The following is a 52,868-nucleotide window of genomic DNA, read 5'->3' on the forward strand; positions in this document are numbered from 1 at the left end:
AGAAAGAGACAGCGTAAGAGAAAATAGCGAGAGAGACAGACAGACAGAAACAATATAAAGGTAACAGTAACATTTAAGTGAACAACACAATTGACGTTAAACTGTTAACTAACAACCCGTTAGAATATGAAATGTATTATGTTTTATTTAAATATTTGAACTGGTTGAACACAGGTGGAACGTCCACAGATTCGACCTGGTCTTTATTCAATAATGTGCTTATATAAAGTGTATATACAAAACAATTTTCATAAAATGTTAAAATTATTCGGTACTTGGGCACGTTATTTAGTATGTTTGAGTCATCCATGAAGGGATGTTGTGAAGTTGAAACTGTGTTTTCTTTTACAAGGTATTTTGTTAATTAAAAATAAAGGAAATTAGCGTATTTTTCTTCAATTAATGGTTTTATATTACAGCGAAAGAAAAACGGCAGTTCAGGCTCCTGGCAAAATTTGTGATGTGTATTATGATGATATTCAGTTGAAAACACCGTCCGGAAGTGGTCTGCTTCTTTCCCAACCAGAAATTTTGATTTGGAAGACGCAAAGTGCTTCTGAGTCGTCCCTCAACCGTTTATGAGATAAATGCATAAATAATAAAACAGATCTACCTCCTATTTTAAGCATGTACCTAAATAATATTGGGCATACAAATTAATAACTAATTTAACATTATTATTATTATTATTAATATTATTTCAGTATTTATTAGGATAGTATTTAGTTGTGTTGTTCACGTTTTTTGCACGATCAAAATTGAGCGGCATTAAAATCAGCTTCTCATTGGATCATCACGTTGGCGGTGGATCGGTGGGTACACTTTTCACACCCATCAGTGACGTGACAGTGTCGTGACGGCCATTATTCGCAGCCACTGTGATCATACAAGGCCCTCACGTCACACTGGTCAGTATTTCATCAATGTCTTGCTGGACTTGAGTGGCCAAAATGGCAATGTTTTCAGGTGATGAACTTTTAATTATCGCAGAAGAATGACCCACAGACGAGAAAACGGGAGTGTTACAAAAGAGAAAAAGAAGGGGAATTTGCTTCACTTTAAAAAGAATTAGGGACGATGAAGCCAAATTTTGCTTGCTGTATTACATAAGACTTAAACTTCTTAATATATTAAGAAATACGATATACGCACGTTTAATTACGTTACTTCCCAAGTGGATTCAAAGAGTGAAAGTTGAACACTACAAAATTTACATTTACAGGGAGGGAAAGCAACGACAGATGCATTTCGTGTATGAAAAATATTCACCGATTATTTCAGTTCTGATGCTGGATCTCTCCCGTGGTTATCAAATGCCCATTTTTACCTATTTTCCGCCAGAGAAAATTCTTGAAATCTGAGTCCATATATTTTGAATTTGCCTGATCAAACAACACAGGATTATTTCGCATCAATTCAATGAGTTTTTCGACATTCATGTTGTACGGCCGTGAAAACTGTAAAATATCGTCAACAAGAAATCCCACGATCACGGTCCGGTGAGAACGGCAGCACTGTTGGCACGGCCATGGTCGAGCACCGGGCGACAGTTTCCAAAAATAATATTTTCTAACGCGCCGGTGGAACCAAATGCCTGTCAGGACACTGTCACGTCACTGATATGTGTGAATAGACCTAACAATTTACGTGGAGAGATGTGTTTGTAACTAACTCTTCACCCGACGATGAGCGTTTAATGCTTGAAATCCGGATTGTTAAAAACCACAAAATTTGGCTAAGAATTAAATTTTAAAGTAGTTGAAGAACATACTCACCCCATCATTATCTTTTCTACGCTTGACTTCTTCCATTTTCCAGCAATGCCATGATTCCACTGAATCTGTATTACTTATACAAATCTGAAACTTAAAAATGGTACATCTTAAAAAATAAAACCACTGGAAAATTAGAAAGAAGTTTTACATAAAAACGAACAAAGAAGAGATTCACTATTCAAAGATTTATTACAATATCCACTTGTAAACACAAATGGAAGATTTTATCTGTGCTTTATTTACCTCTAATCCTTTAAAACAAACCAAATTGCTGTAATATTGCTGTATAGCTATAATAGCTTTATTGCTGTAAGATAATCAATAGAGGATATATATATATTATATTTTGTCGAGTAGACTTGCTGGTTTGAGAAAATTAAACAAATTACGTATACTATCGTGGTTATCGCCTAATATTTCTTGGATGCTTATAGGCAAGTAGTGCAGAAGTCTATGGGCTGTATATGATGTGCATACGTAAGAATATGTTTGATTGTGATTATCTGATTGCACATTCCGCGAATTGGAGGTGCATATCGCGCCATCAAATGACCCTTAGTGGCTCTAGTGTCCAATCCTCAATCGAGCAAGAACCACCTTCTACTATTCCTGAATTAAGTAGGCCAAGCATTTACAGAGTACTTTATTTCCCGTGGTTTGTTTTCACGTATATTAGTTCAGACCTGTTTCCATTAACCCTTAACTTTTGACTTGTAAACTGCAGTCATAACACCCTTTGGGACGTCCTTGATTTGAAAGCCTGTAATGGCTGCTTCTTTTGCAGCTTTATCTGCCAAATGGTTTCCCTTAATATTTACGCCCAGTGACGCCAAGACCTCCTGCACATCAGAGTTGGGCAAAATCTAACTAATTCAATCATGATTAAGAATTTTGATTGAAGTTTAATCATGATTGAATTAGTTTGATTTTGCCCAACTCTGGCTACAATGACCAACTTACCAAAATCCAACCGACTCCGGATAAAAATTTTGAGATGAGAGTCGTGCTCAAGGCCAACCTTCAAAAATGGTTATCATAAACGAAAACCAAAGTTACATAATTATTCTACATGTCTATTTTATTACAATCAAGACCCCTAGATGGTGTATTTTCCAAATAATGTAGAAATCTCTCCTTTTAAGTGGAATAAATTTTAATTCAAAGAAATATTTTTTCCATTGATCGGTTATGTAAACATATTTACTTTTCAAAGCGTAGCTTGTTCTAGGATTTTTTTATTTTATTTTATTATTATTATTATCATTATCATTATTTTTTGGCTTTTCATAACGACGGAGTTTTACTTATAATTGGAAGATTGATTTTTGTTAAATAAGGTGTTGAAGGATTTTCGTTTTGATGAAATAAATTTCTGTTAGAAAATTTTTTAAAAGTGATGAAGTGTATTTTTCATTTTTTGAGCACCCATTTGAACATGATTTATCGAAATTTAGTCATGACTAACTATATTGTGACTAAATTAGTCATGCCTCGTATTTAATTACTAGTCATGACTAATTTAGCCATCAATCACATATGGCGACTAATGACTAAATTAGTCACTTACTACCAATCATGACTAACGGTCTGAGTGATCAATCATTAATCATTAGACATGACTAATTTTTGCCCAACACTGCTGCACATTGGGATCATCTGAATAGGGGTGTTCCAAGGCATGTAAGGCAGATTCTGCATCAGAGCAAATCAGTTAGCTACTATTGTTATTGGAACACATGAAATTTAGAGACTTGCGTAGTAGACTTAGCTAGTAGCTCGACGCTATTGTTGCTACAGAAATGGTGCAGAGAGGAAAGAAATTTGTTAGGGCCACATATAGACGCAGCTCACACGTCTTGATCCATCCGTATAGAAAAAGACGCTTGTGGGAATGCGTTTTTTATTTTCAAAAACTCCTGCTGGTATGAAAAGGTGTAAATATTTTCCAAGTGAATACAAAATTTTCGGTTTGGGAAATGTCCAGGGAGAGATGGGAGCCATTGATTCTTTTTGTACTGGAGGTATGGGTATTTGTAATTCGTGCAAGAGTGTGTATGTACGGATGGGAAAGGTTTTTCGTATAGAATCACGTGATGAGTTGTCAAACATTAGATCCAGGGAAATAGACGATTTAGTGGGTATAACTTAGAGGAAGTGATTTTAGCAAAAAACTTCAAATCAAGAAAGTCACGTCTGAAACTTAGGCATTTCTTCAGCATCTGCATGAAGGCTAGACGAAGGACTGCTCCGGACAGCACCTGTGATCAACCGTGTATTGTATCGAGCAGGCCGATTGTATTTTTAGTAGCGGAATTGTATGCAATACATGGACACTTTTTTATTCTCAGTGTAATATCAATTTTTTTGATGAGGTTAGACACACTTTTTGATGGTAGAGGTTTTAGAAATTTAAATATTGAACGTTGCTCCTTTAAAAATTTGTAATAAACAATAAAATGAAATAGATTTATATGTGTTAAATAATAAATGTATCCGTTATTCATTTTATCCTTCTTTTATTTTTATTTTTTTCTTATGAGCCTGTCACAACTACACCTGGTGTGGCCCAGTCCAACTAACTTGAATAAGGTTAAACTCAAGCGATTCGTCCCCAATCCGACTTCTCGTTATCTGTTTACAGGCCGACTTGTTGTTTCCAACCTCTTGAGTACATACACATATTTATTAACACTACCAGCGCGATTAATTTGTTATTTTTATTATTTAACACTGCGATGTAACTAACTTACGGGACGAATTCGCAAACCTGGCCAAAATGGTCGTGGCGCAGTCGGAAATATGCTCCCTGGCCGATGTCATCTTCGTGATAGAAGGGACAGGACTCAACGGGGCGTATCTCAACGACATCAAAACCAACTACATCATTCCGACTTTAGAGTAAGTCGACTTTGATAAACGAATTGATAATTATTTTGGAAAAATTAACAACTATTTTTGACTATTTTTTCCCAAACAAAATTCATCAAAATACTGATAAATTGTCATCAATAGTTAAATCAGAAAATATATTCAAGAACTTCATTATTAATTAACAACATTTTTTTAATTATCTTCCCCGAAATAAGAAAAACAAATTTCTTTTAAACAATTAAATTAGTTTTACGTATAATTGTCCATTTTACAATAGATGTTTTTTGTTGTCGCTTCACTGTGTTCAAATAAATCTAGGTAAGCTATCCTAGAAAACAAGCAGAACAAGGATCAGTTAATAAATACCTCAGATTGCATCTTGAAAGAGAAATGCCTGGGATGAGTTCATTCAAAAGCTCATTACTCAAAATCAAATGTATATTTAAACCCTTAATGGTGTTCTTATTTATTGAATACTTAAAACCTTGATCCTTCATCTTGATCCCCTTTCTTCACTGGATTAGGTTTAGTGAGGGTAACTCAAGATAATCGGTAAGGGTCAAATTACGCTGTTTTCTTTCTTCAAATCATTTGTTGTATTGTAATTGTTATTTATGTTGATCAATTTTGAAGGTCAACCTTTTGATGTAAGAATTGTATTCTTCGAAGAAACAACTTAAGATTTGCTGAAGATAAATATACCTCTCTTACCTTTGTCCTGTATGCTGGTGTGATATGGTCTTCAGCTCTTGAGCCTTGAGGTCTGCAAGGTGATGAAATTAACGGTCGTTTCTGATCAACCTGCGCTGTCTATTCTCGCTGGGTTGGTCTGTCAGGCGCGTTTTGGCATCTTTTACAATCTCACAGACTAAAATAGCAGGATAGGCAGTCATGGATGATTGGAAACGGCCAAACAAGTTCATCGAATTAGGTACCGACAAACAAACATAATGCCTACCCCACACCCAACCCTTATAAACGAGCTTATAGAAGAAACTTGACTCTTCACACAGACACTCTGAAGATGGTAAAATGTATGTATCAGATCAACAAAATGAGGGAAGGTAGACCAAGATGATAGGAAATGAACGTTTAGGCTCATCACCCTCAATCGACCCAAGGTTCAAGCACTGAAGACCATATGCGTAGAAGGTGGTAGAGGTAAATTTGTCTTCAACAAATCCTATGTTGCTACTTACAAGAATAGAATACTTATAACAAAGGGTTGAACTTCAAAATTGATTAAAATATAAAACAATTACAATACAACAAATAGTTCAAATAAAGAATGAAAAATTACTAGATGCTTAAAATTAAGAACTAGTAGCACATCCTCTTCAGTTCAGCAGGATGATGAACCTAAACTGGCGTTTCGGATCATCTTGGTCTGCCTACTCTTGCTCGATTGATCTGCCTGACATGTTCCAGCATTCGCCATCTTCAGTGTGTCTATGTTAGCCTGTAAAGTCATTTCTTTTATGAGGTCATGAGAGGAGAGGTGTTGGTGCCTAATTGCAATGAACTTATTTTGTCGTTTCTGTTCATCCAGATCTAGCTTTGCTGTTTTTGCCTGTGGGTTTGTGGAAGACGGGAAAATGCTTAAATGCATCTGTCAGATCAACCCAACTAGGGTAGGTACACCAAGATGTTTGGAAACAGTTTAGGTTCACCCTGTAGACCTCAAGAGTCAAGAGCTGACGACCATGCCCTACCTGCTTAACCTTCTTATCCGATCCTATATCATTCACCCTTTGGAATATTTCTTATGTTTCTTTGTCTGTCATCAAAATATGATTTTCTGGTTGATAAGGCTGTTTTGATCTGTATAATACAATTCAGGATTTCACTATTATTTTGTAGCCAACAGCTTTTTTTTACTATTTATTTTAGATTACTGAAGATGGTGAAATAACAAAACATATATGAGTAAAAAAAGTGAGGATAGGTAGAACAGAATGGTCTGAAATGGCCAAACAACAAATTTGTATTACTTTCATCACTGTTCATAGTGGTCAATATTTCCTAGTTTGGATACAATTCTAAGAAGTATACCATTTGTTGAATGTATTAATTTGCTTTCACTGAGTCAATAAGGCCAAATCTTTGTCCTCTGTCTAGTGGAGGATTCTAGATTTTTAGCAAGTTAATCGGTAGGATCAAATGACAGGTTTATCACCCTGCAGATCACAGGAGGAAATTTTACAATTTAAGTTGATGTTTGTTGTGTTGATGGAACTTAAGGTGATAGTGGGCTTAGAAGATTTTGCATAACTTTTTATTACTTCTTTCTTAATCAGTGTGTACCGTGTATATTCTTCTCCGTAATGAACTGTGATGACCCAGTTATCAACAATAACATTCTATTTTGGATTGTTTGGGCAATTTGAGAGTAGGAGGTCAGATTATGCTACGATATAGCCAAATGCTTAATTAGCTGTGCGAATATAAGTTTCCTCTCCTGCAGTTTAAAGTACTGGCCTTATCAACTTAGTGCTTCCATTCTGGCTATTTTCTGAACCCTTGGTTGGTTTTGCACAGTTTGTATCCTGATTGTGAAGCCAAGAAATGTTTTGTGTTCAAAATATCAATTAATTTGAATTTAATAAGTTCACTCGTAAAAATGTCATTCATTTGCTATATTTGGACTGTAATGCAAAAAAATATATTTTGTCATCTTGGTATATAAATTTTTGTGTGAATTCATTTTTCCCAGTTGTATTAATTAATATATTTTTTCCAGATATTTCAATCAAGGTAATCTAGAGGAAAGGGAATTCATAAGTGAGGTATGTTATATTAATATTTGCTTAACAATAAAAACTTTTATTTCATTATTGTGATAAATATTTTTTAGAGCACCAGTGCACTATATGGCATAGTTATTTACCATGCAGCAGACCGACTGCCAAGTCCCAGTACAGAAATTTATGGGCCATATTCAAATCCCCATAAAATACTTCAGCTTTTAGATAAAATAGAGTAATTTTTTTAATGTTTGTTTATTTTATTGGATTGTTTCTAATTAGTGGGTATGTTTAAGGCTTGTTGGCGGGAGGGCCGAGTCTCATGCAAACGTTGCAGAAGGTCTAGCATCTGCTTTGGTATGCTTGGAAGATCTGATCCTGCGGAGGGAAGTTGGCCTAACTCCTCAGAAACACTGCATTTTAATATGCAACTCTCCTCCATATCTTATGCCAGTTATGGAAAACCAATCGTTCATCGGAAACAGTGCGGAACAATTGGCTACAATTTTAAACGAGGTAATTTGATATTTTTATGTACAATGATTTTCTTTTCTTGGCAGAATTCTTATTGTAATTTATAGAAATCCATACACCTTTCGATTATTTCACCGAGGAAGATACCTGCTATGTACAAACTGTTTGAAAAAGCTGGTGGCGATCTGACTGCATCCCAAACCAAAAATTACGCCAAAGATCCTCGACATTCCGTCCTCTTGAAGGGCTATAGGTAAAATTAAATCCCAATGTGAATGTTTGTATTTCATAAATGTTTTAAAACTGTTCCGTTTTTTTAGTTTAAAGGAAAGGCCATTGAGCCCAACATTAAGTAACATCAATGTTGCACCACTGCCTAGTCCCATTCAATCCCATGGAAGTCCCATAGCGCCAGGTGCACCACCTCAAACTACACAACAAAGTCAGCCACAAGCTCAGCTTATTCCAGTAAGTGTTAGTTTATTTATTTTTTTAAAAAATCTATAACTTACTTAATTGTGTATTGTATTTCAGGGTGCAGCAAACCCTGCTGGAGTTGTCACTGCAACAACCCCAGGACAAGCGGGAGCTGGCCGAGGTTTTCCTCCAGCATACAGCGTGCGTCCACCTAGCTCAAGGTGGCCCATGATGCCTCCTCAAGGGCCTAGGTACAGCACACCTGGTTCAGCATTGATCGAACAGCTTACACGTCCACCAACATCTGTGCCACCGCAGTTTAATAGTAAGTAATTTTTGACAGAATATAAAATGTAAACATGGTCATAAACATAAATATTGCCTTTTTAGATTCACCTAGTATGAATCAGACAGCAGGTATGAATTCACAAATGGTCCAACAGCAACCGCAGCAAGTCCAGCAGCCCCAGACTGTCCCGCAGCAGTCCCAGTTGAGGATGCTGGGTTGCAACCAGAATGTCATGGGGCAGGCCAACTTAGGCCAACCGCAGCAAAATGTCCTTCCTCCCAGTACTCAAGGTTTACAATGAAATAATTTGTAATGATTAATTAGGAGCAAAAAAATTAATAATGAATGTAAACAGCGATAATGGGTCAACAACAGAACGTCCCGATCGTCATGCCAGCCGGAGGTTTACTTCCAAATCAAATAACTCCAACTTCGGTAATGCAACAACAGGCTCCTACTGTTCAGACAATCGCTCAACCCCAGCAGCAACCTACACAAGTAAGCTAAATATAGATAAATTTATCTCACCACCATTAATAATTGAATAATTATAGTTTTTCTTATAAACTGAAGAATGTTGTTTTATTTTTGGAGTAATAGTACATTGTCGATACACTGCCCACCAAAAAGAAAAAAAAAACATACCAGCTGGTTTTTGCACACAAAAAATGGCCACCTTTGGAAATGCATATTTTCTCAGCCTTTTAAGTCACAGAACTGCACTAAGTCTCAAGCTTTTAAATCGCTTTGCTGAACAAGATGGCTTTTTAAATGTTTTCCTAGCTTCAGTTCATCCGTAAATTAAAAAATTCTGCAACTTGTTAATTTTTGTACTTTTACGAAAACTTCAAATTGAGCTGTGGAGCCAAGAAATCTTCGAGCGACACCTTTTAGCAATCGATAGGAAATTTTAATAAGCTTTCAATTGGTCATCCTTCCACTTTGCCTGATTTCTCAACTGTTTTTTAATTATTCACGACTTTTTTGGCAAAAATCATAGCTTTTACATGCTTATGAAAAAACTGATCACTCACTCTCTCGATTACAAGAATGCATAAATTTTGAACCATCATATTTTTACAAATTTTATGCTCTACAACTTTTGTTCTGAGGACTTTTTCAAAAAAGTGAACAGAGAAGCAACACTTCTTACTTTTTCTTACTTCTTTTATCAATAAATTCAAAAATTCGGGAACATGTCAATTTTTGCACTTTATACAAAAATTTCAAATTGAGCTGAGGAGACAGCAAAAGGATTCCACATCCCAAAAGGTCAAAGTAAGAAAAAGTCAGAATTGTCACTACCCTTGAAAAAGTCCTCTAAACAAAAGTTGAAGAGCGTAAAATTTGCGAAAACATGATGGCTCAAAATGTATGCATTCTTGAAAATCAGGAGAGAGAGTGATTTATTTTTTCCATGAGCACATAAATCATGTTTTTGCTAAAAAACTGTTAAAAAATCAGGCAAAGTGGAAGGTGACCAATTGAAAGCTTAGTAGAATTTTCTAATGATTGCTAAAAGGTGTCACTCCAGGATGATTTCCTGGCTCCACAGCTCAATTTTTTTCTAGTAAAAAGTTCAAAATTTAACATGTTCCCAAATTTTTGAATTTACTGATGAATGACTAAAGGTAGGAAAACATTCAAAAAATTCATCTTGTTCAGTGAAAAATTGAGACCTAGCACAGGTCTGTGACTTAGGCAAATATGCATTTCCAAAGTTGGCCATTTTTCATGCAAAAACTAGTTGGTCTATTTTTCCCCAATGGGCTGTGTACATTATATGTTGTTATTTACTTAAATTTATCAAAACAGCGTAAAATGCTGAAAAAGTTTAGGAAAATTGTAATAATTAGAATCGTTTTTATAGGGGTCAAGGGAGAGGAGAACAATATGGCAAGGTATACTTGAGTGGATAGACAAAAAGATGCCAGCTGATGCCCAAAAAGTCCCTCGACAAGTACCAGTTTCTGTATCTGCAGCTGCTAAGGATGGTGAACCAGAACTGTGAGTAACACGCCATTTTGAATCATCCATTTTTTATTAAATGTCTTTTCTTTATAGCAAAACAGATGTTTGGCCTTCTAAACTATTTATGCAGTTAATGCCGAGGCAGTTAATAGGCAATATTGGAGGGTCTTATCTCAAAAACTCCAAATCTGTGCTATTCCATCTTCAGCCTTGTGAAGCATTAGAAGCACTAACAAAAATCATGAGCACAGGATTTGTATGTTTACTCAAGCCTTTCTTGTTTCATTTAAGTTGTAAAATAAAATGTTTCTTTTAGGCGGGATGCATACATTTCTCAGGTGCCGGTATGGATTTAAAAGTAATGATTGTTCTTTACACTACAGACAGAAGGGCTTTTCTTGGTTTTGTACCAAACGATCAGCCAGCATTTGTTGATCGACTGAGAAAAATTATTCAGCATCAGAAAATGAGCAATGCCCATAGGCAAATGGTGAATAACTTTCTTTTTCTTTTCTTTTTTAAATTTGCAATTTCTTGTTTATTTAAATTTTGAACTTTATAGAATGTACATCAGGCTGGTCAAGTTCAGCAGGCCCCTGGTCTTGTTCCACAGGGAAATCCACAAACATCAATGCCCGGAATGCTACAGCAGACTCCTTTCTCCCAGCAACAGACTCAGCCCATAAGTAAGAATATGAGCCATAAACTATAAATTCTTGGACCTGTTAACCTCTTGTTTTGCAATAGCATCTGCTTTGGGTGGAGCAACAGTCGGACAACCCACGGGACAAATGATGGGGACAGTACAAGGAGATCAGTCTCAGCAACAAGGAACTAGCCAGGTTTGTAAACATCATCAAACATATACTCATTAACATCATTAACATACGCCTCCCACAGGCTGGGCCGTATAATACGCAACTTGTCGAAGCACGACAAGAAAACCTCGTCAAAATCCAAAAGCTTAGACAAACGCTAGAGGCAGCTCAACAACAGGAACTCCAGTTCAAGAATCAGTTTGAGGTAATTGCTATAGGCAATTTTAAGAATTTAAAAAAAGAAGTATATGTAAGTCATCGAGTCCTAATTACTAGAATTAATTATTAATTAATTGAGTAAGATGACAAGACTCTGCTCAGAGTTGTTCGAACATATCACTATTGATTTTATGATAATTTTAAAACAGTTATTTTAGTACAGTGCAACCTTACTAGTTAATCTTGAAGTTTCTAAAATTTACAAACAAAAATATTTTTAAAAATGTAACGATGAACTAGATTATCGACCTGCTGGATACAAGAAGTCTTTTCAGAGGATCTTCNAGTTTTCTCTGTTTTGACCTCTTCCGAAGATCCTCTTAAAAGATTTATTTTTAAAAATAATTTTTTTTTTTCAAATTTCAAAGAACGATAAATTTACATGCTGACAGATATTCATGTTACATAAGGTCCCTGCGGTTGCCAAGTTAGGGTGTCTGACTAGATAGAATCGTAATTGGTAATAATGTGCAAAGGTACGCCACCCACCAGGGCTGAGTAAAACAAAAGTCTTAAGCAGGGAACACACCCGATAAAACGCTACATGAAGCTACCCGAAGCCACACGATGCAAATCCAATGTCCAATTTTCCTTAAATTTGTATTACCCCCGTGTAGCCCGATGCCACTCAACGCTACCCTATGTTAGGTTGGCCCTTGGAGAACAATTAACTATTATTTACTATGCTAACATTTTATTATCTTTAAATTAATTACATAAATGAATTTTGTTTCTACTCGATTATACAATAACGGCATACGGGGCTTCCTATCGACTGCAGGTTCCAAAATTACATATGACTTGCAGTAAGGGCTTGGGTTCTTATCTACAGGTGTTACAGTTCCCCCAAAACTATTCTACGAACATAGTATTGCAAAAACTACTCAGCCTGAGAGGGACAAAACACAAGACACTCACCCAGTATCAGCAAGACGGCCGCGATCATCTTTCCAGAGTTAGAACAAGACTGAATCAACGTCCAACGTGCGAAATGGGATCCGTCTGTCTCACATTTCTTCCCTCCCAGTCTATACACTTTTTCTACAACTTTAAATTAAACTAAAACTAATTGTCTCTCATACACTACACCCTACTCTACGCTACACAATCCCCACTGTCCAGATTTTCGTCGAGTACAGTCGAAGACAAAAGAACTGGACACTCATATTTTTATTTCAAACTATATATATTATTGCCGTTATATTAATTAATATATACTTTTTAATATTAACCAAATTAAGCGAGATCAAAAATTCATTTTTTATTTTCATGATATATTTGTAAATTAATTTCAATTGTTTTTTGTTTTTTAATTAATTTTAAGGGTTTGGTAGAAAATTGATCAAAACTCCAGAATACCATTTTTTTATATAATGAAATTAACTACCAATTTATTTCATGGTTTTGTTCATAAAATTACACCATTTTCATCGAATGCGTCAAAAGCTGACACTCATATTTTTGTAGCTTATTTCAAACTATGTATGTGTAATTTTGTCGTTATATTAATACATGCTTATTTTAATGTAAACCAAATTAAACAAGATCAAAAATTCATAAGTATTTATAAAAATTATTTAATTATGATGGTTAGGCAGAAAATTTATCAAAACACTGGAATAACTTTATTTAAAACGAGAAGAATGAAGAACATGGGATTCTATGAACAAATTGGCACGATAAAGAAAATGTTTTTCTGAAACCTACATCACACCAGACTGCATCTCATGATTTTTGAATATTTATTTAAAACAATTAAATTTGACTAACAATTTATTACATGGTTGTGCTCATAAAATTTAACAATTTATTACATGGTTTTGCTCAAAATAATAAATTAAGAACAAAAGAGGCGTTGCGATTGTGATATATGTGATACACGCTGTGTGACTGTACGTGACGTGCACTTGACGTTGCATAGATGTAACAACCTACCAAAATGTGATGAGGCATCGGGTAGCGTTGGGTCACATCGCTTAGCAATTGTGGAAGGTTTGAAAAATTCAAAATTGTTGCTAAACAGCAAAATTCTGTATAATCACTACACGAGACCTACTGTATTTTCTACATAAGATAGGGAAAGTGAAAAGATCATGTAGTGAAGTTCCACAGCAACTAATCTTGTTGCAAGCTTAACATCAAGAAACATTCCTCAAAATCCAATAATTTCTGGTTAATATCTGATGGTACCTGCAGCGAATGAACATATAGATCTATACTTTGGTAAATTTCAAGTGGTACACATTTAACCTTTTCAAGTCTGATTTTAAGATGCTAGAATGCATTCGCCTGCTTATATCTCACCCACTACATAACCCTCCCTCCCAGCCTGATTTTCTCTTATTCGATTCCATTCAAAATTTGACAGTTAATTCCCAGATATTATGGTTTTAAACTGTTATGAGTTCTGTATTCATTCCTTATCAAAGATGTAGTGCACAGAGGAAACTTCGGTTCCAGGTTTAAAAATAAAAAATAATAATAATAAAATTTAAAAAAACAAAAAAAAAAAACATGTAGGCTGTTTTCATATTTAGAATAATTTGTGGGATGTATAACTTATAAATTTAATTTTAACACATAAAACATTATTTTTTTAAACTTTACTCACTCTTATTTTAATCTCAATCACTTGTAAAAAATTAAATAGTACTTTTATCAAACAAAATACTTTTTTAGTGATTACAAATTATAATTCTCAATATTAAATAATTTACAGTTTTTTTATTTTTACCTGTTTTAATTTTTTTTGTTTTTTTTTTAGTTTTACAGCTGTTTATTGTAGTCTGATGAGGTTTATTAAAATAAAATCCTTAATGAACTCTGTTTTACTAAACTAAAAATATTAAATGCTCAGATTTCATCAAAGATTATTTAATTAGTTTTCTGTTTATTATTAATTATTATTTCTAATTTTTATGCAAAGATAAGAAAAATTAGTGTCCTGCTCGTGGCACTAATTTTTCTTTTCATCAAGGATGTTATTTAAAATAAACCTCAACTGACTATAACAAATGGCCGGAAAAACTCCACAACAAAATACATTGTAATTCTCAATGCTTAGTTTTTTAGACATTCATTCATGCTTATATACTGGATTAGTTGAATTTGCCTAAAATTGAAAATTTGTGAATAGAATTGAGCTTGAATTTTATTTGAATTTCTGAGTGAGTTCAGGTTTATCAGGTTGCACTGTATCTCCTAATAACTAAAGAAACATAAAAATTGATATGATATTTTAACATGAAGAAGATTGGCGCAAGAAAGGTCAGCTATAATTTTTTATCAAATATATTTGAAAATGAAAAAAAAAACATATGCACATCAAATATTGGACTTTTAAAATCTTAATACATTTACGTTTGTCATTATTTTTAACCACAATGGAAGTGAGGACACAATTTCTGAACAAACTAAACTTTTTTAATTCGTATATTTTCACAATTCCAACAAAACAAAAACAGCATGTTTATTTAAAGTTTATTAATCATTTGTGATATCTGATGAAAAATTGACTAATTTTCAAGATTAAACTTTTCATATAACATGAGATTGACTTACACCTCAAATAGGTGCATGAACAGTAAGTAACTTGATTTTAAAAAAAATGAATGAAAACTAACAATCATAATAAGGCATGCAAAAATAATTAATAAAATAATCACTAAGTTATAATTCAATCTACCTTATTCTTCGTACTTCTGCCTTTTTGTATAAATATTAGGTCACTTTCTGTCTTTAATATTTTTTTAGAAATGTTCTGATAGAAAAACATTCTTTTAAAATCATTATGTTTAGTGGTCTAATTGACCAAATTACTTCTTTAAATTATTCTTTTTATGTAAGGTCTTGGTTGAAATGAAAAAGTTAGTGTCATGAGGATTCGAACCCACAACCTTCGGCTCACCGGACACCACATTGAAAATAGGGCAAAAAGAGGAAAAATTCGAAAGGTTGTAGGTTGAGATGGGGAGTTGGCGTCCGAGTGGATCAAAGTCACGATAGCTCAAGTGGTTAGATCAGCGGTGTATTGAGCTCGTGACACTAACTTTTTCATTTTAACCTCAAGACCTTACATAAAAAGAATAATTAATTGAAAGAAATTCTTTTAAAATTTGGTGCTTTTGTCAGTTTTACTACTCAACCCAGTGTACTAGTGATTTCAGTGAGTCCCAAAAAAACCTACAGTGAAATAAATCAGACTTGTGAAAAAAGATTGAATTTGGAAAGATTCTGTTTAAGAACTCTTGTATGGTTGATTGTATTTGTCATTTTTTCAAAAACTATATCTTTCAATTGAATCAGCTTGCCAATAATGATGAAAGCATAGAATTAGTTAATACCAAATACTAATTAAATCCTAATGCACCAGTTGGTATTAAAAGTATGGTAGAACCTTTTGAAGAAATTGAGCTGACCTAGCCCCTACCTCTTCAGGACAAAAATATACTAAGGAGGATGCAAAAAAGTGTTACAACTTATATTCCGATTCTATTTAGTGGAGCTAGATTCTATTAGAATGAGAATTTAAGGATCTCATCAAAATTTATTCATTTGCAATTTATCTCGGAATAATTGTTGGTTTTTTCATCAATTTGCGAAGCAGAATGATAAAATAGTAGTTTTATAGACATTTCTTTTTCAGTAATTTGGACTCTCCTCATTAAAAGGCATGCTTTGATATCTTTTTCTATTTAAAAACAAACAAAAAATTTAAAAAAGAAAAGATCTTTTATTGAAAACAAGCTGACACCCTTTTCCAGATAATGAATCAGATGAAAATGCAGCCAATGCAAGATACTGTTGGAATGCATCCTGGCCAAACCCAAGATCAATTTAAAGCTCAACTTGAGGTGATAAATTGAAGTTTTAAAACAAAACAAAACCCTTTCCTTTTGTTGTCCATTTTCATGCTTAAAATAGTTGACTTTCTTCGTAAATGCTTTTTTCTTAATAATCCCCATTTCCCTCGCTTTCTTTGACGTTTAGTTTATAAGAGGTTACTAGTGGGCATGTGAGGTCGATTTTGCCCCTTGTTTTTGGTTCAGTTTGATACTCTTTTCAGTTGAACCTCGGCTTACAGCAAGAGCAACAGAAGCAACTCAGAGCACAATTACAACACATGCAACAGCAGCAGCAGCAGCAACAACAACAACAACAACAGCAGCAGCAGCAGGTGCAGCAACAACAACAACAGCAACAGATGAGAGGTATGGCCCCGGTGGCTCAACAAGCACAAGGGCAGCAAAGGCTAATGAGGCCAGCGCTTTCAAACAACCCCGGACTTAGGCATCTATTGCAACAGGTAATTCTGTTCATTTAAGAAGAAAAAAAAATCACTCAATTTCTTGTTTTTTAGCCACAATACAGGATGAATATGCAACAGCAGATGCCACGGGCGGGAATGCCGACACAGCAGGGCCAACCAAACGCAGGACAGCAGCCGCAATTCGACGATGTCACCTCATATGATTTTTTGGGCTAGGTTTTTATCTTATGTCGTCGTTTGTATTTTTTATTTTAAAAGTATGTTGAAAAAATGAAACTACTTTGTATGTTTTATTATTTTTATTTTTAATTTTAGTATCTTCCTGGAGCACATTGTCCAACTGCCTTGGATCATCACCAATGAGTTTTTAATTAGATAATTTGTCGACTTACGCCATCTCTGGCGTGTAGGTTTAGGCTGTTAAACTGTCATCTGACAACATACAACCTCTGTACTTTGTACAAGCTCTTTTTTCTTTTTTCAATTTTTTGTTGTACTTTAAATTTAATCTATTTATTTATACACTATCAAATGTGTAAATTATTATTGATTTATTGATTTTGTACATAATAAAGATGGTCGTTATACTTTTTGTAGGATTGTTGTTATTTCTTTTAAGCCGTTAATTCTTCTGGGTTGACAATTCAGTGTCGTGATGAGGCGCCAATAATGGAAGTGACATCCAATAGGCTCTGTGCTATAATTCAACAACAAGGCAATAAGGCCTCTTTCAGACAAGGCAGTTAATTGATTCAACTACACTGATGAACAAATTTAACGCACCACTCAGTTATTTTAGTTAAAATTAAATCCATTATTTTTCTACTTTAGTTACTGATAATTAGGAATTATCATAGTCAAAATAAATAGTATTATGCTCTTCCATTTTGCTATGCCTAAAGATCGCTTTCAGTTAACCTTTTTCCTTCGTTGATTTCATTTGACATTATTCTTATTCTTAAACCTTTTTCTATGGCTCCAGTCATGTATTTGAGTGATTATGATAGGGTTATAACATTATTAGAGGAAGGATACAGCCAACATGATATAGTAAATCACTCTATAATAGGAAGGCTTCTACTGCACTTCAGAGAAACAGGGCTTCATCACACTAGAAGGCCAGGACAGCATCGACGACCTAGGTCTACAAACGAAAGAGACAATAGATTCATCCATCATCAGACTACGAAATCACAGCATTACAAAATGAGATAATAAATCTGAAAAGACAAGTCCGAAATATTTCAATTTCCTCCAGGACGAAGAAGACAATGAAAATAACTTCAGGGCCCGACACCCGGCTTGTGGACCTCTTCTTACCACTGCTCAGAAAATGGCCAGGCTTCAATTTGCACGGGAACATGTGAATTGGACATTGGAAGATTGGGGACGAGTTCTCTTTACAGATGAGGTGAAAGTCGGCCTCAAATCTACAGATGGGCATAAATTCATATGGAGATGCTCGGGAGAAAGGTATATCCCATGCTGTATGGTTCCTCAGGTGGCATTCCATGGTTGGTGGCCCCACTAAATTGATTGTTGGGCAAGGACGAACTCTAACTTACAGAGGTACAATTGAATAAACTGCAGTGCTATTTGCCCCACCCCCCATCGGTGAGAGATTCTTGGTAATGCAGGATAATGCCAGAACTCGAGCATGTATTGTGGATGACTACCTGAGGACTTGGATGACTCAACACAGAAACAACTCTGCATTTGCCACACACCACCCAGTAGAGAGACCAAGTTCGCTATAGTTTTAATGTAAAAAAAATTCGTATTAGCCCCGTGATATTTGAAATGAAGTGTGAGAAATATAGGACAAAATTAAAATGAGTGAATGTTGGAGAGAAATGGCACCACAGTAGTGATTTTCTGATTTTGTAACAACCACATTTTTATTCGACTCCGTTTTTGCTTCTCTTCTTGAAGAAGAGTGCAAGAAATCTACTTCTTTGGTTTCCAACATCGTACTAATATGATAGGGTTAAAAGAGGTGACCACAAGGCTTTCTGCACTTTGATCTGACTAGATTTACTCTCCCCTGTTTTTATAACTCACTGGCCAGTTTCAGGTTATTAACCAGCCTCCATAGCTTTGCCAGCGGCTCCTTAATGTAGGCTCTTGCTTGTTATTCCTGTCTTAGTTGCAAGAGTATGCAACTACATAGACCCATAAAATGTGTTCTTCAGTCTCCTCCTCTTCCTGGCAGTATCTGCACAATTTTTCTTGTCTGGTAGGAGTTGTCCAACCAGAATCTTGGTTCGGTTGCAGCTGCCTTCCAGTAATTCTTTTGTTTTGCGGATGGTCCTTGCCTGTGGTAATGTTCCACCAGGTTTTGGACTCATCAAGGATCAATTTTAAGATTGATTAAAGACCCTCTTTGGCTCTCAACCTTACTCGTACTGATTTTGGGAAGAGAAGTTCCATAAGTCACCAGCCAAGAAAATACTTCACGTAGCAGCCAACTTAATTGAATCAACCAACCGTTTCATCTGAAAGAGGCCTAAGACTAGTGATAGGCACGGTGCTGTCCGTTGCACCCCCTTGCCCCAGTGTCTCCAACTCATCAGTCATGGGTGGGGAAATGCAAATAAATAAAGATAAAAGAATAAAGGTAAAATAGCCCTATGCTGGCTCATGACCTTCCTAATTATAAAATTTAAAAAGCCATGTAACAATCTCAAATGTCTTTTTTGGTGTTGATAGTTTTGAACCAGTGTTTCTAATTACTCGAAGCTTTGGTTAAATTTTTGCTTTTTTCCTGAGATTAAAATGCCTGTAAAAACTTTTAAAAAGTGAATTGAACAGCTTGAATTGTTAAATTTAGAATGCAAGAGATTAAAGAGATTTTAAAAAAAATGAAGAGTGAAACAAAAATTGGACAGCTGGTTTTAATTTTATTGTCTGGGTGAACTTTTCACCGACGGGCTTGTCTCGCGTTTAGGGTTGTTTCCCTTAATTTTAATTTAAAAAGGGGCTGAATTTTTTTTTCAGTATATATCTCCAGTCTTCAGTTTCATCCCCCAATCATGCGGTGAATGCCAAAAGCTCGGCACAGTTGCCAAGTACAGACGGCAAACAAAGGAAGCCCCGCATGTCGAAAACCTCCCGGTCCGGCTGAGTTTCCTCTTTTGGAGCCCTTCTCTCACCAGAAGAGGCCGAAAAGCCGTTTCCGAGAAAAACAAGTGAGTATGTTTTTGTTTTTATCCCGGGATTTATATTCAAATTTAAAAACGGGTCCGACGGTTTTTCGGCCGTTGACCCCTTTGAAGGTGTTGTTGACAGCAGCCAGTTGTCAGTGATATCTACTTTATTTCCTTTAGGGCTACAATCTCAGGAGGTTCTTTTTTTCTTCTCACCAAACCCACCAAAATTGGATGGTTCGGATAAGCAAACTTCACCTTAAATGGCAAGGGAGAAAAAACAAAAAATTATAGTTTACTCCCAAAATAGAATTTGTTTTATTGTCTTAATTAGTATTGAACAAAAAAATCTTAACTTTCTTCAACTAGTTTTTGAATTGAGTCCATGGAAAAATATGTCTATTTGTCAAGAAACCGCAATTCAAAATGGTTCAAACCTTTTATAAATTACCATATAAAACCATTTTTGTCTGCGACAGATTTTTTCATTATATACCTTGATAATCTCACAAAAACCCTTGATTTGCCATTCTTCTTCATTTCTATAAGGTCATGAGATAAAGAAAATACTAACATAATGGAGGCCAAACATAGTAACGAGAAGGCTCAGCATCGAAAATGGGAAAATTGCTTGCCTCTGTCAAAAATGGAAACTTAAAATCAATTCCGCCAAAACAGAAGCCATCCTCTTTACCAAAAAAGACCTGAAGTAATCAACCATGTCATGGCAGTAGGAAACAGCATTCCCTGGTCAGGCTATGTAAAATATCTGGACTTAACCATGGATATCAGCCTGACATTCACCAGGCATATGGCAGATAGACTAGACTGCAGAAAAAAACTGCTATCAGGGTGCTGTTTCCTCTACTATTGTAGGATTCCATGATGAGTGCTTTTAACATAAAGCTCCTCTACAGCAGCATTAAGCTCATGCTTCTGTACGCTTGCCCTACTTGGAACATCACTGCCGGACAAACCTCAACATGTTACACATGATCCAAAATAAGTTTTTGAGGTTTGTCACCTCCTACCCAAGGTGGACCAGTATTGAGCGCCTCCACGACCAAAATGATGATTGCCATGGAGGTGAAGTCAAGAATGATGCGTTTCTTCAGCAGATGTGCTGCCAGCTTTGCAGAGAAATAGGAGCCTCTAGCTTTAATAAGCAGTGAGACTGAGCTGCGAATTTTATGACATTTGTGATACTCCATTAAGTGCTATGATATCCCTATAATTTCTGTTCCGTAAATGTACATTTTTTTTTAAATTTACTTATTAACTTACTTGGGCCCTCAAAAATTATTTTGTAAATTCTCCTGGTTAAATGAGTGGGTGTTTTCTTTAACTTTTTCCCACTTCTCACAAACCTCGTTATAACTATTTACCAAAATTTAAACAATCAAAGACTTTCTGGTTGTAGTTAAGGTGGCCCTCCCACTGTCACTCAAATTTGTAATGATGTACTAACTTGTTTAATAAAAAGTATGTATGTTTGTGATAAAGAAATTGGCAATGTTTAAGGGCTGGATTACCAGGGAATGGTCATGCTCACCTGATTAAGGATAAGCCGTGCGAGATTGACCCATGGGCACTTATTTTTAGACCACGGCCCTCAAGTCTGGCATGAAGAGAAAGGTTGGTCGGTGTCCATTTAATTGAGGGATGCCTCTTGGCTCAGCTCCGTGTAGAGAGTAGTAATACCATCTGATATAAGATTTAGGCTTGAGCATGACAGCGATTATCTGGGTCCCCTATTCCAATTTTTAGAGGAGACAGGAGTGCATAGTTAGATTAGTGTATAGTTAGGTGGGCCTCTTTACAACCTGTGTACCGTGACTGGTATTGGTCTATTGTGCATCTCCATTTTTTTTTTTCTTGTAGAGCCAAGTTTAAGGCATCTGTGTATATCCTTAGGGCCCTGACTTCCTCCCCAGGATTAGTAATCTCAGCCTACATAGTCCTTCGCATCAACAGAGAACATGTTCCGCTGTTTCTTCTTCTTCTTGGCAATATCTGCACAGGTTTGTTTTTGCCGCTCCGTGATGTACATATGCCACTGGAATCTGCAGTGTCCAGTCAGCAGTCCAACTGTTATTCTAGTCCTAGCACATGATAGATTTAGTTATTCTGCTGTTAGTTTGCAATGGTCCTTCAATAAACTTTTCTGCATGCCTCCGCTCCGGGCTAAATTCCATTGAACAGTAGACTTATTTTTAATCCATTGGCTAATAGATCTGTGTTTTGGCAGTGGGATAAGCCACAAAAGGATTCAGGGCCAATAGGTGTCCTCACCAAACTTTCCTTGGCCAATTTATCATCCTTTCATTGCCCCTCTCTGCTCTGTGTGCCCTGGTACACAGACAACGGTAATTTTGTTATTTTCCCCAATGTCTGACATGAGGTTCCCGAGTACTCGTTGTCACAAGACTAGAGGATCTTTAGCATCCGCACCTGGCCTATTCGGCCTTATCAGACGTTTTGATTCTCAAGATGAGAGCTGACGCACCTGCGCATATGACAAGAGTGATACCGCCGCAGCATTGGTGTAGAGGCATTCCAGCCCCTAAGAGCCAAAACAACCTCGTTCTCCGCTTGTCCACTCCGAATGGTTGGGCCCGCATTGTGCATCGGGTCGTATGCCGCGCGCAAAGGGCTAACAAGCCAAAATACATCAGCCTGTTCTCCCACGCACTCCCTAGATAGAGAAAGCGACTCTATCTCCCAGAGAATTGGGGCTTCCCATAGAGTAGAAACTGCCGGATCTGCCCCATCCGCGGTTTTGTTTTAAGTGGAATTGCTAACCACCCCCTAGATGAGCTCCTTTCGAGCTCAGCCTACACCTGCCATGCACATTCAAGCAATGCCATAGGCTCAGCCTAGGTGGTCCGATCCTGGGGGTCACAGGATAGAATGAAGGAACCCGGATTGAGAAAAGGACTGTGGATGAGAACTCGAGGTGAGCCGTTTCAGGGTCTCGAGCCTCAAACCACACTATACCACCCAATATCTGACAGGTCTCTAATGCAGTCCTGAACGATTCTGTAAATTACGGCCATCATGATTCAATTAACAACGTTTAAAATTCAAAGAAAATATCTGTTCTTCTTAACAAAATTTTCTTAAATTTTTTTTTTTTTTTTTTTTTTAATCATGAACAATATTAACAGATTTTGTATAATACAAAACAAGCCTTAATAGAAACAAAGTTCAATGACTGAAGATAGCCAAAATTAGTCACAAAATTATGATTAGTGTAAATGTCACAAATTACCCTGGAGAAAAGGTATTTTAAATAGTAAATTAAGAAAATTAAAAATATAGGCAGCTAAACAAAGAGAAAACTTTTTGGAAATGACAATTTTTTTGTTATAATAAATTTTGTTTTTGTTTTTTAGAATTCTATATGGTGCAGTGTCTGAAGTATGGATTCACAGTTTTAATTTGAAAATTGCTAAACTGTATCAAGTGAGTATGAAGCAATAAAGTCATGTTTAAATATATGGTTTCTTATTACAAATAAGAAATGCAAATGTTTTCCAGTTTAACGATAAATCTCTGAATGTGTTCAAGTCACAAAGTTATTTTTTAATGAATTAAGAAGATGGAAAGTGTCGGTAAACGGAAACGACGGAAGACAGCGTCTCTTGACGAATATGTCACAGGTACTTAAGATGAAAGTATGATTTAAACACAGCAGTTTCATAAACCACTTTAGGAATAGAAGAGGAAGAAGAAGAAGAACTTGTGGATGACCCCATGGACAAAGAAGACAGCAATGTTCAAGCGGTGACCTCTTCTTCTGGAAAGCCAGATGGGGGGTCGTCATCTAGCTGTGAAGTGACTAGTGTAGAAACCAAACCACCTGTTTTTCCTACTGAACTTCCCAAAGAGGCTGTTGTACGCTTAGACCCACAAGAGTTTATATCCCATAATGTTAAAAAATTGAATAATGTAGATCAGAGTGAACATTATTATAGGAGAACTCAATATAAAGGTATTCGTATATCTAGTTTTGTAATAATGGAGTTACAAGGTTTGTGTTTTGTTTTTAGTTTTAAGCTGCGTTCTTAGAAAAAGACTTCACTGTACAATATGCGATGAACATGTAGGTTGTAATTTAGGGCAAAGGGCTAACCACATCCAACATCCTCTGCTTAAAGTGTTGTGCTGTTCAAAGTGCATTTCCCTCTATAGGCAGAAAAAGTTTGAACTTTCCCCTGATGGTAAAGACCAGTTTTGTCGGTGGTGTACCAAGCCTCCATCGGAATCATCACCTCTGAGATATTGCAAAGTTTGCCCATTTGCCTTCTGTGAGGTAGGTGATTGAAACATAATAAAAATGTGTTCTTTAATTAATTTTTTATCTCCCTAGATGTGTATTTATTGCAATTTACCATTAGATGAACTTGCTACAAATAGGAATGATTGGTTATGCATTGTATGCAACATGAAAGACTTATGGCCATCAAGAGGGGTTTTGTGGGCACTTTTAGGGCAAATTCAATTTAATAAGTCAAGGTATTATTTTGAGTTGAGATAATTTAAACTTAGAAAAAACAAGTCAATTGTAAAACTTTTTTTCAGATGTATAGATGCCAAATGGAAAGGTGATGTTTCTCAGTGTTGTCGTGCTGATCAGGTAGCTGATGATGTGATCATTCCAGAAACGGAACCGCACAATACGAACACTGTGATTAATGAAGGAAAGTCAGTGAACTGTTCAGCGGTTAGATCTGTCAACCCGATGTCGGTCGTGCTAAAACCAAATGGTTGCACTTATTTCCCAAGGGCGCGTACCTATAGGGGACAGCATAGGAATGTTTACAGTCATAGAGTACCATTGTCTCACACCAACTATCGTGCCTGTGCACCGACGAAAGCGCCGGCTTACTCGTTGAAATCTCTCTCAAAAAAGGAAGAATTCAGCAGACCTTTACCCGCGTCAAAATTCGAAACGAAATGGCTCAAGGGAAGGATTAAATCAATTACCACCGTTATCGACACGCTGAACGCCAACTTGACAAGAGTGTCGAATGGAGTGCCTGAAATCGACGACAAATTCAATATAAAGTCGAAATTAATTTCTTTGACATCACTCTTAAATATAGGAGCCAATCAGATAAATAACTGTACAAAAGAGCTCGACATAACTTGGACAAGACTCCAAGAGGAAAAGCTCAACAAAACGTGGATCCCGGTTAATGATGATACTGTAAAAGAAGAAACCGAATTCGACAAATTACAAGATCAGGACGAACAAGGGGTTGTAAAAGAGAAAAATGATGAATTTTATTTGCAGCTGTACAACATCCCATCTTGCAGTGTACAGTTATCACCGTTAGTAGAAACAGTGGTTAAAGAAGAGCCACGAGGAGAATTTGAAGAGCCTAGAGGAGAATTCGAAGAGCCGAGTATTGAAATTGTAGATTTTACTACAGCGTTATAATTTCAAAAAGATGCATGTGCAAAAGTGAGCTGTCTAATAAAATTATTAGTCTGAAGCAACCGTTGATTAAAACAATTATCACCGCTTATAAGAACATTTTTTATTATTTATCAAACAATTGAACAAACTAAAAACAATTGTGAATACTGTACCTCGACTGCATGTTTGTTTAAGCTGAAGACGAATAATTTTAATTGTAAATATGAATAGAAAATTTAATTAAAGATCTAAGAGAATGTGGACTAATTTATTTGAATTTTATATTTACTGCCTACCAATCAAACAATCGTGTTTGTGTACTTAATACGAACTGGATTCATTTTGTTGATTTTTTTTTTTTTAATTATTATTTATAGTTTGTATATAACAAACATTTTTTAATATATACTGAAATATATTGATTTTTTAAAATTGTTGTACATTATCCTTTTTCTATTCCCGAAAATAAAAACAAGAAACAAATATTAAGTAAAATTATTCATTAATAGCAAACTTTATACATGAAGATACGTGGGTCTGCAGTAGCCGAGTGGTTAGTGTGATAGACGCTCGGCTCATATTACGGTGGTTGAGGGTTCGATTCCCACTGTCGTCCCTGACTCTTTTTCATGATACCCTTCTCCCATTAATACAATCGTACATATATATTTTCCAATTTAAAAAAGATATGTGAAGCAGTTCTATGCTGTATGTACATAGGTTTTTTTTTTCTGTTGATCCCTAATCATTCCTCACAGTTGCAAGGCAATACTCTACTCTGTGCCTCTTCATGTACATCTCTTGGCGTAAGAATTGTCTTACTCGGTGGCTATTGCATTCACTAGGTTGTTACCTTTGGTAGTAACTTGCTGACTGATGCTCAGTGAGGAAGGGGGGATTCTCGGGGAACCAATACTACAGTCGGGCGCCACACTATTTGATCCAGGGAAAATAGTGAATCCTTAAGAAAAGAAAAGGGAAAAAAAATTATGACCCCAAACGCACTCAAACCGCGGACCTTCTAGTCAAAACGAATACGATTCCCCTGCGCTACAAGCTGCCTTGTTAGTATCTGACTGTTCACCTAAATCATTAAAGTCAGTAGACCGGCATTTGCCAGGGGTCGGAAAAAAAAACAATTGAAACAAAACAAATTAATAAATAAGTAATAAAAAAAATGAAACAATCTGAATTTAGACGAAACAAAATTCTATTAATTACAATTTGATTTACAATAGGGTTAGCACGCGAAGGCCTCACAAACGAAATTAAATTTACAATAATTGGAGTATCCTCTCAAAAAAAATTCTTAACAAAAAAAAACACTATTTCTTAAAACACAAAAAAAAAACCACACATTGGACTTCGCTGGAGTGCCTCGTCTCGACATCTGTCCTCCTAGCTCCTGCCCGGATGCGTATCCTGTCCCCGGAGGAGAACGGCCGTTTCCCACACTGGAAAAAGAAAAGGATGTCCCTCGTTCCTCCGGTTATCCTCTTTGTCCTTTTTTTTCCTCTCGTCTCCCACCGCTCGCACACCTAGCCTGCTTCCGCTATCGTGTTCGCCCGGCCCCTACTGTCTCAGTTCCCGATCCAGACGTCCAACCCAATTACACGGCTTCCATTCTCTCCTAGGTCGGCAACGATCCCTGCCACGTTAGAGGTACCCCTTACACAAAAAAATGGAATTTTTCCGACCCCTAACGTCGAAAATGATATACTTTTCTAAAATTTTGACTGGAAGTCCCAAAATCAGGGAGTTGAACAGTCAGGGCGTAACAAGGTTTGGTGCTCATGTCTGATTACTCTTGAAATGGTTGATATGTTTCTGTCTTTGCTTGGCCCATCTTTAGGTGGTAGTTAAGAGGACAGTGACCAGTGAGGCCTATAATCTTGCCTTCTAAGAGAGTTCTTTTGCTTTCCTTTTTGCGAGATTTATAAATCTTTTAGCTTGCCTAATACCTGTGTTTTTGTCCAGTGATTAAGTTTTTCTTTATCAAGCATTTTTCCAGCTCCAACTTTAGCACGCTCTGGTGCACTTAGTGGTTCTGGTCCTACAGGTAACACCTTCTTTGTTCATTTCCTGGAACCCATCTTGAGGGTAACCTTGTGCTCCCCTAGGATATTTTTGTTCTCCGAGACTAGTTTGGAGCTAAAATCATAAGCATTTTGCCTGCCTTTATAGCTGCCTGACTGTCCGAAAGTATGTAAATCTATGCAGCTCTCATTTTCTTCTTTATCAACAATGGTGCACAGAGTTTTGGATTGCATTGACCTCATCTTGAAAAATAGTTGAGACTAGCAAATTAATAGAAATTATGAATGATGGAGTGAGTGTGGGGTTCAATCTTTTTTAAAAAGATAGCTCATACTCACAGTAAGTTGTTTCGCAACAATCCGGATTTTGAGCCCTTTAGCTCGTCAGGTTGAAGGGTTTCTACATCAAGCTGTTGAAAGTTAAAATTAAAATTTCATGTCGAGAGACGTGTTTGTAGACACCCTTCAACCTGACGAGCTAAAGGGCTCAAAATCCGGATTGTTGTGTAACAACTTAATGTGAGTAGGAACCATCTTTTTAAAAAAGGATAGTTGAGACCTGTTTTAATTGCTTTGTTAGGGTGTAATTCGGCCCTTATACGCCTACTCATCCCCCTGTTCGATCTTTGATCAGTGCACCTTCCCTTCCTGAAACTTACTGTTGTTTTTCTTTCAAAAGATCTCTGTGATCCATGACCACTTGGATGAGTCCGTCCAAGTTCAGTTATCCTCTCATTTTTTAGATACTGACTCATGCATTTAATTTTCTGCAGAATTTTGTGATAGCTTCTTAGATCTGGGATGGTTTCCTTGTATCTCAAGAGTTAACACTGTTGAAAGTCATCTTTTGTACTTGAAGGTGTAAGACAAAAGATCAAGTGCGGTTTCCATCGCTGTTGTGTGACTTGAATGCATTACCCCCATTACGTCAACTCGTAAGTCTCGTAACTTTATAGACTTTGCAGTTTGCTTTGTGTCTCATTATTTTATGCAATATTTTTGGCCACCATACTAAAGCTCCATAATTCTCTTTCTAGCTTACTAGCTTTTCCACCATTCACGCTAGAGATGTGTTTGTAATCTTCAGCCTGATGAGCATTTAATGCTCGAAATCCGAATTGCTTCTAAAAATAGATTGTGAGTAGAACCATCCTTTACAAAAAAGGCTCCATGTGTGATCATTGCATATAACCAACCATGCTGGGATTTATTCCCCAGTTTTTTCTGCATAATCTCTTGCCTATGCATAGTGCTTGGATCCCATGTAGTATGTTACATATATGACCACTTGAACCTTTGGCCAAATACCTCTCCAAAAAACCATCCTGTCAGTCTCATCGTTTTTGTCGAGTGGGAGTAGCCAATTTAGAAAAAATATCTAAATATATTTTTAATTTTATTAAATTCATTAGATTTCATGGTCCGATTGACCAATTAATTAATCTTTGACTATAAGTAGAATTTAATATTTTGCCAGTTCTGACCATACATATATTCATATCTTACCTTCTACCCATCGGTAAAACTTTATTATAGTTGAAGGTCATTGTTGCATTTTTACTCAGGTTAATACACAATCTGAGTAAAATGAATATCATTATACTCTGATAGTGTTTTGCAAAAAAGAAATTTAATAATATTAATCCTATTAGGATAAAATTAGTCTGATAGAATAAAAATAGATATGACGATGGTATCGATATGATTTTTTTATTCTTAAAAGAGTTTATTTAAATATAAAAATGATTTTCATATCACATTCTCAGATGCCTTCTTTTAAGGCTTCAAACCTGAAAAATATTCTTTAATAACTAATGCAATGTTAAGGTTTATGTATTAATTTTTTTTTCAAAAATATACTTACTTCATTATGCTGAAAGTTTAAGTTATCTAAAATCCTTATTTTGGGCAAAACTTCTTGGATGATTGGCCTTAAAGACTTCCTTGGATTTGTCAATATGAGCTCCTTATTATTTATTAGCAAGTCATTCATTATTGATTTAATGGTCTGTAAAAATGGTCAATATGAATACAAACTTTGATTTGTAATATTAACACGAGATACCTGAATTGATGTGTAGTCAAGGTGTGCTATATGAATCATATTTAAAACGTAGCCAGTAATTTTTTCTTTTTGTAAAACATTTGAGTGAACAACGACTTTTTCGTGGAGGTAATTGGCTACTGGATACAGCAGGCCGTTCCTTGGTGTTATTACACAAAAATTCTCATTGTTTTGCTAGAATTAAGAAAGAAATTTCTATGTAATCTAGTTTTAATGACTAAACGGCTGTTAATTACTTGAATGTTGTACACATAAATTGAAGGTCTTGCATTGTAGTAGAGTATGAAGACGAGGTCAAACAGCAGACCACAGATGAGTCCCTTTTCCACTCCAAGTAAAAGAGACGAGAAAAAAGTACCACAAAGAGGTATTAAATCTTTTCCTTACAACAAGAAGAAAAAATATTTATTTTCTTATAGAGAAAAATTCTTAACACTACTTACGATTTGTCTTCCACAAAGGCAATATTATTTCAAATTCCAACATTGATATGACAGCAGACATCACAACCGCTGCAAGGGTTGCTTTCGGTATGAAATAGAAGTAAGGCGTTAAAATTGCGCATGCCAAAATCACCAATACAGCTGGGGAAAAAATTATATGTTTAGTCTGCATTGACAACAAAAATCTGAAATGAAAACTTTGAGATTTCTTGAGGTTGAGGGTGATGAAATTCTAGCATAGTCATTTTGAACATCTTGATCTGCCTATTCTCGCAGTTTTAGTCTGCAGACACTTTTTGGAATTTTGACATATTCAGTGACTGGTTAGGGATATAAGCAGGGTGAGGTGAAATGCTGAAACACATCAGACAAACCAAACGAGCAAGTATAGACAAACCAAGACTATAAAAAAAAAAAATAACTAAAATTCAACAAATGTTTTACTATTATTTTTATTGTTTAATATATTATAGCAATGTTATTTTATTGTTTATATTTTATAAAGGATCTTTTTGGTTAATAAAGTTATGGAAGATCAGCATGAAGTCACAAATATTTAAAAATAAATTACCTGAATATATTCCTGAAATTGGTGTTTTAACATCACAAGAATTGTTGACAGCACTTCTTGAAAAAGATCCTGTAACGGGCATGGAGCCAATGAAACTGCCGAGTACGTTGGACCCACCAAGTGCAAGTATCTCATAAGTCGTATTCAACTGTCTTCCTTTAGCTACTCAGAAACTTTATGATTAATTAGTCTTTTATTAAATTTTAATTTCATATTTAAATTGCCATACTGTACGCTTTTCCTATAACAATCATTGTTATAATCGCTATGCATGTAATAGTCGGCAAACCTAAACTGAGTTTAGACAGGATTTGATAAAAACTTTGCTTTTCACCGTCAAACATCGGTGTGAAATTCGGCAGTCTGACAGGTGGGAGCCCGCCAGTTATGTTCCCTAGAAGCATATTCATGTTGTTAAAATGGCAAACGTCTCCCTTAAATAATAAGCACCAGTTATTGAAAAAGGCTGCTGGCCATTTTTATCGAAGCAGACAGCAATCAACGTTGAAACAAATACAGTCAAAGCACATTTTGCAACAGACAGGTAGAAAAATCCCTTACTATCCTTTAGATATTTCCACTTCTTGATTTGCTGTAAACAAACATTTTAGTATTGGGTTGTTGAACTGAATAAAAACTTTAGTAGCACATTCCGATTCAACAGAGATAAAAAAATAAAAAGTGAAGCCAAAACTTCTAAGGACTGAATACAAATAATACAATTAATTTTGCTCATCAGGATTTCTCTGTCAAGTTGGTTTAAACGTATACTCAAAATCTGTGTCAAAATCAGAATGTTTAATTGACTGGATACCAAGATGTAATTTTAATGCTCTACTGTATGTAAAATAAGATTTATCCATTTATTTGAAGCCCAATCAGTTTTAAAGCAATTAGATTGCAAAGCAATTCAAAAGGTTGAAGCCATGAATGCCAAATTAGCCCAGTGTTTAATGTGCTTCTTGGTGGCACTGAAATCCCACGTTTAAAATTCGTGTAGTGTGCTGAATCACGACTGCTTTCAAATGACAAATATCAAAAAAGGAGCAAAGACTCACCTTAAAGGACATAAGAAACAGGAAACAACATATGCCGAGAGTGGCATCAGGAACCCTCGTGTATTTAATGTTTGAGACCAGCTTGCAGATCGTCGAAAGAAAGTTTTCGGCCTTGAATTTGATACCCAATAGGCCTTTGATCTGTGAGGCGAATATGACTAGAGTAACTGCCGACGTATAGCCAGATATGACTGGCGTCGAAACAAAGTCAATCACAAATCCTAACAAAAAAAAAAGGAAATCAATATTTTTAGTACAAATTGTGAGAATTTATATAAATTTGTTTCAAATCATTCCTAATAGCATGAAAGTACAGGTAGTAAATTTCATACAGAAAGTAGTGAAAATTTCATAAGGATGACATAAATAGTTATATTTTCTTTGTCCGATAAGAAATTCATAAGATAATTTTCTTTTAGTTTCTTTTTGGAAGTTATGGGAAACATTATAAAAATGTGTATAAAACAAGCATTTCAATTATCAAAAAAAAAAAAATACATACATATTTGTTGCATAACGGTGGGAAATTCTCACCATATAAATGGACCTCAATGAATAACAAGACTCAATGAAGTTGTTTTTTGTTGTTTTTTTTTAGTTGTATCAGTAATCAGTGTAGTTTATGCCAATTATGTCATATTTTCCATTTTATATAATGTAATAAAATAGTTTACAATTTTTACCGAAGAACTCCAAAAGCTCTTCACCATCAGGGATGCTATGGAGGTGCTATCATGATGATTAGTCAACAAAAGACTAATGGGGGAAGGATTAGTTTTAAGCAAAAGGAAAATAAATAAAAATTGAAAAAGAAATCAAGTCAAGAAGTGTTTCTTTTTGGATCATGATTTAACCACATTTAATAACAGTTTTTACAGAAATTATCTATTCATTCAGCAAAAGTGGAAAACCCACCAGAATTAAATTGCATTTGTGATTATTTTTGTATTCATACTCTTTGGAATTAAACAGATTTATTAATGTATATAGTAAACTAATTTGTAGGTAATATGTGTAGTTATAGTTCGAACAGTATTTCGGAAATAATTTTTTTAAAACTTTAGCAAAACCCAGCATTTTTAGGAATTCCTTTAACCCAGAATTCTTCAAAATATTTCATTTAATTGCCGACACTTAATAACTCTAGTTTTATAAATGTAAAGTTAATTCTGGTCTTAGATTATAGACTCTCGGGGGCAATCAATTTGAAATTTCAACCATACAAATATAATTGATCGTGGAGTGTCTAGAAGTCACTGCACTGGGTCACTTGCTGGATCTGTCTACACTCGCAGTTTTTGTTGTTATTTAAAAACACTTCGGTTTTGTAGCATATTCAGGGAGAAAGTTCCTCGTAGTATGAAACAAAATAAACAAATATTGTGCATGATTCCATTAAAAACATTGTAACTTTGATTTTATTACTAGTATTTTTGTTTTATACTTTAAATCTGTAAAGCTCCAGGATTGCAATCTACCTGTTAGAACAAATTTAACATTCCATTTGAAATAAATGGTGGAAATTATGAGATCAATCACAAGTGTCAATGTTTTACTGATTTATATAAGCTCAAATCTGCACACGGATGTACATACATACATACATGTAAGTTAAGCCTATCTCTTCTCACAGTCCACTGGTAATTTCAGCTTTTATAATTTACGATAAATTACCGGCAGGCTTCAAGAATCACCCACCCAGCCGCCGAGGTTCATCCATTCACACTTTCACTCACACTTAAATATATTTACTTATTGTAACCATTCACTCAGTAAGGGTGATGGAATACTCAATATTACTCCATCAACCTTTACACCTATAAATCATATAATTGAGGTTGATGAAGTACTCAATATTCCACCAACGACCCTCTCACACTACACTTCCATGCCAATAAATACATTCACTCTCAACATACGCTAGGGACCCAAAACTATCAGTACTATATACACTAAAACACTTTCCTCCAAGAATCGAAACAGGAGAACCAGATACTCGCTGCTTGCGACAATTCTCATGTTGGGTGGCATTCCTACATGCTCTTTATATGGAGCCACTTCTGTGGCAATTCCTTGTGTAATTAGGTGGGACACATCGAGCAAAATTTCTCTGAATGCTGGACACATACAGGGGCTTTGGCCCAAAATTAAGTGTCCATCTTGTATGGTGGCACCTTAAAGATGATCCTTTTTCTATGGGTCATGTCCTCCGAGGGGCACCTATCGACTCTTGATGTACAAGAGCTTCTTTGCCTGATACGACCCACTGATACTACCACTTTCTTTTAATCATGTTTTTTATTGCACTTTTAGCATCAGGGGCTAGATCGCAATGGTTATGTCCAGAGGTTGGGATGTCCTGGTCTTAGCCGCCTCATCAATCTTTTCATTATTCTCCAGTTTAATCACGTTGAGGGAGTCACTGCTGACAAGGTAAATCCCTTCGTATCAAATCACTTCCAGTGGGTGCCAAATCACAAACAATTCCACTGTGTTAACACTACAATGTCGTGGGAGCGATCATGAAACAAACCCACACTCACAATACACAGCGCACACCACGCACCCAACTGTGAAAAAGATGTGAAAATCAGTGAAACTTGATCTATGTTCCAAAAACTTAGCGTCAATTGTTTTGTTTTACAAATTGATTAAATTCATAACTGCTTGTGAACATCATCGATAATTAGGTTATAATTAATATTAAGATTTTTTCAAAGGAAAAATTAAACGCAAGTTTAAGTGTTTTTGTGAGATTTCTTTGAATGGTCTTCAGGTAGTTGAACCTGAAATTTGATCGTTACCTGATCATTCTGGTCTGCCTAACCTCGATGTGTTTGTCTATCAGATAGACCATTTCATTTATTTTTTTATTTTTTTAATTTTTTTTAGTTTAAAATGGGCTGATTAGTCCTAATTTTCTTTCTGAACAATTTTTTTTTCAAACTAATTCTTTATTACAATCTGTATTTTTGGTGTTGACCAAATTACAATTTTCTTTAGTCTAACCATTCTTTTACCCCCTTTTTATTTATTGTTAATAAGTGTGTTTTTCTATTTATTTTTTTATTTATTTAATTTTTTTAGTTTAAAATGGGCTGATAAGTCCTAATTTTCTTTCTGAACATTTTTTTTTTCAAACTAATTCTTTATTACAATCTGTATTTTTGTACAATATGTAATCCAACAGTATTTACAAGATATGGATAACTATAGTTAGATAACCATTGTTCTTCTCCCAATTCTTTTAATTACAACACCATTTGAATAATATCTTGAGTTTTGTTAAACATTATAAACATTTTTCTGAGTTTAGCACGTAAAATTTATACAAAAATATATTTTCATACCTTATACGTGAACAACAACACTTTCGATAATGAATCTATTAAAAGCCATTAATATTATTATCAATTAAAATGATTAAACTCAAGATCTGAAATTTTCAAGTATTTGACTTGTTTTCTTTGTGTTACTACAGTTTTGCCTACTGATTGAGTTGAAATTGGTTTTCTTCCAACACAAATATTACTGGGTTCAAAAACCGATAATGACATTACCAATACAAATATTAAATTTATTTGAAAAAAATCATTCTTTATTACCTTAAAGTTATAATAATCAACCTCTAAAATTTTAAATTGTAAATTATTAGCTTTTCTTTTTAAGAAATTTATCGAAAATACTGTCTACTTTTTCCACCTTTTTGTCTATAGTTTATCTTACTGCAAAATTAATATTACAAAAAACCTGTATGTCAGAGTTGCATTAGTACTTGAAATTTAGTCCTTTTTTTATGAGTTTTTAAGATCATTAGAAAACAAAATCTTATTACCCTACTATGGTCAATAATGACACAATCCAATAAGAATTTTAAATTCGGCAAAAAATCCAGTTTTCAATTTTCAATTTTATTATTCTTTGGTGAAGGGTGGTTGAATTTGTTGAACTGATATTAATATTGTTGAATTTACTAATGTATAAATGTGACTTTTTGGATTTAGGTGGATATTATAAAACTTGTCCTTGAAGGATTTTCCACTTTTAAGTAATTTCTACTCAGGAAATGGGTTATTTAGTGCAATCTCAGTAGTGGGACAAGAGTGAATCTAGGCATTATATTTAACTAAGATTGACACGACGGCCTTATCCTAATTTTGTCAAACGTCTTGACCTACCTCGGACAACATCGGGCCACTTTAACCGGATATTTATTATTGCGTTCCTGTGAAAATCGTCAAGAGTAGAATATTTACAAAATTTAATCAAGACTTACCCAATTTGAAAAATCCAAAGAGGAGAACTGTGATCCCAATTAAAAACGTGATGAGTGCGATCAGCTCGGGATTTTCTTCATGGGCGAATTGGTACGAAAGAAGTGTAAGAATCGCCGATGGTCCAATCGTAGCTTGCCTCACATTACCGAAAACTGCATACGATATTCCTCCAGCTATGGAAGTGTAGAGACCATACTGAAAAAAAAATACATGTATAAATTTTATTTTTAAAAAATTGTTTTAATTACCTGCGGCCTTATTCCAACTAAAGTCGTATAAGCAATTGACTGCGGTATCATCATTATACCAACTGTCAAGCCAGCAATTATATCAGGTATGACATATTCCCTTTTGTATGTTGATAACCATTGCAATAAAGGAATATAATGCAGATAGTGTCTCAGGGAAAAGTGCATTTTTTATAATTATGCTTATTATATTATCATAAATAAATATGTAAAATTATCAAGGTGTCAAATCCGTTAAGGCAAATTCTTAAGATGATAGAGGTACTCAGCCTGTCTTCTTACAGATTTCATCTTAATGTAATTTTTTATTTATAATTCATCCTTTTTTTCTTTTAATTAACACATATTACAATTAAATATTATTGTTTAATTATTTAATAACCGAAGTCACAAAATTTTCTAAACTGGAAGACCCTTGATTGGTGAAGAAATTTTGTTTTCCGAATATATGATTGGTCGGATGCCAAAAGCAGACTGAACGCGATTTGGTCTTCTGCCTTATTCATTGCACCCCCACTTGAACATGATTAGCTACACTTCGTCACTTGGTAAACTTTGAATGAAAATCGTTTTCTTTGTTCTCATAATTTCATTTCGTCATTATATATAATTCGCGTCGATTTTATAACTTTCCCCCCTCCTGATGGTGACGGGAAAAAACGCCGGCCTGCGAAGACGATTATGTGACAACCTTTCCTTTGACATTTGGACGCACAAAATGTACACGCACCTAAAGAAAAGACAAGAAAGGATATCTTTTTAGGCTTGTTTCTTTGTTGTAAAATAATCTGTACTGTCTTTATTAGGTACGTGATTTCTGCCGTACCGTGCATCCCAGTATTGTTTGTGTTATACATCCAAATATAGCTGTTGAACGTAATGGACCTATATTTCAAACACAAATTATCTTTAGTGACCACGATTTCCACTTTTAATAAAAAAAGATTTTCCTTTCATGACTTACCACCAAAGCTTGTATAGAAAAACCTCTTCTAATTAATTCTATTGGCTTCCTTTCGTGTTCACGCGTGGTTGAAAATTCCAGCCATCTGTAAAGTACATCACGTAATTTATGTAATAATTTTAATCAGTATGACCTTCATTCATATTTATGTATATCCTCTATAATCTATGGCATTATCTGATTTACAAAAAATTGATTCATTTTATTTTGACGGTACATTAATCCAGAAGGAAGGATTTTTTATGAGGTCATATCAACCCTCGTGTGTGCCGGTATTTTTGAACACAAAAAACAAACATTTGTTCTAAGTATGACGGGTTCGATTGAATGGATTCGAACCCGGCGCTTATAAAGTAGAGGTGCCTGCTCGTTGAATAATTCATAGATTATCGTTTGTCGTGAAAGAAGCGTCTGTAGTGCTTCTTTATGCTTAGTTTTTCTGACTTTCTATGGACAGTTACCTTAGAAACTAATCTTTTCAGTAAGTGATCTTTCAGGTTTAAGGTAGCTGATTTTAGAATCGATAAATGACATTTTCAAAGAGAAAGACACGCTTGAGTATGGCCAGCAAAAGAACTGCAATTTGTGGACAATGTCGTGCCACTTGTGGAAAAAATTGAATCAAGACAGAAAAATACCTCTTCTTTTCCAGAAGATAAAGAAAGACCTGTAAAAACAGACTTTCGATTTGAAACCGTTTCTTCAATTAAATATTTATCATCTATCCTTAGGATAATGCTAGACTAACCACCAATTACGAGGGGAATCCCACCATTTTGAGATGATTGTACGAATACCGTAATCTTTCCGCTCATCATCGATAAGAAACGAAAAAATAACACAAACATGTCCTGATGACACACAATGATTTGTCTGTAAATATTATCGGTTGTTTTTTGTAAAGTCTTTATATTTGAATAGACGGTTTATTTCCGTAGAGAACTTTTCCCACCAGTCTGCGGTTTTCAAGACTAAGACGACAATAGTTTTCCAGTTTTACTACGTTTTAACTTGCGCGTCAGTACAATTGTTCGATTTCATCTTGAGCAATAATTAAAAAAATTAAATTAATCCGATTGATTTTAAAAGAAAAAAATCAGCCAATCTCTGTTGGTGAAGGCATTTCTGTGAAAACAGACAATCGAGATGTGACGGTCTTTTTCCATATTTGGTATCATCTATGTTTAGGATAATGCGAAACTATCCAGGCCCATTGTAAAAGGAATCCCTTGCCATCACTTGCTCATCACTACCTCGCAAAATGGAGAAGAAAACCTACATGTCTCCTCATTGCGAATTTGTCTGCAAATACATATTTTCGATTCTTGTTGAAGACTTTGCCTTTGATTGACGGTTTAATTTCTGATTATTGTGTCATCGAAATTTTCAGTTGAGATGTAGAAAACACCAGTCGGGGCTCGTTTGTTCGGCCCTGGAACCAAATACTCAGAAACTCAGAATCCATGGAAAATTACGCCAGTTTCTTCAAGGCTGAAATCCGCACAATTGAGAGCTGCACTCAGTTCAACAAGGCAACAACAACAAGAACATAGCTATCATGTCAGGTAGACGACACTAAGCTCAAACATAATTAAAAATGTATTGAAAAGTATAACTAAATTAAATTGATTAGTTATGTTAAATAAATCTATTCTCTGCCGGGTTCCTGGAGGAGTAGAGAGAAGAGAAATCGGAGGCCATGGTAAAGGGGCTATACTGCTGATAGGTCCAGAGCCCTTCTGTGGCATAGGGTCTAGGGATTCACACTCGACGACGACGAAGAACCTCTTATCGAATTTTGGAAGGAAAGAAAGAACAGATTACATAAAAGGAATCAAGGTAAATTTCGAATCCTATTTAAGGAAGATTGATGTATCCAACACGGAACGTGCACATTCTGCAAGGAAGCAGATGTGACACCACGCACCTACTAAAAAACTGTGGTGCTACAATGCCTGCAGAACCGTAGGGATGGGGATAGCGATAAAAGATGCGGTCGCATGGCCTTCTGCACCTCGGCCTGAATAGATCTATTGTGCTCCCCTGTTTTTTATAACTCACTGGCCATCTTTAGGATGTTAATCAGCCTCCATAGCCTTGCCAGCGGCTCCTTAGTAGATATACCTGTACAGAAACATAAAGTTTGTTCTGCGGTCTCCTCCACTTCCTGGCAGTATCTGTATGCTTTCTTAAGTGACAGTGACCAGTCAGGAGGTCTAAACGTGTGATAAGGCCTATGTGCCAGGAGCACACGTTAAAGAACCTTATTATATAATGTCATTGCGACCCCCAATGGGAAACATACATGTCCTGTCAGGAGTCCCACCAGAATCCTGATTCGGTTGCAGTTCCCTTCCAATAATTCCTTTGTACGTTCCTATGAATTTCTTCGCGTGCCTTATGCCTGTGGTATTGTTCCACCACAATTTGGACTATTTAAGGATCGATCCATTTTAAGATCTAACCTCTTTCGTGGCAGGATGCTAAGCCACAGTAGGGTTCATTAGAGCTGTCTGTCTGTCCGAGAAGATAATTATTTTCCGGGAATGTATTCCTAGCCTTTTTATTTCCCTGGTGCAGTGTTCAATCGCTATGATTTCAGACTGGAAAACTGTACCATATTTACCTAGGTTTACCGTCAGTTTGGTCTTTGGATTCATCCCGAAGACTACAGTAGGAGTTTACCTTTAGCAGTGCTTTTTGGCCCATTATTCCCGTTCTAGAATCAGTACCTAAAAGAGTAAAATTTTATTTTCGAGTAGTGGCATATGGCCATTTGGCACCTGCCTGTATCTCCTCCCTCAGTTTCCATTGTTTAGTTACATGGCCTATCCTTGCAGATGGTTGTCCATTTATGAGCCTGTGGGCTGCTGCTCTGGCTTCTCCTTGGATTAAAATATGAAGTGTTGGGAGGTTTAACAATACTTCTAGGGCCGCCGTTGGCGTTATGCTCATGGCCCCAATGAGACTGAGACAGACTTGTCTTACCTGCTACTTAAGAGCCTGATTATTTTGGCCTGCAGAGTCTTGGTCCACCACACCACCGACCCATATTTCAACACTGCATTTAAGAAGCAGGTGTATAGCCATAGGGTCATTTTGGGGTTTAAACTCCAATTTTTGGCGCAGAGCCTTCTGCACCTCCCCTAGGCAATTTCGGCTCTCTGGGTGGTTTTAGTCACGCAGAACCTTAGAAGAAATTCAACTGTTGAAACCATGCCTACTAATAAAATACTTGATAGTCTTTGGTTAACGGGGAATACAATAGCTCAAATTTTTGATAAAGTTTTAAAGCATGAGTCACGAGCGGAGTTCGAACCCCCTAGCCGAAGGTCATGGGTTCAAATCCCGCTTGTGACCCTAACTTTTTCATCTCAACCCAAGACCTTACATAAAAAGAGAAATTAATTGAAATAATTAATATGGTCAATTAGACCACTAAACATAAATGGATTAATAGAGTTCTTTTTATAGTTTATTGTTATAAAGCTGATAAGACATTCCAAGTGTTCTGATGTCAATCTGGCGAATTGCGAGTCTTTTCTTCCACCTTTTTTAGTTCCAATTCCAAAAACGCTCTCAAGTTGACGTCTTTTATTCTCGACAGAATCACCTTTTTGGCCTTCTTACCACCGTCTTTGTAGACCTTCTCGACCTCTTCTGCATACGTGATCCAGACGCATTTGGGACAGCCGGACATGCAGCAGTGCGCGGGCTCGGGTGGCAGTTGTATTTCTTCTTCGTTACCATTATTTTGGCCGTCCGAGCCGGCGGATTTACCCCTGTTCAACTGGCGTAGAGGGTACCTGAAACCTTGCGTCCACACTTTACCATGTCTAAATATACTAATATTGGTGTCTGTGGGCGTGACCTACAAGAATTCTAAGATCCTGGCGAGTAGAAAATGATGCTTGTATAGCTGTATAAATATGTTCTGATATTTTCTATTAAAACATATGTTAACACTAAATTTGTTGATTAATTTTTATCGTTTTAAGATATCCAGTTAACCCTGAGGTCCTAGTAGGTGTAGGTTCTGTTTAAAGAACATTCTGAATTCTTGAAACTACTGCTTGATCTTTAAAACAAATTCTTAGCATCATTGAACAACACAAAAGATTTTTAAACAATATGAATTAAACATACCTGGCTAACACCAAATCTTGTATTTAAACTTTTCAGTCATAAACATTTTTTCTTCTTGAGCTGTATCTTACCACAGCGATTCCAGCGAGCATTGCTGGATTATTTAAAAGAAATTTTTTGGTTGATGTGTTACACATTTGTTATCATTAAGTGTACTTAATGTCATCTTGCCTTTTTCTTTGAACTGTTTATGGACTGAAGATTCATAAACTTGTACAATATGACCTAAAACGGCCATCCCTTTTTGTCCTTATGAAGTTTCTGTTTTCAGTATGCTACATATTTACTAAAATACTGTTTCAGTCCATGGTAATGTTGGGTCTGAGCCGGTCTTCGAGGAAATTTGAGATCATCTGTAAAAAACTTAATCAACTTGTCAATCTGTAGAATATTTAAGATTGGTTTTCCCTGATGATGACTTTAAAATAGGTCGAAGCTTGGCAGTAACAACTAATTTGCTTTCTTCTTCAATACCATACCTTAATCCAGAGTGTTCTTGACTGCACGGAAAAACCAATAATAGTTTCAGATACTTATTTGATTTGAGATATTCATTCTTAAAACCACCGATTGGTATTTGTAAAAGTTCAGAAATTTTAACAAACAGAAAAGATCTTCTAGGCAAAAACACAACAAAAAGATCGTCTTCCTTGTCTTAAAGACAGGCTGGTCAATCATCTCCGCTGAAAATTTCAACAGCTTAGGTCACAGAACTCAGAATTTAAACCGACAATTCAAATGTAAAAAAGTCAACAAAAAGTGAAAATATTTGTCGAAAAGTTATTCATAATGAGGACACATTTCTTACGTTTTTTGTCCTTTTTTGACCATGATGAGTCAGATATGGTAAGAGATTTCTTTTATAATGGGTCAGGATAGTTTCGCATTATCCTAAAGATAGTTGATACATATGGAAACGACTGTTACTAGCTAAACAAACTTGGACAACATCAAATCAATTAAACCTATGCCTAAAACTACCAAACAAATATTTTTACTTTTCAGTTATGTAAATTTTTTCTTCTTAAGCTATAACTTATTCACAGCACAGTACTCAGAAATTAAACCGTCAATTCAAAGGCAGAGCCGTCAGTAAGAGCCGAAAATATTCGCAGACAAATTATGCCTATTGAGGACGACACCCTTCTTCGGTTTTTGTCTATTTTTGACTAGGATGAGCGGGAGATGGTAAAGGATTTCTTTTTCAATGGTTTCGGATAGTTTTGCATAATCCTAAAGATAGATGATACACACAAAATATGGACAAATGTAGAGTAGTCTACCTACTTGATTGTTTTGATAGAAATGCCTACATAATCTGGCAGTAAGTAGTTTTTTTTAAATTATGTTTGAGCTTAGTGCCTGACTGTCTGACATGATAACTATGTTCTTGTTTTTGTTATCTTGTTGGTGAACTGAGTGCAGCTCTCAACTGCGTGGATTTCAGCCTTGAAGAAACTGGCGTAATTTCCCATGGGTTCTGACTTTCTTAGTATTTGGTCCCAGGGCCGAACAAACCAGCTCTGATCTCAGCTGAAAATTTCGATGACACAGCACTCAGAAATTAAACCGTCAATCAAAGGCAAAGACTTCAACAAGATCGAAAATATTTGCAGGCAAATTATCCGCAATGAGGAGACACATCCTAGGTTTTCTTCTCCAATTTTAACTATGATGAGTAAGAGATCGTAAGGGATTTCTTTTGCAATGGGCCTGGATTATCCTAAACATAGATGATACACATCAAATATGGAAAAAGACCAATACATCTACTCGATTGTCAGTTTTCACAAAAATGCCTACACCAACAGAGATTGGTTGATTTTTTTTTCCTTTTAAAATCAACTGGCTTAATTCCATTTTTTCTCACTGCTCAGGATAAAATCGTACAATTGTACTGTCGTGCAAGTTTAAAAAAGTTAAAACAGTAAAAATTTTGTCCTCTTATTAGGTCTTGAAGACCGAAGACTTGCAAGTTATTCCGGAGAGCAAAGTTATTCTCTTCTTAAAATTTAGACTATTTAAAGACAAATACATTATAAAAAACAACATATAATATCCACTTTTTGTGAATGATGGTTCTACTCACAGATTTATTGTTTACAACTAATTTATTAATAATATATAAATTAATTACTAATTTATAATTATAATAATATTAATCTGCTTTAAACAAATCTATAAGTTGAACCATCATTTACAAAAAGAAAATCTACATACCCACTCCCGATAATATTTGCAAACAAATGGATGATTATCATCAGTACATATTTGGATATTTTGTTATTTCTTATCGATGTTGCAGAAAAGTTGGTACCGTTAAGCAGTCTTTCTTTTAAGATTTTGAATCTGCTGAATTTTTTGTCTGAAGTAGTTGCTGATATTTAGAGGCATCCATTGAGCACTAGTTTCAGTTCTTCTGATAGCCTACGTTAAAGGTCGAACTCAGATGACTTACACTATTAGCCTTTAACTCAACAAAAGGACGTCTGAAAAAAAAACTTCAGCTTCTCCCGTCACAATTAGAGAATTCGTTTTAATTCTAAGTGGAAAATTAAAATAATTAAATTAATAACAACAATTAAATAAATAATTAAATAGTAACAACTCTCGGTCTTATTACTGCAACACATCCTTTGGTGACAACCTTGAAACTCCCGATGCCGTACAAAAGAATCAGAAATGAAACAGCGAACAAGAAAACTTTTCAAAAGGGTCCTTTTTTATTATCTTTTTTCTCAGGAGTCCAACCTTCTTTCCACTGATAACCCCCTTCGTTATGACCACACAGTGGAAACTGCACTTTTTCCTTCAAAACTCCTCAGTGCCTCTTTGCGCACTACTCTTGACGTGGGAATTGCATTACCGATATCTCGTTTCTGAGAGATTTATAAATTTCTTAGCTTGCCACAGGTGCTTGAGTACTTCTTCCTCAAGCCATTTTCCCACACTCTCCAGTGTGCTAGCTATGGTTCTGGTACCATATGGCGAGGGGAGCTGTCCCTTCTTTGTTTAGTTGGTTCTTCCGTTTTTTTCCTTCTTATTTTCATTTCCCGGAACCCACCTCAAGGTAACTTTATTGTTTTTCATATAGGTAAACAGTATGGACAATTTAGGCATTCCCAATTTAGGCAAGAACCTCAGATTGTACTATAGTTGGAACGAACCCAAGTGTTAAAGTGTAATTCGGCCATCCATCAGGGTACCATTCTAGGGCGCTTTTCTGAAACGGTGTTGCTTTGCTTCCAAAGATCTCTGTTAAATATGACCACTTGGAAAGGTCTGTCAAAGGTGAGTCCTCCTCTCATTTTGTTTACTGAATGTATAGCCATCTAATTTATTTTAATTCTCTCTAGAATTTTGTGATGGCGGCTTCTTCTTAGATCTGGTTTTATTTTCTTGTATCTCAGGAGTCTGTAGACACTCTCAAAAGCATATGGTACATGAATGTGTCGGAGATCGATTGCTCTTTCCGTCGCTGTTATGGGACAAGTACGCATCGTTAATCTTCGTACGCTTTGCAGTTTTTGGCCATCCTAAAGCTATCCACTATCTGACCGTTCTGGTGTATGCCAAGTTTTCACTGCACAATCTCTGACCAATTCTTATATGACTTTTCCACTTGAGCGTTTGGTCAAGGCAATATAACCAGGTGTCTTCTTCTCTTAGAGTCGGTGCATTAAGGTTTAGCTTACTTCTTCTTGTAAGCAATAGGAGAGATGTTTTCTTCCGTATGCTTGTTACCAGGATATCTGCGTAACTTATGGTAATATATAAGCACTAAAAATACCCCTTGGTTTCATGTCGGCATGTAGAGATAGGCCAAGGCCGTCTGCCCCAGAAGGATAGTAGAATTCGGATTAAAAAAAAAAAATAATCAAAAATAATTTTTAACAATTAAAGCACGACTATCTCTATCACTATCTTTCGTACATGTCAATGAAAGACCCCCGGAGTGTCGAACACGCTCGGCTAATAAAACCCCTCTCAGAATATCAATGAGAAATTATTTATTATTTCCTTAGGTTTTGCAACAAGGACCAACAGGAAAAATCAAAAGAAAAACTGCCGGTTGCGGATAACATAGAAATTAGAAAAACAATGGATTTTCTTTGTGCAATATCAATTTCAAAATTTCGAAGCCCAAGGTCGCTTTTCAAACCGATCTTAAATTAAGTCGATCGGATCTTACAGTAATTAACGTCGGCCCAAGGATGTGCCTCTTTACAAGTTGCATAATATTCCAAATTTCAAAACTAAAAGACTCAAGGAAAACCGTGCAAGTCACAATAGTAGCAATTAATTAAAAAGAAACATAAGATACAAAATTATGTATATATTGGACGAGTCAGAAAATATTTTTTCTATCTTTTACGAGACCTGTATGTTTCATTAATAATTTATTCTTTAAAATATTTTTTCTAATCTATCCTTTTTATCTGTAAGTTAACGTTTTGACACGTTTTTTCTCAGAAATCTTTCATTTTTCATATCTAGAGCGGATTAGCTGAATTGGTGAGAAGGAATGATTTTATGAGTATCTATGATGGTTATTAAGCGCTTTAATCGAAGCGATCCATGATCCAACAAGGTTTCTGAGTTGTCGACACTTCTGGGCTCTAGAGAATAAAGAATATTGCTTGGGTTTATGCCTAAATTTAGCATAAGCTTTTGACAGGCACCCGGGCATACTTCATAAACTTAAAAGCTTCCTACCTCCTTATTACCTTATACTGAAATCCTAACCGACCGTTGCTTCAGTGTTCTAGAAAGTCAGAGAGATATAAGCCGTCGTCCCACAAGGGAGCATACTTGGTCCGATCCTTTTATATCATTTATACTGCTGGCCTACCTACAACCTAATTCCATCATCGCAATACCGCAATTTTGTCCTCTACCTCGAATCCTAAACAAGCTATGTCCAACATCCATCAACAACATCTTGACTTTATCGAAGACTGGTGCATAAAGCCGAGGACAAGGCTGAATGAAGAAAAATGTACTCGGTGTACGTTGAAAAAACAGTCTTGTCCTCCATTGTACATTAACAACAAAGAGATACTGACTTCCATTTAAGTTAAAACTAAAATTTAAGTTAAACTATACGGACTATAAGGGCTATACGACAGCAGACTGACGTGGAATCCCCACACAAGAGAAGACAACAACTCAACAGACGACTTGGACAAGTACGAAGACTTCTAGGTCCGATATCTGTCTTGACCATTAAAACTAAACTAACTGCATGTTGCGACCACTTTGGTGGAGTGCAACTGTGAGGTTCTGTCACGCCATCTAAGCTCCAACGCATCCAATCAAAAGTCTTTCGATAAATCGTTAAAACTCCTTACTACGTCGCCATAATCGACGATGGCCTCGCGACCCCCTTGCCCCTTAATCCCTTACACTGAGTACCAGAATTGGCTGGTGTCACATGAAACGTGTCCTCCGGGTGATGTTAGTGGTGTGACCATGTGAAAAAAACGTTTTGTGATCACATTTGTAACATGTACTAATATGTATAGGGTACAAATAAAATAATTAATTTAAACAAAGATCAATGGAGCAATCAAGGCAATTGAAGAAAATTGATGAAGTCGATGTTATCGCAGCGGCTCGTATGCTAGAGACGCGGCAAAATTTGCTGCACGTTTACCTCGTCGAGCTTCGTCAGATAAATTGCTGCCTACTGCATTCCTCATAATGGAAAATTATTTTAGCAAAAGAATTTTGATGGATGCAACGTCCAATTTGAAATTAGGAAAGGTTTTAAATTGGATGAAGTTGCTAGATTATAGTAGAAAATTAAGAAAAACATTTGTCCCACACCAGAGAGCTAAGTTTTATAGATTTTTATCATCTATTCCTAAAGAGTGTATTGTTAAAATTTCGAAACAATCAAAACGAAACTCGTAAATGATGAAAAAATAAAAGTAAACTAGTTTATTTCTACGATTTTGCTTCAAAAGCCTTTATTAGCTTAGTAAGTCAAAAAGTATCATTTGAATTCCCATTGATCATGTTTAGGGGATTTTAGCTTCTCTGCAAAAGGAAAAGAAAGAAGTCTACAAATATGTTAATTTTTCTAGACAATGTAATATGAATTTTCCTTGACGAATCCGAAAATTAAGGGGTGGTTGATCTCTGTACAAAAGGGGGATTATGAAAAAAGGTCTTAGTTTCGTTTAAATTTAATCCTAATAAAACGAAGCCTAACTTAAAACTTGTAAGCCAATAAAGTGCCCTTAGAAAGCACATCCTCATCCCGTTTAGGAGTTTACCTGCCAGTAAAAGAGAGAAGAAAGAAGAATACAAATTTGTTCATTCCTCTCTCTAAATATCAATGCAGAACGAACTTTCTTTTATGAATTAGTAAAGTAGGTGCGGTTAGAATTTTCTTGACTTTTCACCACTGAAAAATGACTTTTTACGTTTACTCCGGATAAAAGCAAAACTGTTTCTTTCTAAACCTTTTGCTATATAAGTCTCAATACACTTTAATGACATACTTCGATCCTGTTTGGGCGTTTCTAGTCCCTCAGTAAAGAGAGAACTTGTGAGAGCTTCAATTAAGTTTCACTTGCCGAGAAGTGAAACCCTCCATTAAAACAATTTTGTTTTCCGGACTTGCGATTCTTCTTTCTTTCTCTGAGAAACCTGTTGACTTGGACCAAATTTATTGATCACTATGAACACGGAAAAGACATTAAAAAAATTTAGTGCCACAATTTACCCCCAAAAAATAAAATAATAATAACATAAGTACGTGGCTGAGACTGGAGACACCCAAAACTAAAGCGGCAACATTTCCAGAATCCCCAACGATGTTATCAACCTTCAAAACCCAAGCGAACGACGAACCCAACAGCACCGGATCTTCAGGAGCATTGGGAAAACAGAAAAGCTTTCATCCCTGCCCCAACGACATCACCACCTATCTGGGGAACCACATCGACCTGCAATTCCAGCTAGCACTGCACTCAACTACATGCCAACTACCTCCCAGTCCTATCAACAGACATCATTTCCCATCTTGCTTCTTTCCTTAATGATTTTAAATCATTGAGCACTACCTTCATCACTCTTCTTACTACCCCTGTAACTGAACTCCCCAAGCTACCCCGATGAACCGTGTACCCTCCAATCCACTCAGTTGTGCTCTGGAACTCAAGCGGAATATTGAAGCACAAACAAGAACTCAAAGTACTACTTAAAAACAGACACATAAACGTAACACATTAACTCACTTAACTAACACAAGTTTTTATTGTAATTACCAAAAACTATGCCAGTATTTATGTAATATACATCTCAAAATAATTTTTTCGTTGTTTTTAAGCGTTGTTTTGAGCGAAACACTTAACTTTGCCAAATTTATTTGGCCATAGGCCAAAAAGGGAAGAAGAAAATTCTAAATGAACCTGTAAGCTTCACGTAAAATTGGTTTTATTTGATTCAATGTACAATAATACATATAATACAATTTATACATATAATGGCATTATATCTAGACGTAGGGAGCTTTAATCTTTGCTCAAATTCTTCAATTCTAATTTTAAAAAAGCCGCCATGTTCGGATCCTGCACTTTGGACATGATCACCTCCTTCGCCTTCTCGTCCCTGTTGCTAAAGAGCTTTTGTAGTTCTTTCGCGTACTCGATCCATACGCAGTTGTTACAACCGGACATACAGCAGTTGGTCGGCTCTGGAGGAATTTCGACTTCTTGGCAATCAACGGGGTTCCCGGGATCGTCACACTTCGACCTGGAAGGATTTATCGGAAGCCTTCCCCTTCTGAGGACAGTCCTGCTTACGAACATAGCACGATGAACTACATGACGTTAGTCACTTGCTAATTGCTATTTCAAGACGAAACAGCAAAAACCGTAGTGAAAACTTGGCGAACTAACGACCAGCTGATTGATAACCTCCAACAACGTACGGGTGGACGACCGTTGCGTTATTGACTCAACTAGGTGTCAGAGATACAAAACAAAATATACTACTACTATGTCTTTATTCTTTAATATATATACAAAGTTTACAATTCGGCAATATATCTTACAAAACAAGAAAGACGTCCCTCATGGTTTAAAACCGCCTGAGTTAGTCTAGCACATAAACATTATTTAATTAAAATCTCTTTTCTGAGTATTTGCAAGTGATTATAATTAGTATTTACAAAAAGAATATATACTTTCTTCAAAAATTTCAGTAATATAATAATAGAACATAATTGAATAATAATAGTTGAAATATAATTGCAAATATATACATCATACATATTTATGCATATAACTCAATCAATAAAATAAAAATAAATGGAAATAGTAAAAGTAAATAATAATGAAGTACATTTTATACTACAAGAGATAATAGTAAAAACAAATAATAAATGTTTACGATACAATATTTAAGTTGAGGATGAGCATTTCACCTATTCAGAGGAATCCACCAAAATAAGCCGCTTCCACCCTCACCAGATCCTCTGACCCTGACTCTAAGAGAATAATAACCAATACAGTCCAATCCTTGCCATTAATATATTCTAGCAAGATCTCACTAGACAGAGCTTCACTACGAAAATATTGTTTCCTGACAGCAGCCAGTGCTGGGCAAGTTGCCACGAAATGGAACAAATCCTCCCGCACTGTACCACTACAAAGTTCACAGTTAATGTCCTGCTGTTTGAAGTGTTTGTGATTTAAGTTAAACAGATCCCCCGGCACTTAATTATCCACCGCTATCAAAGCATAGCAAGATAATTTGGGGATTTGAATAGAAGCTCTCTATGGAGTGGGAAACTTTCTGAATTGGCCATACTGTGTAATGTTGTCTCTTTATATTGTAACAAATGGACCGTCTAACTAGTCTCAAACCATCCCTCAACAGTTCAACTCTGCCGATGTTGTTCCGGTCCAAGGACAAGTCAAGTTAAACTGCATGATATGCCTTTTTATTTCCTTAAACCAATACATTTCTTTATCTACAATCTACTTTGCAAGGATCTTCAGGAGTCTATTATCAGATAGGGATAAAATTCTGATTATGTAATCGAAGTGGTTTTATAATGTAGAGAAAAATCGGCAGCAGACCTGTTTCAGCATAGAGGAAGGCTGTAGGGGTGTACTGAGGCAGCTGAACAGTCTCCTGATGAAGAACCGCAGAAACCCCTCTACCTGCCCAAACATCTCCCCTCCCCAAACTTGACTGCTGTAGCATAAAATAGACCTGCTGGCTGAGTTAAATATTAACCATCCCTAGTCAAAATAAAATATAGCTATTTTTTTTCCAAAATAAAGATTAAATTTTAAAAAATCCAGACAAAAAAATTCAAAGAGAAAACTGTAATATTGCAGTCAAAGAATTCACACCTAAAGAATTTGAAATACTTTTTTACAAAACTAAATATCTTCTGTTTGACATATAATTCTTTACATAAAAATAGATTTTAATGATTGAAATAAGCATAAAAAGTTCCATAAATATAAATTGGTTAAAAATGAAATTGTCATTCTAACAAACTACAGCTTCATCACCATGCAGAACCCAAGAAGAAATCTCACAAAAATAAAATTACTAACGAGTCATAGATTAATAGCTGGGAAAGAATACAGTGAAACTGTATTTAAGCTAAAACTGCATCAACGTAGCAATTTTATTTCTCCATTCTTTCTTGAACGAGTTGTTAAATTTTACTCAATTGTGCTGTTTTTTTTAAATCCAATTAATATAAATTTTTTACAACAGCATGTGTATTACATAGTTCAAATAGAGTAGTTGAAACTTGAATAACTACATCTAACTAGGACTTTCCAGGCTGTTTTACAGAGAACCATAAATTAAGAATTCTTTTCTGTTGTTCTTTTTGTTGCATGTTGGTTGGATGTGTCCGACGATTTTGCCTATCCTCGCTGTTTTGGTATAACAGACATGTTTCAGCTTTGGAGAATGTTGAAAAAGCAGCAAAGAAAAACTGCTGATATGCACACCCAAAATGATGGAAAATGACCAAGATACAATTACATTTGTACATCCAAACTTTATGAAACTTTTTATGTCTATTTTTCTTATTTAGTTCATCACCAAGCAGAACTCAAGAAGAAATCTCATAAAATGAAATTACTGACTAGTCATAGATTAATAGCTGGGAAAGAATACGGTAGAATTGTATTTAAGCTAAAACTGCATCAACGTAGCAAGTTTTATTTCTCTATTCCTTCTCGAAAGTGTTAGTAAATTTTAGTTTCAATTGAGCTGTTTTTCAAAAATCTAACTAATATAAATTTTTTACAACAGAATGTGAATTTCATATTTCAAATAGAGTAGTTGTAACTTGAGTAATCAGATATAACTAGGACTTTCCAGGCTGTTTTATAGCTAACCATAGCTTTTTTTTTTTTTCAATCGACATCCGTCTACATTAGCCAACCTGAGTATTTTGTTATATTGATGAGTTTTATTGAAATTTCAGGGGTGTCAGTAGGAACCACAGGCTCTAAGAACAAGAGTCTGACACCCAACCACAGTTCTCAAAATTAAGAAATATACATTAAACGTATTCTAGTTCATACCAGTTTTCATTATTTATATAAGAATTTTTCAAAAAAAAAATTGGGTAAAAAAGTGTTTTAATAAAATGAAAAAATATACACTAAACAATTTTATAAATTCTGATTGTGTCAAGCTCTCATAAAACATCAAACCAGATAAACTCGCTTAACAAAATAGATCCTGTAGTGTACTGTTGTTCATTGTATCACAGTACAAAACCTTAAAAAGCTGAATGGTCATAAAATAATTAATTTCATCAAGATGGGAAATTGTATTGTAAAAAGTAAAACATACTTTTACAAGGATGCATAGTTGAGCCAGAGTAATTCCAACTAACATTGTTATCTGCTAATTTCTATTGAAAGTACAAATGTTCGTTTTGGGTTAATTAAAGCACCGATGTCCATTGCAACTTCCAAATTACAAATGTGTGGATGATTGACAAATCTCTACATACAATTAAATATTATATGATAAAGGCTGTAATATCATAAATAAAATTAACAGAATTTTGTCTGACATCAATTCGTGCAGTTTTGTTTTAATACAAAAATGTGAAGTTCAAACAAAAACATTTTTTTTAAGTACATATTGACGTTACACTGTCAATATGTTTGTTAAAATTTTGATCTTCTAGAAAAGAAATTTTAGAAACTACACACAAACAATTGTGAAGGTATTTTAGTTTAGTAATGGTTTTGTTTTAAATTGCATGTTTTGCCTTTAAAAAAAGGTAAAAATGTTTTTACAAAAATAACAAACACCATACAAAAATATTTCAAAAGAATTTAAATTTTGACAATTGAAAAGAATTAATGTATAATACAATAAACATTATAATCTCAGACCTCTTCGTTTAAATTTTGTAAAAACTTTCCAGTTTTTCTGTGCAAATTATTCGGCCTGCAAAGGAAAATGTGATGTATTAAAAGAAAAATGACAACCACTTGTATAAAAATATAACGACAATATTTCAAAAAATTAAATTTAAAAACTAAAATACACTTGTAAAGTACAATTTATCTATTTAATTTTATACTAACTTTTAATTATTTGAAAATACCAATTTTAAAACATCAATGTTATGA

At 35.3% G+C, this 52,868-nt stretch overlaps 3 protein-coding genes and 1 long non-coding RNA gene across 7 annotated transcripts; 2 read left to right on the forward strand and 2 right to left on the reverse strand.

Annotated features, from left to right (window-relative positions):
* The first annotated feature begins 4,354 nt into the window (after positions 1-4,354).
* Positions 4,355-17,443, forward strand: LOC106666226 (mediator of RNA polymerase II transcription subunit 25). 3 transcript variants are annotated; one of them, XM_014393267.2, is made up of 19 exons: positions 4,355-4,673; positions 7,387-7,432; positions 7,501-7,625; positions 7,687-7,906; positions 7,972-8,117; positions 8,185-8,332; positions 8,399-8,606; positions 8,672-8,860; positions 8,926-9,068; positions 10,441-10,577; positions 10,635-10,797; positions 10,858-11,031; positions 11,104-11,227; positions 11,289-11,383; positions 11,442-11,564; positions 16,342-16,431; positions 16,644-16,883; positions 16,938-17,104; positions 17,163-17,443. In XM_014393267.2, exons 1-18 carry the CDS (start codon positions 4,552-4,554, stop codon positions 17,061-17,063), a joined length of 2,619 nt encoding a protein of 872 aa, XP_014248753.1. In that variant the 5' UTR covers positions 4,355-4,551; the 3' UTR covers positions 17,064-17,104; positions 17,163-17,443. The 3 variants fall into 3 exon arrangements, with proteins under 3 accessions (XP_014248753.1, XP_014248754.1, XP_014248755.1); XM_014393268.2 differs by having other exon boundaries at positions 16,938-17,063; XM_014393269.2 differs by lacking the exon at positions 16,342-16,431 and having other exon boundaries at positions 4,356-4,673.
* A 2,292-nt stretch (positions 17,444-19,735) lies between these two features.
* On the forward strand, positions 19,736-25,685 carry LOC106666248. Of its 2 annotated transcripts, none has more exons than XM_014393312.2 (7): positions 19,736-20,035; positions 23,389-23,458; positions 23,534-23,655; positions 23,709-23,987; positions 24,046-24,308; positions 24,366-24,511; positions 24,578-25,685. In XM_014393312.2, exons 3-7 carry the CDS (start codon positions 23,595-23,597, stop codon positions 25,437-25,439), a joined length of 1,611 nt encoding a protein of 536 aa, XP_014248798.1. In that variant the 5' UTR covers positions 19,736-20,035; positions 23,389-23,458; positions 23,534-23,594; the 3' UTR covers positions 25,440-25,685. The 2 variants fall into 2 exon arrangements, with proteins under 2 accessions (XP_014248798.1, XP_014248799.1); XM_014393313.2 differs by having other exon boundaries at positions 23,715-23,987.
* Positions 25,686-29,139: 3,454 nt separating this feature from the next.
* LOC106666276 (sodium-independent sulfate anion transporter) lies at positions 29,140-37,001 on the reverse strand. The gene is made up of 12 exons (XM_014393357.2): positions 36,943-37,001; positions 36,117-36,846; positions 35,868-36,063; positions 31,592-31,812; positions 30,984-31,125; positions 30,763-30,927; positions 30,534-30,695; positions 29,963-30,103; positions 29,756-29,901; positions 29,520-29,693; positions 29,319-29,462; positions 29,140-29,244 (listed from the first exon to the last, which is right to left on the reverse strand). Exons 2-12 carry the CDS (start codon positions 36,282-36,284, stop codon positions 29,239-29,241), a joined length of 1,665 nt encoding a protein of 554 aa, XP_014248843.1. The 5' UTR covers positions 36,285-36,846; positions 36,943-37,001; the 3' UTR covers positions 29,140-29,238.
* A 3,541-nt stretch (positions 37,002-40,542) lies between these two features.
* On the reverse strand, positions 40,543-41,551 carry LOC106666079. Its single transcript, XR_001340378.1, has 2 exons — positions 41,227-41,551; positions 40,543-41,158 (listed from the first exon to the last, which is right to left on the reverse strand). It is a non-coding gene; the product is annotated as an uncharacterized LOC106666079 (long non-coding RNA).
* Positions 41,552-52,868: the final 11,317 nt, after the last annotated feature.

Source organism: Cimex lectularius, unplaced genomic scaffold, assembly GCF_000648675.2.
Source record: "Cimex lectularius strain Harlan isolate CLEC.00 unplaced genomic scaffold, Clec_2.1 scaffold5, whole genome shotgun sequence".
Classification (NCBI taxonomy): Eukaryota; Metazoa; Arthropoda; class Insecta; order Hemiptera; family Cimicidae; genus Cimex; species Cimex lectularius.

Bases quoted from the DNA above. Each gene is read 5' to 3' on its own strand.
- LOC106666248 (XM_014393312.2), top strand. From the start codon at position 23,595: ATGGAAAGTGTCGGTAAACGGAAACGACGGAAGACAGCGTCTCTTGAC. The intron at 23,656-23,708 runs GTACTTAAGATG...AAACCACTTTAG, and splicing joins TCTTGACGAATATGTCACAG to GAATAGAAGAGGAAGAAGAA. The intron at 24,309-24,365 runs GTAGGTGATTGA...TTATCTCCCTAG, and splicing joins GCCCATTTGCCTTCTGTGAG to ATGTGTATTTATTGCAATTT.
- LOC106666226 (XM_014393267.2), top strand. From the start codon at position 4,552: ATGGTCGTGGCGCAGTCGGAAATATGCTCCCTGGCCGATGTCATCTTC. The intron at 11,228-11,288 runs GTAAGAATATGA...GTTTTGCAATAG, and splicing joins GCAACAGACTCAGCCCATAA to CATCTGCTTTGGGTGGAGCA. The intron at 11,565-16,341 runs GTAATTGCTATA...ACCCTTTTCCAG, and splicing joins AGTTCAAGAATCAGTTTGAG to ATAATGAATCAGATGAAAAT.
- LOC106666276 (XM_014393357.2), bottom strand. From the start codon at position 36,284: ATGCACTTTTCCCTGAGACACTATCTGCATTATATTCCTTTATTGCAA. The intron at 31,813-35,867 runs GTAAGTCTTGAT...TTTTTTTGTTAG, and splicing joins CTTTGGATTTTTCAAATTGG to GATTTGTGATTGACTTTGTT. The intron at 29,902-29,962 runs GTAAGTAGTGTT...TCTTGTTGTAAG, and splicing joins GCCTTTGTGGAAGACAAATC to GAAAAGATTTAATACCTCTT.